Source organism: Dasypus novemcinctus, chromosome 6 (assembly GCF_030445035.2).
Source record: "Dasypus novemcinctus isolate mDasNov1 chromosome 6, mDasNov1.1.hap2, whole genome shotgun sequence".
In the NCBI taxonomy this organism is placed as follows: domain Eukaryota; kingdom Metazoa; phylum Chordata; class Mammalia; order Cingulata; family Dasypodidae; genus Dasypus; species Dasypus novemcinctus.
This window is the reverse complement of record NC_080678.1, coordinates 92648916-92721004: the sequence shown is the minus strand read 5'-3', so window position 1 is coordinate 92721004 and position 72089 is coordinate 92648916. Positions and strand designations below refer to the sequence as shown.

Sequence of the window (72089 nt, the reverse complement as noted above, 5' to 3'; positions counted from 1 at the left end):
CCCATGTGGTAGATGGACGCCCTATCCACTGGGCCAAGTCCACTTCCCCCAGTGTCTTCTTTACATTCTTTATCTATTTAGTCATATTTTCCTTCAACTCCTTGCATTGATTTAGGAGATATGTGTGGTTATCATTAATTAGTTGTCTTAAATCCTGTGTCACATCAGAATTTTTGTTTTTTCCCCCCTTTGGCCAGGTCATTGCTTTCTGTTTTTCAGTGTAGTTTGTAATTTTTTCCTGATGTCTAGGCATCTGAATATGTTGGTGAATTTACTATAATAGTCAGTTTCTCTCTCTTGCCTAGTGGTTGTGTTTCACAGCTCTTCTTTGATTTTTGGGTCAGCTTATTATAAATCATTAAAATTGTCCAGATTAAGTTAGCAAAATAGGACCTGGGACCCACAAATCAGATCCAATGTTTTGTGATGAGAGACTCCAAAAAGTGTTTTTTCTTCTTATAGTTTCCTGGCCTGCCCACAGATGGCACTCTTCAGAGACTCTTACCACAGAGGTGTCTCTTTTGACCTCTGCTTGCCTGTGATTCTTGTCTTGCCAGATCTTAGATTTTGAGCAGACTCTGCTAGCCAAACTAACTGAAGAGAAATCACTCCCACCCTCTGCTACATTCTCCCTTTTCCCAGGGAGAACAGTGTCCTTTTTCCTTTCAGTTGGCTTCATTGAACCACAGGTGTTACCCAGGTTGTTCTCCTTGAGGGTGAAGGATGGGTTCTAGTAAGTCATCATTTTTATTTTGGCCTCTTCATCTCTCTATCCCTTACCCTCCTGGATGATGTGCAGCACTCTCCTGGTCTGCAGATCCCCAAAGAAGCTTCCTTTGTCAGCTTTTCCCCTTCCTCCATTGTTTCAATATGAGACTTGAGCCCTGTCTACTTGCTTTGAGGCCATCTTCCCTGAAGTTCCTCCTTACATGATATTTTTCTAAAAAACATTTTATTTTGAAATAATTATGGATTCACAGGAAGTTGCAAAAATGCACAGGATGTCCTATGAACAATTCACTCAGCTTCTCCCAATTGTAACATCTTGCATAACAGCAATACAACAGCAAAGTCAGGAAAGTAATATTGATACAATCTATTGAGTTTATTCAGATTTCACCAGTTGTACAAGCACGTATTTTTGTAAGCGTGTGTTACATCTATGCAGTTTTATTACCTGCCATATTCAAGATTCAGAGCTGTTCCATTACCACATGGATCCTTCATATCACCCCTTTATAGTCACTCTCAGCCCTATTACCTGCCAATTCCTAATCTATGTCAACCTGTTCTCCATCTCTATATTTTTCTCATTTCAAGAATGCTATGTACATGGACCCACACAGTGTGTAACCATTCAAGATTGGCTTTTTCCACTCAGCATAACTCCCTTGGGATCCATCTGTTATATGTTGTGTCAATAGTTTGTTCTCTTTTATTGCTGAGTAATATTCCATGATATGGATGTGCCACAGTTTCTTTAACCATACACCTCTTGAAGGACTTCTGGGTTGCTTTTAGTTTTTGGCTGTTAAAAACAAAACTTCTATTAACATTCTTGGTCAGGCTTTTGGGTGAACATAAGATATAATTTCTGTGGGATAAATGCTGAAGTGTACCATTTCTGCACTGTAGAGTAAGTTTATGCTTAGTTTTATAAGAAACTAGGGCTTTGATTGGGCCACATCACATAGAAAACAACAAAGCAGAAGAGGCAACTGGAGTTTTTGAACCAGGAACCCAGGAAGTAAATACATAGAGAAGCAGATGCATGATGAAAAAGACCAGAATCCATTAGACATGGTAGATTATTTTCTGGAATAGCTACCATTTTACATTGCCACCGGCAATGTATTAGTGGTTTAGTTTCTCTGGATTCTCTTCAGCATTTGGGGTTGTCACTACTTTTTTTTCTATCTGGTTGTGTCATTATCTTTTTGGTGCCTTGCTTCACTGTGTGGGGGCCTGCACCTCACCACGAAGGTGTGGGAAGCCTTTTTTCCTTTTTTACCAGGAGGTCCTGGGGATCAAACCTGGGTACTCCATATGGTAAATGGGAGTTCAATTGCTTGAGCCACAGCTACTTCTCAACTATTTTTTGTTAGTTTTATGTTTGCTATTCTGATAGGTGTGTCTTGATATCCCATTGTGATTGTGATTTTTATTGTTATTTTCCTAGTGGCTAATGTTGCTCAGCATGTTTTCATGTGCTTATTTGCCATCTGTAATGGGTTTTCTTAAATGAAATGTCTGTTCATGACTTTTGTCCATTTTCTAATTACATTTTTTTTTTATAATTGGAATTTGAGAATTCTTCATGCAATGTACATATAAGACCAAATATTTTCTCTGGTCTGTAGCTGGTCTTTTCATCCTCTTAACAGGGTATTTTGCAGAGCAGGAAGTTGAAATTTTAAAGAAGTTCATTTTATCAATTCTTTTCCTTTTATTGATAATGCTTTTGGTATCAAGTCTCGGAACTCTTTGCCTCATCCTAGAGGTGCCATCTCCATGCAGTGGAATTACTGATAGGTACAGACAGAAAAACAACACAAGGAAAGCCTGATTCTCCTAGCCTAAAGAACAGAAGAAGGCTGGTATAGCAGAATAGAAAACCTTTTTGACAACAGCCACCCTACTCCAGTCAAATACCAATAGAAATCTCCCTCCTCCCTGATGAGTTTAATTGGCTGAATGGCCAACTTATTTCCTACCCCATCCCCTCAATCTGTAGGTGCCAACCTCAGTCCTCTGATTCATCTAGTTGTGACAGCAGGGCTGAACTAGGGGCTTATTTTCCATTCTTGCCTGGTGGAAGAAGGTAATGTTTCAACTCCCCTGGTGGAGGAGTGTCAGCAGGCCTAACTATGGACTTCCATCCTTGACTCAGGGAGAGAAGGCAGTGTTTCAGGTCTCCCACCAGGCTAGTATTAACTGCTGAGCCTGCACCCTCACTTACTGAGATGGTGCAAGGAGGACAATTATCACTCCACTTTCCCAAATCCCTTGGTGTCAGTACTGCAAATCTCCACCCTCACATGACATCACCATGGCAGAGCAAGGCACCATGAGGTAGGGGTAATTGGCATTTTGCTTTCCACCCATACTTGTCTCAGCTGGGCCCAGCAGTTATCCAAGTCTCCACTCCCCCACAGCATCAAAGAGATAGAACATCATTGTAGCAGATAGGCCTACTCATCCCCATGACCTCTGCCCTGCTCATGTCAGGGAGCCCAACAAGGAACTGAACATCCACCCACATTGTGCTACACCTAAACAGGGAACTCCCCACTAAAAAAAGAAAAGAGTATCCAATAGGAACCAGAATCTGATAAAATAATGTGCAAAGTGTCTAGGATATGAGCCAAAATCTCCAATAGCTCATTTCTCATTTCTTTGAATGAGAAAAGAAGTCAACAGATGCAAACACTGTGATCACTCAGATTTTGGAGTTATCTGAAAAAGGATTTAAAGCAGAAATCATAAAATTGTTTCAAAAAGCAATTAGGGGGAGGAGGGGCAAGATAGTGGCAGAGTAAGGAGCTCCATGAGTCATCTTGTCCTACAGGGCAGTTAGTAGTCACCCAGAGCTATCTAAAGCATCCATTTTGGGAGCCCAGAAGACAAGAAGGCATACTGCAACACTCTTGAAAGAATGGAAGGAAGAGACTGCTGATCTGCAAAGAAGATTCTTGAGTAGACCACTCCACACCATGGAGATTGGTGCCCATTCTCCACTGGTGGCACAAGCTACCTCGGGGGGTATTCCATGATTGGAGTAGGAATATCCATTTCCCAAAAATGGGGAGGAAAAGATGGTTAGGCACTAACTGCAATTAGTAAATTCAGCTGGCTAAATTATAATCCTAAGAACAGCTAAAGTTTGAACCTGTCCAAGTCAGAAAGAGGCCAGTAGTCACCATTTTAACTCCACCTCTGGCTCGAGGGAAAGCAGGACTGATTGAAAATCACAGTGATGGTAGAGCTGGCTTCTTTTCACCCAGATTGGATTGTAGCCCTAGCCCAGGCTCCAGCCTCACCTCTGACAGGGAGGAAGCTGGGGAGGATGTGCACAAGCCTTTCCAGGCAACTGCAGGTCTTTCAGCCAGCATAGACTAGATACTCAGACACCTGTAGTGGATCCTCACCCCCAACAGACAGGAAGGAGCTGTGTTTCCTCCACCTCTCTGGGCAACTTCAGGCACTTTCAGCCCACACAGACTGGTTTGTTGAGCACCTGGGGCTCCATCCCCACCCCTCCTCCCTGTAGGATAGGAAGGGGCTGGTGTTTCCTCAGCCTCTCCAGGCAACTGCAGTTGGGTGCCTATAGTTCCACCCACTCCCCCCTGTAGGCTAGGAGGGGAGCCATGTTTCTTCAGCCTCTCTGGGAACTGCAGGTGCTTTTGCCCAGCATGGACTGGTTTGTTGGGAGCCTGTGGTTCCATTTCTCACCCCTTAGAAGGCAGAAGGGACAGTATTCTCTCTGCCTATCAGGGCAACTGCAGGTACTTTTGGCCCACATGGAGTAGATTTTTGAGCACTCCAGAAGGTCCCTCCCCAATCATGGCAGAGGAGGAGGGGAGCTGGTGCTTCATCAGTCTACGGGGGCAACTGAGGTCAGTTTTGACATGTATGGCTTAGTTTGCTGTCCACACCTGCAGCTCCATTACTGCCCCAAGAAAGGGAGGAAGGAGGGTGAAGCTTCATCAATCTCCCTGGGCAACTACAGATAGTCTTGGTCTGGATGGCTTGGATTGATGCACATGGCTGTGACTCTATCCCTACCACTGGCAGGGCAGAAGAGTGGGAGAAGCTTCATTGGTTTCTAGAGCAATGTGGATAGCTTCAGCCTCAATGGCTTACAATACCAACTACATCCTTGGCTCCTACGATACAACCAGCAATGGACAAAGGGCAAGAATGCCCTAAACTGAAGAGAGAAACTGTGTCCATAGTAAATAAATCTTGTAAGCCAGATGCCAAGATACCAACAAAAATTACAATCCATACCAAGAAACAGGAAGACATGGCCCAGTCAAAGGAATAAGATAAGCTTCTGGATGACATAAAAAGTTGAGGGAGCTAATTATAGATGTTTAAACAAATCTCCTTAATAAGTTCAATGATGTAGCTAAAGACATTAAGAATATTAAGAATACACCGGGTAAGCACAAAGAAGAATTTGAAAGCATACATGAAAAAATAGCAGATCCAATGAGAATGAAAGCACAGTAAATGAAATAGAAAATACACTGGAGGTATATACACAGCAGATTTGAGGAGGCAGAAGAAGACATGGCATCCAAAAGCAAATATATAAAAGAACAGATAATGAAAAGAATGGAAACATTTGAACAGGTTCTCAGGGAACCAAATAACAGCAAGAGACAGGCAAACATGCATGTCATGGGTGTCTCAGAAGGAGAAGAGAAGGGAAAGGGGGCAGAGGGAACATTTGAAGAAATAATGGTAGAAAATTTCCCAACCCTATTGAAGGATGTAGATATCCATTTCCAAGAAGCACAATGTACTCCCATCTAAATAAATCTGAATAGAAACTCTCTAAATCACATATTAATCAGAATGTCAAATGCCAAAGACAAAGAGAGAATTCTGAGAGAAGTAATAGAAAAGTGATACATTACATACAAGGGATACCCAATAAGATTAAGTGCTGATTTCTCATTAGAAACCATTGAGCCATATGAATAAACCTAATAGACATATACAGAACATTGTACCTCAAATCAGCAGGATATACATTCATTTCAAGTGCTCATGGATCTTCCTCCAGGATAGACCATATGTTGGGTCACAAAGCAGATCCTAATAAATTCAACAAGATTGAAGTTATACAATACACTTTCACTGATCCTAACGGAATAAAGTTGGAAATCAACAACAGGTGAAAAAAATGAAAATTCACAAATATATGGAGATTAAACAACATACTCTTACATAATCAGTGGACCAAAGAAAAATTGCAAGAGAAATCAACAAATATCTTGAGACAAAAATGAGAAGAAATCTTATCAGAAGCTATGGGATGCAGTGAAGGGAGTGCTGAGAGGGAATTGCTTACAATGCTTGCATTAAAAAAAGAAGAAAGAGCTGAAATTGATGAACTAATTATACAGCTGGAGGAACTAGAAAAAGAATAGCAAACTATTCCCAAAGCAAGCAGAAGAAATGAAATAACAAAGGTCAGAGAGGAAATAAAGGAAATTGAGAACCAAAAAACCAAACCAAAACAAAAGAGAGAATTGACAAAATTAAAGTTTTTTTCTCTGAGAAGATTAACAAATTGACAAACCCTTAGCTAGAAAAAAAGAGAGAAAGGATGTAAATAAATAAAATAAAAAGTAAAAACAGGGATATCACTACCAACCCCACAGAAATAAGAGATCATAAGAGAATACTATCAACTGTATGCCAACAAGTTAGACAATGAGGAACATATGAACAACCTGTACTGACACTATTAGAAATAGAAGACCTCAACAAACCAATCACAAATAAAGAGATTGAAACAGTTATCAAACAACTCCCCCAAATAAAAAGCACTTGACCAGATAGCTTCACAGGTGAGTTCTATCAAGCATTCAAAGAAGATTTAATACCAATATTTCTCAGCCTCTTCCAAAAAACTGAACAAGAAGGAATGCTACCAAACTTATTCTATGAAGCAAATATCACCCTAATACCAAAGACAGATAAAGATATTATGAAAAAAGTATATTACAGACAAATTTCCTTAATGAATACAGGTGCAAAAGTTCTCAATAAAATACTCACTAATCAAATCCAAAAATACATTAAAAGAATTATTCATCACAATCAAGTGAGTTTTATACCACACATGCAAGTATGGCTCAACACAAGAAAATCAATCAGCATAATGTATCACATTAAGATCAAAGAAGGAAAATTACATGATCCTATCGACTGATGGAGAAAAGGCATTTGACAAAATACAGCATCCTTTCTTGATAAAAATATCACAAAAGATAGGAATTAAAGGAAATTTTCTCAACATGATAAAGGCCATATATGAAAAATCCACAGCTAACACTGTCCTCAATGGTGAAAAACTGAAAATTTTCCTGTTGAGATTGGGAACAAGATGAGGATGCCCATTGTCACTGAGTTGTTCAATATAGTGCTGGAAGTTCTAGCTAGAGCAATCAGGTAAGAAAAAGAAATAAAGTAATCTAAATCAGAAAGGAAGAAGTAGAACTTTATTAAAAGATGATATGATCCTATACCTAGAAAGTTCTGAAAAATCTACAACAAGAGGGGCAGGATGCAAGATTAATACAAAAAAATCAGTAGTGTTTCTATACTGCACAATCTAAGGAGGAAGTCAGGGAAAATTCCATTTACAATAGTGACTAAAATAATCAAATATTTAGGAATAAACTTAACCAAGGACATACAGCACTTGTATTCAGAAAACTACAATGCATTGCTAAAAGAAATTTTTTAAAGACCCAAATAAATAGAAAATCATTCCATGCTCATGGATTGGAAGACTAAATATCATTTATGGTGTCAATTCTACTCAAATTGATTTACAGATTCAATGCAGTCCCCCAATAAAAATTTGACCAGCATTTTAAAAATAAATAAAAAACACAATTATTAAATTTATTTGATAATTGTAAGGGGCCCTGAATAGCCAGAAACATCTTAAAAAGGAAGAACAATGTTGGAGGACTCTCCCAGTCTTTAAATCATATTACCTAGCTACAGTGGTAAAAACAGCATGGTACTGACATATAGTCACATAAACCAATGGAATTGAATTGATGGCTCAGAAAGACTCTCACAACTATAATCAAGTGATTTTGACTAGCCTGTCAAACCCACCCAGCTTGGACAGAACAGTTCCATTCAACAAATTGTGTTGGGAGAACTGGATATCCATAACCAAAACTGGATATCCACACCCTATACAAAAATTAATTCAAAATGGATCAAAGCTATAACCATAAATCTCCTAGAATACAATGTAGGGAAACATCTTCAAGACCTGGTTGTAGGTGTTGGATTCCTAAAATTCACATCAGAAACAGGAGCAATGAAAGAAAATGTGGATAACTTAAACACTTTTGTGATTCAAAGGACTTCATCAAGAAGGTGAAAATTCAGCCCACTCGATGGGAGAAAATAATTGGAAACCACATATCTGATAAGGGTTTGATTTCCAATCTATATAAACAACTCAACAGTAAAAAAGCAAGCAATCCAATTTAAAAATGGGCAAAAAACCTAAATAGAGTTTTCTCCAAAGAGGAAATACAAATGGCCAAAAAGTACACGAAAAAAATGGTCAATATCACTTTTAGGGAAATGGAAATCAAAACAGCAATGAGATATCATCTCACGCCACATAGAATTGCCAGTATTAGAAAAACAGACAACAATAAGTGCTAGAGAGGATGTGGAGAAGTTGGAACACTCCTTCATTATTGGTGGGAAGGTAAAATGGTGCAGCTTCTGTTGAAGACAGCTTGGCAGTTCCTCAGGAAGCTAAATGTAGAACTGCCACATGATCCAGGAATTCCTCTACTAGTAATATATCCAGAAGTACTGAAAACTGTTTTTGCACACTGATGATCACAGTGGTGATATTCACAATTGCCAAAAGATGTAAACAACTCAAGTGTCCATCAACCAATGAATGGATAAACAAAATCTGGTATATACATACAATGGAATACTATGCTGCTGTAAGAAGTGATGAAATTGGGACACATATGATAATATGGATGACCCTTGAAGACATTGTGCTGAGTGATATAAGCCAGACACAAAAAGACAAATATTTCATGGTCTCTCTAATATGAACTAAATACAAAGAATAAATGCATGGAGTTAAAATAGAAAACATAGGTTATTAGGAGATAGGAGGAGAGTTGAGAAGAGTTACTGATGCTTAATATATGTAGAAGTTTTAATTAAGTTGACTGTAAAGGTATGGAAATGGGTAGAGTTGATGGTAACACATTATAGAGAGGAGAACTAATGCAGCTGGTTTATAAATGGGATTGTGGCTGAAAAGGGTAATCTAAGGATGTAAATGTCAATTGAAAGAAAACTAGAGAATATAGGGATTGAATAACAAAGTGAACCCAAGGTGGATGAGAATTGTGTTTAATAATAAAAATGTAAGAATGTCCTTCTATGAACTAGAACAAATGTACTTCACTATTGGAAGATGGTAAGAATGTTTAAAAGCACAGGGAAAATACAATTAATGTAACCTATGGATTATCTTTAACAGCAATATTGTGATATTTGTACATCAATACCAAAGATGAATAATGCTAATAGTGGGGTATGGGAAAATATATTCAATATATGATATAGACCATAATTAGTGGCAATAGTCTGATGATATTATATCATAATATGTAACAAATATTCCACAACAATGTAGAGTGTTGGTGGAGGGGTGTTGTGTGGGAATTCCACACATATACATGATTGCTTTGTAAGTTCACAATTTCTCTAATAAAAATGTATTTTAAAAAATGATTGAAAAAATAGACAATCTCACCAAAGTCATAAAATATGTAAAATTTGAAATTATAAAATTATAAAACAAAATAAAATTATAAACTCACGAATGGGCTCAGTTCCAAAATAGAGATGGCAGAGGAAAGAATAAAAAAAAAAAATCAATGGAATTACCCCATCAGAACAACACAGAGAAAACAGAATGAAAAAAATGAACATAGGCACAGGAACATATGGGACAATACCAAAAAATCATGTATTTGTATCATCAGATTCCCAGAAGGAGAAGAGCAAGAGTGTGGGACTGAATATATATTCAAAGAAATAATGGCCTAAAATTCCCCAGATTTGGTGAAAGTCATAAACCTAAAGTTTCAGAAAGCTGAATAAAGCCCAAATTAGTTAAACTCAAAGATATTGATACCAAGACACATAAAAAAATCAAACTTTTGAAAACTAAAAACAAAGAAAATATGTTGAAAGGGGCTAAAGAGAAATGTTGTATTTCTTATAGGGAAACATCTATTCACATAACAGTGGAATCATCAGTGGAATAATATCTACAAACATAGAGTCCAAAAGGAAGTAGCACAATGTTTCCAGTGCTGAATGGAAAGAACTCTCAATCACAATTTCCTTTCTGGCAAAAATATCCTTCAAAATGTGGCAAAGTGGGACAAAAATGGCCTAAATAAACACTTTTATAAGAAATTCATGTCTAAGAGTTGACAGTAAAACAATGGGAAAGATATAGCATACAAATTTCAATTTTAGAAAGCAGAGATTTGTTAAGGTTTAAAATGTACAGGGTTCCTGTTTGCAATGATGGACATGTTTTTATCTTGGATAGTGGTGGTAGTGGGACAGCATTGTGAATGCAATTAACAGCACTCAAATATATATCTGAATATAATTAAAAGGGGAAATGTTAGATTGTATATATAATAACAGGATAAAAATATTTTTAAAAAATCCATAGAACTACGCTACACAAACTATGAACCCTAAGTTAAACCACAGGCTTTAATAGTACAATTATAAAAATGTGGTATCATCAATTGTAACAAATATTCCACACTAATGCAAGGTGTTGGTGGGGTGGAATGTGGGAATAATGTATTTTATGCATGATTGTCCTGTAAACCTACAACTTCTTCAATAAAGGAAAAAATTTTAAGCAGGCATGGTAATGTTAATATCATACGAAGTGACTTCTTAGCAAAGAAACTCACTTCAGACATAAGTTGAAAGTAAAATGATGGAGAAAGGTAAATTGTACAAACATTAATTAAAAACAAAATGGGGAGCAGATGTAGCTCAAGTGGATGAGCACTTGCTTCTTATGTACAAGGTCCTGGGTTTGATCACCAGTACCTCCTAAAAACAAACAAATGAAAAAAACCCAACTCTCCTTGGGGAGCAGATGTAGCTCAGTGGTGGAGTGCCTGCTTCCCATGTATGAGGTCCTGGGTTCAATCCCTAGTACCTCCTGGAAAAAAAGTACACATGGCAATATAAACATTTCATAAAATAGACTTTGAAGCATAGACAATACTATGGACAAAGAGGAATAGGAAATATTGGTAAAAAGGTCAGTTTATGAAGAAGACATAGTGACCCTAAATGTGTATGCACTAAAAAATACCTTCAAAATACCAGAAGGAAAATTTACAGATTTGAAAGGAATAATAGCTAAATCCACAATTTTAACTGGGAATTTTAACCCTCCTCTCTCAGCAACTGATAGAACTACTAGACTGAAAATGAGTAAAGATGTAGAAAAACTGGACAACACCATCAACTAACAAAATGTAATCAACATTTATAGAACACTACATCTAACAACAGCAGCATACACATTCTTTTCGAATGCCATGGAATATTCACCAAGATAGACCATACCCTGCATCATAAAACATACTCCAACAAATTAAAATAATTTAAAAACCACAAAGTACATGTCCTGACATAACAAAAGCAAACCAATAATATAAAGATAATAGGAAAAATTCCATGTGATTGGAAATTACACAACATGCAGCTATAAGCAGCCATGAGTCAAATAGGAAATATTATAGGAAAGAAAAAAATAGGACCAAATGAATGTAGAATGAAAATCCACCATATCAAAATTTGTGGGATGCAGCTAAAGCAGTTCTGAGAGGGAACTTTATAGCATTAAATGATTACATTAGAATATAGGAAAATTTTCAAATCTATAATCTATAACCTACATTAAGAAAAATTAGAAGCAGAAAAATGATCTCAAAGGAAGCAGAAGGAAGGATATAGTAAAGATAAGAACAAAAATCCTGAAAACCACAAACTACCAAAATGTCTAGATGAAATAGATGATCTAAATAGTCCTATATCCATTAAAAATTGAATTCATAAATAAACACCTTCCCCCCAAAAAATCTCCCACCCTATGCTGTTTTAATGTATAATTCTTTCAAATATTTCAAGAAAAATTAATGCTAATTTTATACAATATCTTCCAGAAAATAGAAGAGAGGAACTATTCATTTATGATGGTGGCATTTCCCTGATGCCACAATCAGACACAAGCAACACACACAAAAAAAGAAAACTACCAATTACTATCTCTCTTGTACTGACATACAAAAATCCTCAACATAATAATAGTAAAACATTGTTCTTTTTCTCTATTATACAATCCATTTTCAGTCTCAACTGAATCATTGGATCAGCATACAGTAATACTGTAATAGTTCTTATATTAATGGAAACAAACCTCTATTGAGTTCATATTTCCCTACTTCTTCTGCCCCATTCTTCTGTTTCCCCTTACAAGGAAACTTCTTGAAGGAGTTGCCTATATTTGCTGCTTCCTGCTTTTCTCTCCTTTACTCTTCTTCTCTTTTTTTACTACACTTTTTCTTTATGAGACTCTTCCCTTTACTCTTGCAACCATGTGAAATAAACTTTCATCCTTACTGTTTCAGTCTGCTAAGCTGCCAGAAATGGATTGGCTTGTACAATGGGCATTTATTATTTCACAAGTTTACAGTTTCAAGACTGAGAGAAATGCCCAAATCAAGGCACCAACAGGCAATGCTTTCTTCCTGAAGACCAGCTGGTGGTGATCCTAGACTCCTCTGCCACATGGCATGGCACACAGTGGTTTCTGCTGGTTTCTCCCTTCTCTTCCAGGTTTCATGGCCTTCAGTTTCTGACTTCCATGACTTATCTGTCAGTCTCTGTCACTTTCTCTCTCTCTCTCTCTCTCTCTCTCTCTCTCTCTCTCTCTCTCTCTCTCACACTTTCTCTCTCCATATTCATCCAGTTTATAAATCCAGTAAGAGAATTAAGATCTACCATGGCCACCCTAACTGAAGTGGCCTAACTGAAGTCTTAAACTGAAGTAATCTAATCAAAGTGCTCTACTTACAATAGGTTTACACCCAAAGGAATGGATTATCTTTAAGAATATGATTTTCTGGGAGCCATATAACTTCAATTATCACAATCCACACTCTGGACTCCAAAAAGATATGTTCTTTCCATAGGCAAAATATATTAATTCCATAAAAAATATCCCAAAAACCTTAAATCATTTCAGTAACAATATTAGGTACAAAGTTTCATCAAAATCAGTTACAGGTGTGGTATGTCCTGGGACAGAATTCCCCTCCGGCTATGGACCTGTGAAACTTAGAGAACAAATTATCTGCTTCCAATATACAATGGAGGACAGCCATAGGATAAATATTTCCCTTTCTATAGGGAGAAATTAGAAGGAAAACAGTGGTCACAGATCCCAAACAATTCTGAAACCCTGCATGGCTTAGATTTTAAGGTCTGAGAATCATCTATAGAATGATGCTTTGTCTTCTGGGTTTGATGGAGTGGCAGCCCCACCCTTTTCAAGGGCTTGTACAGTGGCCTTGCTCTCCCAAAACACTGGGCTGAGGTCTCCAACATCTCCAAGCATTGGGGGGACAGCTGTGTTCTTGGCTCCAACCTCAAGTATCTGGGTGTTGGCCTGCCTCTCAGAAATCCCCCAGACATCTGACAAACCTGGAATAGTAACAGTCTTGATGATCAGTGGGGTGGAAGCCCTGCTCTCTTCAAGCTCCAGGGCACACTCATCTTTTCCACATACGTGGGTGGGTCTGCTCTCTTGGCCTAATAATGTCTTTAGTCCAGATCTCAGCTTCCATGGTTCTGCCTTTGAGGTAATTTTTCCTTCAATATGAGCCTTTTCTGTCCCTTTTAATCCAGACTGACTGGTTCTGGTCATACAGATCTCACAAAAAAGTTGTTGGTGTCATGTGTAGCACACAGGGAATTCTGACTTGCACTGAAATAGCTGACTGGATCTATGTTGGCTTAAATCCTCACATGGGGTACTGTCCTGGGACACAGTTCTCTGGGGACTTGTTTTCCTGACCTCAGAATATTCCAAATCATCAGTTTCTGGTTTCTTTGTGCTGAAGAATTCTGTTCTCAGCCTATCCCTTTCCTCTTGCATTTTACTGTAGACTGCAAGGAGAAGCCAGGTCACACTTTTCATATTTATTTTGGAAATCTCTGCTAAATATCCAAGCTTGTCACTTTCAAATTCTGCCTGGTGTCAAAATCTGACACCAGGACTCAAATTTGCCAAATTCTCTGCCACTTAAAAACAAGGGTCACCTTTTTTCCAGTTTGCAATGATCCATTTATCATTTCTAAGTCCTCATCAGAAGTACCTTTGGCATCCATGTTTCTATGAACTCTCTCTTCAACACAATCTAGGCCTTCTCTATCAAGCATCTCATAATTCTTCCTGCCTCTGCTCATTAGCAGAGTTTTTTAAAAAACTTAAAAAAATATATTTTTGGTATTTTCAATACCAGCATCCCACTTTCCTGGTACCAAAATCTGTTTTAGTCTGCTTGGCTCCTGAAAGCAATATACCAGAAATGGGTTGGCTTTTACAATCAGCATGTATTAGTTTACAAGTTTACAATTTCGAGGCTGAGAGAAATGTCCAAATTAAGACATCATCAGGTGATACTTTCTTCCTGAAGTTCAGCTGCTGGTGATCCTGGATTCCTATGTCACATGGCAAGGCTTTTGGCTTCTGGCTTCTGTGGTTTCTCTATCAAGTTCTGTGGATTCCTCTCTCTCTATCTCTCCATATTCATCCAATTCATAAAGGAATACAGGAAGAGGATTAAGATCTACCCTGGGCCACACTGTAATTGAAGTAACCTAATCAAAAGGTCCTACTTAAAATAGGTTTAGGGAAATAGATGTGGCTCAAGTGATTGAGCTCCCATCACCACATGGGAGGTCCCTTGTTTGGTTCCCAGTGTGTACTTTAGAAGATAGTGAGCTGGTGAGATGGGCAGGCATGGCAAACTAATGCAACTAGATGATGCAACAAGAGATACAAGAAGAAAAACATAATGAGAGTCACAACAAAGCAGGGAATGGAGGTGGCTCAAATAATTAGGCACATTCTTCCCACATCAGAAGTCCTGGGTTTGGTTCCTGGTGTCTCCTAAAGAAACAAGGAAGACAGATGGACACAGCAAGTGCAAACCATGAGGGGGTGGGGAGAGATAAATAAAATAAATCTTAAAAAAAAAGAAATTCTTATATTAAAAAAAAAAAAAAGATTTCAGAAGTCTACCGGGGCAACTGCAGTCATCTTGGGCCCACTCTGCATGGATTGCTGCCCACACCTGCAGCTCCATCCCCACCCCAGGCAGGGGAGAAAGGGGTGTGAAGCTTCAATAGTCTCTCTGGGCAACTAGAGGCCTGCATGACTGGGATTATTTCACACAGCTGTGACTCTGTCCTACCCCTGGTAAAGGAGAAAGTTGGAAGAAGCTTCATTGGTCCTTGGCACAATGAGGCCAGCTTGAGCCTCCACAGCTTACAGCACCAACTAAGTGCTTGGCTCCTACTGCACAACCAGCAAGGGAGAAAGGGCAGGAAGCCCTAAAGAGAAAAACTGCACCCAGAATAAATACTCTAGTAAGCCAGATGCCAAGACACCAACCAAAAATTACAATCCACACCAAGAAACAAGAAGCTATGGCCCAGTTAAAGGAACAAGATAAGCCTCCAGATGACATAAAGGAATTGAGACAAGTAAGCATAGATGTTCAAAGAAATCTCCTTAATAAATTCAATGAGATCGCTAAAAGGATTAAGGATATTAAGAAGACACTGGATGAGAACAAAGAAGAATTTGAAAGTATACATAGTAAAATAGCAGATCTTATGGGAATGAAAGGTGCAATAAATGAAATAAAAAAACACTGGAGTCGTATAATAGCAAATTTGAGGAGGCAGAAGAAAGGATTGGTGAGTTTGAAGAAATGGCCTCTGAAAGTGAACATACAAAAAACAGATGAAGAATGGAAAATATTGAACAAGGTCTCAGGGAACTAAATGACAGTAAATGTGTGCAAACATATGTGTCATGGGTGTCCCAGAAGAAAAGAGAAAAGGGGCAGAAGGAATAATTGAAGAAATAATGCTGGAAAATTTTCTAACTCTATTGAAGGACATAGATATTCATGTCCAAGAAACACAACATACTCCCATCTGAAAAAATCTGAGTAGACCAACTCTGAGACACATACTCATCAGAATGTCAAAGGCCAAAGACAAAGAGAGAATTCTGAGAACAGCAAGAGAAAAGCTTTGCATAACATATAAGGGATACCCAATAAGATTAAGTGCTGATTTCTCACCAGAAACCACAGAGGCAAGAAGACGGGGTCTGATATATTTAAGATACTACAAGAGAAAAACATCAAGTCGAGAATCTTATATCCAGCAAGTCTGTCTTTCAAAAATGAGGGTGAGATTAGAATATTCACAGATAAACAAAAATTGAGAGAGTTTCTAAGCAAGAGACAGGATTTTCAGGAAATACTACAGGGTGTGCTAGAGCCTGAAAAGAAAAGACAGGAGAGAGAGGCCTGGAAGAGACTGTAGAAATGAAGATCATATCAATAAAAGTAACTAAAGTGTCAAAATAGTGATGAAAATAAAATATGACAGATAAAACTCATATAGTCAGGAATAAACTTAACCAACAATGTAAAGCACTTATATTCAGAAAATTGCAACTCAGTGTTAAAAGAAATAAAAAAAAGTCCTAAATAACTGGAAGAACATTCCATGCTCATAGATTGGAAGACTAAATATCATTAAAGTGTCAATTCTACTCAAATTGATATATAGAGTCAATGCAATCCTGATAAAAAGTCCACCAGCATTTAAAAAATGGAAAATATGATCATCAAATTTATTTGAAGGGTAAAGGGTCCTGAATAGCCAGTAACATCATAAAAGGAAAAGCAAACTCTCATCTCCAGACCTTAAATCATATTGCCTAGTTATAATGGTAAAACAGCATGGTACTGGCCTAAAGGCAGACACATAGAACATTGAAACCAAATTTATGGTTCAGAAACAGACCCTCACATGTATGGTCAAATGATTTTTGACCAGCTTGTCAAACCCACTCAACTTAGGCAGAACAATCCATTCAACAAATGGTGCTGAAAGAAGAAAAGAGAACCCCTATCTCACACCTTATCCAAAAATTAACTCAAAATGGATCAAAAACCTAAAAATAAAAGCAAGAACCATAAAACTTCTAGAAGGAGTTGTAGGAAAATATCTTCAAGACCTGATGGTAGGTGGTGAATTCTTAACAGAGATAAAAGGAGGACTGAGATGGACTACTGATGTTTATGTAGAAGTTTTAATTAGCTTTACTGTAAAATGTGGAAATGTATAGAGTGGATGGTAACACATAGTGAGTAAAAGCTAGTTTATAAATGGGGATATGACTGAAAATGGTAGTCTAGGTATGTAAATGCCAATTGACAGAATGCTAGGAAATAATCTAGGAACTGAACAGCACAGTAAACCAAGAGGTGGATGAGAACTGTGGTTGATGGTATAGATGCAAGAGGGTCCTTTGTGAGCTAGAGCAAATGTATATTACTACTGCAGGGTGTTGAGAATGTGGGGAAGCATGGGAAAAGTACAGCTGGAGTGACCTATGGACTGTGGTTAGCACTAATAATATAATATTCTTGCATCTATGTGAAAGATGTACTGTGTTAATAATGAGGCAGTATGGAAAATGTGAACCAAATGTACACTATGGACATGGTAACAATCAGATGATATTATCTTATCTGTAGCAAATGTTCCACCACAGTGTGATGTGTTGATGGAGGGGTGTTGTTTGGGAATTCTGCACATGTGCATGATTGTTTTGTAAGTTTACAACTTCTGTCATAAAAAATACATTTGAAAAATAGTAATAAGGTGGGTTGGAGGAAAAACACACCAAATGTAAGATAAGGACTATGATTAGTAGTAAGATTTTGACAATATTCTTTCATAATTTGTAACAAACATCTCATGACAATGCAAGGTTGGTGGAGGGTTGATGTATGGGATCCCTGTATGATGTTATGCATGTTTGCTTTGTAAGTTCACAACTTTTACTATACAATTAAATTTTATGTATGTTCATATAGAAATATAAAAATAATAGTAATAGGTTGTTTGGGGAAAATACTTTGGTTAGTAGTAATATTTTGACAATAACCTTTATTTTTTAAAAATATTTCTCTATTTTTAAAAAATGTTACATTAACAAAATATGAGGTCCCCGTATACTCCCTACCCCCCTCACCCCACTCCTCCCACATCAACAACCTCTTTCATCATCATGGGACATTCATTGCATTTGGTGAATACATTTTGGAGCACTGCTGCACCATATGGATAATGGTTTATATTGTTTACACTCTCCCACAGTCCAAGTGGGCCATGGCAGGACAAACAATTTACAGCATCTGTCCCTGCAGTACTACCCAGGACAACTCCAAGTCCTGAAAATGCCCCCACATCATCTCTCTTCTTCCCTCTCGCTACCCTCAGCAACTACCATGGCCACTTTCTCCACATCATGGCAATGCTCTTTAATTATTAGCTAAAAAGTTTTAACAACAATGCAAATTATTGGTGGTAGGGTGAGTTATGAGAGTCCTGTATGATGTTACATATGTTTGTTTTGTAAGTTCACAAGTATTATTATACACTTACAGTTTATGTATGTTTATGTAGAGTGATATACTCCAATAAATTAATTTTAAAAATATATTTTAAAAATGTAAAAAAAAATAGGTTTACACCCACAGGAATGGCTTAGCTTCAAGGACATGATTTTCTGGGGTCTGTATAGCTTCAAATCATCACTCATACCACTCCACTAAAATGGCTCTTATTATGGTGACCAGTGGCCTTCATGTTACTAAATCTTATGGCCCATTTTTATTTTATTTATTTATTTATTTATTTATTTATTTATTTTGAGGCAAAAAGCTTTATTGTTTACACTTGGTTCAGGGCTTGTTAGAGGGCTACAAGATGGCAGTTAGAAAGATGCCTCCTGGCTGGAGGGGTTCAGCCAGGAGCCTGGAGGCTGGGGGAATAGAGCCCTCCCCCATGGCCTCTGGGCTCCAGAGGCTCCTAGTTGTACTTGAGAGTGAGCCTTTCAAAGAGATCCTCGCCCAGCCCTGCCTGCAGGCCAGCAAGCCTGCGGAGGTTTGTCAGGTGGTTGCCCATCTTGTTGATCAGTTTCACCTCCTCATCTAGGAAATGGTTCTCCAGGAAGGCACAGAGAGGGGGGTCTGTGTTGGCAGATCCCAGGGCACGCAGATTCAAAAGGGCCTGGTTCAGGGACTTCTCTGGACAAGGCAGCTTCCAGGGCATCCAGGGTATTACCCCACTCATCTTTGAAGGTTTCTGCGCATCCTGGAAGAGGGCGCGGCCACCGAGCCGGTTTTGCATCTTCAAGAGATGCTGGTGCCCTTGTGCTTCTCCTTTGCCAACTCGCAGAAGAAGTGGTCCACGCCCTTCAGGGCCACATCGTCGTGGTTGAAATAGTAGCCCTAAGAGAGGTGGGTGTAGGAGGCCTGCAGCTGCAGGTTGACCAGGTGGTTTACAGAGGCCTCCACGTCAGCGGAATAATTCTGACGCATCTGGGAGATCACGGTTGGTGGAAGATGAGGAGCTAACCACAAAAAAGCAGTGTTAGTTGGTCCTGGCAGCAGGGGATGGGCCAGAAATTGGTCCCAGAGGTTGTAACTGGAGAAGCAGTTGCAAGGTGGTGGATGCCCAGAAGGTGTGGGGAAGAGTCCCCGGTCTGTTCTGTTCAAACACTGTTGATGCAAGAGACAGATACGCAGGACCGCCGGGCACACTGTTTATGGCCCATTTTTAGTTTTCCTCTTTCCTGATCTGTAAATAGCATGTGACAAGGGTGATCATTTCCTTCTTGAAACTTGGCTTTCATTCCATATTGTTCTCTTCTCATTTAAGTGCCTCAGCCTACTTGGGCACTTCTGCAGGTTCCTCCTCACATACCAGGTCTCTAAACATTGAGGGCTCAGTACTTAGATATCTTATTTTCTGTACCTACATTCACTTCCTTGGTGATGTCATCCAGTCTTATGGATTTTTATTTTTTTATTAAAAAAAATTTTTTTTTCCCTTTCCCGCCCCCCCCCTCAGTTTGTGGGAATCCGTGCCTCGTTTTGTTGCTTCATCTTGCTGCGTCAGCTCTCCGTGTGAGCGGTGCCATTCCTGAGCGGGCTGCACTTTTTTTGTGCTGGGTGGCTCTCCTTATGGGGTGTACTCCTTGCACGTGGGGCTCCCCTATGTGGGGGACACCCCTGCATGGTACGGCACTCCTTGTATGTATCAACACTGCTAATGGGCCAGCTCCATATGGGTCAGGAGGCCCTGGGTTTAAACCTTGGACCTCCCATGTGGTAGATGGATGATGCCCTATCTGTTGTACTAAATCCGCTTCCCAAGTCTCATGGATTTTAAATACTGTTATATTCTGACCACTCCCAAATGTATATTGATAATGCAGGCATCTCTGTTGATCTCCAGATTTGTGGTATTAACTGCCTACTTTACATCTCCACTTGGATATTGTTGACTGAGATATAACCAACTGAGCTGTAAGCAACAAAAACTTTTATTTGGGGTCTTAGAATTGCAATTTGGGGAGCACAGATTCAGACAGCAACCCAAACTGTGTCTCATCTTGGTGCTTCCAAGCAAGGAGTTTTAAAGAAGAAAGAGATTACTTAAGTTTTTTGTAAAGAATGAAGATTTGGTGTATGTTTGTGTTTTCCAAATGTCCTTCAAGTAAGCTTGATTTTGTAATTCTTTCATGTCATCCGGATGTCCCCAGAAACATTGTTATTTTTGGTTTTGCACACCTTGGCAGTTTGTGATATCTGGTTGAGTTGTGCATAAAAGTAACCTCCAGAATGTCCTCCTGGCTCCATTTTAAATCTCTCAGCCATAGTAACTACATTTTCTCTCCTTTAGGCATCCCAAAGAGAACATTTTCAAACTGAATTATTGGTCTGCCTACTCCCAAACTGTTTTCCTCTTAGTTTTTCCCATCTCAATTAGTGAAAATTTCATCTTTGCAGTTGTTCAGGAACTTTGGAGTATATCTTTGATTCCTCTCTTTTTCTCATACCCCACAGCTAATCAACACTCTACAGCTTCACACAGGGCATTAAGAATGAGCCTTTTGCTTCAGAGGTAATCACCGGACATTGTAAATCCTCACAGGGCCCACTTGATGGAATAGAGGAGAGTATGGGCCATGATGTGAACCAATGTATATGAGGTGCAGAGGTGCCCAAAGATGTACTTACCAAATCCAATGGATGTGTCATGATGATGGGAACGAGTGTTGTTGGGGGGGGGGGGGGGGAGAGGGGGGGTGGGGGGGTGGGGTTGAATGGGACCTCACATATATATTTTTAATGTAATATTATTACAAAGTCAATAAAAAATAAAAAAATTAAAAAAAAAAAGAAAAAAAAAGAATGAGCCTTTTAAAACTCATTCTTAAAACTGGTTAGGGCACAATGGCAGCAGAGTAGAGTGCTTCAAGAGTCAGCTTGTCTTACAGTGCAGCTAATAATCAACCAGAGCGATCTAAATTATCTGTTTGGGGGGCTCAGGAGACCAGAAAATCATCCTGCAACATCCTTTAAAGAATGGAAGGATAATGCCCATTTGCAGTAAAGAATTGAGAGTAGAGCACTCCACACAATGGAGGCTTGTACCCATCTCCCACTGGTGGTGCAAAATGCCTTGGGAGCTATTCTCTGGCTGGAGTGGGAAGCTCCATGTCCCAAAAATGGGGGAGCAAGAGATGGTTGGGCACTGACTTCAACCACTGATTAGTAAATTTGGCTGGGTAAAGTCCAATCCTAAGAACAGCTGAAGTTTGAATCTGTCTGAGTTGGAAAGAGAGCCTCCATTACAGATAAGATTGTTGTGTATACCTGTGGCTCCATCCCAACCACTGTCAGGGGAGGAGGGGGCTGGCACTTCTTCAGTCTATCTGGGCAACTGCAGTCAGTTCTGACCTGCATGGCTTTATTTACTGCTCACACCTCTGGCTCCATTCCTGCTCCAGGCAGAGTAGGAAGGGAAGTGGAACTTCATCAGTCTCTCCAGGCAACTACAGATGGTCTTGGCCTGCACAGCTTGGAATACTGCACACAGCTGTGGCTCTGTCCCTACCTCTGGCAGGAGAGAAAGGAGGGTGCAGCTTCATCAGTTCCTAGGGCAATGTGGGCAGCTTAAGTCTCCATGGCTTACAGTACCAATCGTATCCTTAGCTCCTACTTCACAACCAGCAAGGGAGAAATGGGAAGAAATGGGTGAAAAAGAACTGAAAACATTCATATTGGCTAAGAGTCATTATAAAGTTCCAAATTAAGTTGAACCAATTATTAAAGAGGGTCTGTAGCAGAAAGACAATCAAATAGAAAGCCCTAGACTAAAGAGAGAAGCTGAGCCCTGAATAAATACATCTAGTAAGCCAGATGCCAAGACACCAACAAAAAATTTACAATCCATACTAAGAAACAGGAAGATATGGCTGAAAGGAAAAACTAAGCCTCCAGATGACATAAGGGAGTTGAGACAACTAATCACAGATGTTTAAACAAATCACCTCAATGAATTCAATGAGATGACTAAAGAAGGTAAGGATATTAAGAAGACACTGGGTGATCACAAAGAATCTGAAAGCATACATAGAAAAATAGCAGACCTTATGGGAATGAAATGCACAATAAATGAAATTAAAAATACACAAGAGGAAATAAAATGGGTAAACTCACAGAGGTGAACTCTAGAGTTTAATAATAGGAAATAGAATGTGGGGTGAGAATGGGAGCTGATGCTTAATGTATATGGTTAATTGTAAAAGTGTGGAAATGATTACAGTTGAGAGTAACACATTATAATGAGTATAGTGAACACTGCTGATTTATAAATGTGATTGTGGCTGAAAGCAGTAGTATTTGGAAGTAAATGTCAATTGAAAGGAAGTGAGAGAATAATCTGGATATATAACAATGATATTGCTGGTGGGAGAAGATTGTGGTTAATAATATAAACATAAATATAAGAAAGCTCTTCTTTTTCAAAGTGCTAAGAGTATGGTGATATAAGGGAAAATTATAGGTAATGAATCTTATGGACAATAGTTAACAGTAATATTGTAATATCATGCAGCAATGGCAAGGAGATATTATTTCAATACTAAGGAGGAGGCATAATAGGGAAGGAGGAGGCATAATAGGGAGGCATAAAGGGGTATGGGATTTTTCCTTTTGGAGTAATGAAAATTGAGGTGATGACAGCACAACTCTGTGATGAAAATGAAAGCCACCAAATTTACACTTTGAAAGGACTGTGTAAAACATGGGACTGTATAACACAGGGAATCCAGTGGTGGATGGTGGACTGCTGTTAAAAGGACAGATATGAGAACATTTTCACATGAATGATATATTAGTTAACTAAAGGGCTGCCAATGCAAAGTACCAGAAAATGTGTTGGCTTTTATAAAGGGATGTACTTGGGGTAAAAGCTTACAGGTCCAAGGTTGTGAAAAGTCCAGCACAAGGTACCATAAGAAGTGCTTTCTCATCAAAGTCAGCGAATAATCTCTGCCTGGGCTGTCCTTCCCCCCTGGGCTTTCTCTCTGTGGCTCAGCTGTTCTGTGTTCATCCTGATTTCAACTGCAAGCTGGCATAAGGCTTTTCTCTTGGGGCTTCCTATATCAGTCTCGGCTAGTGTGCTTTCTTTCCAATTTAAGCTGTAGGGTATCAGGCAAATGGCTCATCTCTCCTCAGGGCCGTAGCTGTTTGAGCCTTCTCCTTTCTGTCACCTGGCAGGATCAAAAATGGCAGAGCTCTCTCTTCCTGTGTCTGCCTCAGTCTTTCTGTGTTTCCATTTATATCAGAACTAACAAGAGGGCAGAGACCCAACTTGAGTTATGCCTTACTGATATAGCCCATTCAAAAGCCTCAATTTGATCTTATCAAGTAAGCCAATCAAAGGATCCTGTAGCAGTTTGACATAGTTATGAATTCCAAAAAAAGATATTGGATTATGCTTGTAATCTGATCTGTACCTGGGTGTGATTGAATTATGATTAGGGTGTTGAGTCCCCATCCCTTGGTGGGTGGGGACTCACAGATAAAAGGCATGGCATGGGAAGCAGTTGTGGAAAAAAGAAAAAAAAAAAATAAAAAGCATGGCAGAGAACAGATTTGAGCGTTTCTGATGTTGGAGTTTTGATGTTGGAGTTTGATGCTGAAGACTTAAACTGGAGCCCTGGCAAGTATGCTCACAGAGGAAAGAGAAGCCAGCCCCAGGAAGAAAAGAACCTTGAACCCAGAGAAAAGCAAGCCCCAGGAACGTAGGAACCCTCTCAGACTTTGGCAGCCATCTTGCTCCAAATAGACTTTGGTGAGGGAAGTAACTTGTGCTTTATGGCCTGATAAGCTTCTACCCCAAATAAATACCCTTTATAAAAACCAACCAATTTCTAGTATTTTGCATCAGCATTCCTTTGGCTGACTAATACAGACCTTTAGCTGAATTTAATACAATCAAAGGGTAGCACACCCAGAGGAATAGATTGGTTTACAGACATAATTTTTCTCTTTTTGGAATTCATAAAATAATCTCAAACTGTCAAAAATGATAAAAATATATAATATTAACATAGGGTGTTAATAATTGGATGGGTTGGGGGAAAATACACAAAATGTAAGATATGCACTATAGTTAGTAATATACATATATTTATAACTAGCAAAGTCTTGAACTTACAAAACAATAATGCATGATGTGCAGAATACCCATACAACATCCCTCCACCAACACCTTACATTGTTCTGGAACATATCTTACAGATTATGAGAGAACATCATGACTATTACCACTAACTATGGCCTATAGCATATACTTGGTATATTTTTTCTATATTCCTCTATTATTAACATATGTCCTTTTTTGGCATTGATGCAAGAATATTACAACGTTGCGGTTAAATATCACCTATAAATTACATTAATTGTATTTTCCCATGCATCTCCATATTCTTACCACCTTGAAGGGATGGTAAACATTTGTTCTAGTCGATAGAAGAACATTCTTGTATTTTTACTATTAACCACAATCCTCATTCACCTCCAGGTATACTATTTTTTAGTCCCCAGCTTAGATTATTCTCTAGCTTTCTTTCAATTGACATTTACATCCCTAGACTACTCCTTTCAGCCACAATCCCATTTATAAACGAGCTGTGTTAGTTATATTAAGTATACTTTGTCACTACTTTATTCATTTACATATTTACAGTCAAGTCAGTTAAAAATTCTACATACATTAAGCATCAGTACTCTCTTCTCACCTGTTAACCTATCTCCTAGTAACCTATACTCTAGGTTTTAACTCTGTGTGCTTATTCTTCATATTTAGTCAAATTAGTGAGACCATACAATATTTGTCCTTTTGTGTCTAGCCTCTTTCAACTACTCCCAGTGCAGGTGGCTGTTTTACTTTTATTTAATGACAACTCTTGGCTATTATGAATAATGCTGCCATGAATACTCACGTGCACATTTTCGTGTGGATATATATTTTCATTTCTCTTGAATAGATACCTAGGAATGGATTGCTGGGTCATATGGTAACATTTAACATTTTGAGGAACCATCAGACTTTCCCAAAAGTGGTTGCATCATTTTAAGATCCCACCAACAATGAATGAGGGTTCCACTCTCCACATTCTCACAGCTTTTTATCTCATTCAAAATAAGAGCCAGTGTCCTTAGAGTGAACTACATGAACCAACATGATCTGGCCTTTTCCTATATCTTAGTGTTCTAACCACATTGGCCGTTTCTCTGTTCCTCAAATAAAACATGCACACTCTCTCCTGGAAGACTTTGCATTTTCTCTTTGGGCTGCCCGGAACAGACTTTCCACAAATACTTCCTTTAGAGCTCTGCTCATCTGCTCTCTTATCAAAGAGGCCTTCCTTTAGAGCTTAATATTAAAAGAAGGGCTGGACATCCTTTATTTTGTTCACTATTCCATCCTCAGCATCTGGAAGCAGTTAGTCTTGCTAAATTGGTGAATAACTGCCCCATCCCAATGAAGCTGGCTAGTAAGATAGGGAATCAGTAGATGGATCTGGAACCTGACAGAAAGTCCATGTGGACATCAGTAACCCCAAGATGGCGCTGGAAGACCCTCCCCAAGATTTTGCCACTCAGAAGACTTCTTCCGGAAGCCAGGGGAAGCCCAGGATATTCCCCAAGGACTATATCATTGGGCCCTCCTGCAAGACTGATAGGAGAAATAAGCTATCAAAATGGTAAACAGCTGGAACTCCTCCCCCGACACTAGCAAATTTGATTATCCCAGTTCAAAAGGCAGGCACAGGGCCTAAGGTTTCTCTCCTGCACTCTCAGAGCCTCTGGACCCAGACTGCAGCTGCATTCTCCCCTGCTTGGATCGTCACACAGGTAAAATCTGAGCATTTATAACCTATAATGGGAAATTATAGCCTATAAATCAGCACTCTTTATTACTTTTCAGCCCCTTCTTCTCCACCTGGGACCCCTGCTCTGTTATCTTCTCCCATTTCTCTTCCCTCCCTACCTGAATAAATTACTGGCCTAGCTCACACATGTGCTCTTGAAATTCATTTCTCCAGCGTAGTCAAAGAACCTAAATGAAATCTGGTAACACTGAGAGATTTTCTTTCAAGTAAAAGGCCCCAGTTGAACAAAATAAATAAATTTTCCTTCATAAATTTTCCAATTCCTAGAGTCTATAAGTAGAAATGGTTATATATTTTTTCTTAGGAAATAATATTTATTAAAACGGACTCAATCTTGTTTCATTTTCTATGCCAGAAAACGGCGAGGAAATTTCTACTGTTCTAGGTGCTGTACTCTTCTTTCTCTATGCTTTTTCTTTTAAAATAAAAAACAGGATTATTTGGTAACAAGCAACCAATAAAGCAAAACATTATCAGTTGCCCAAAGGAACCCAAAACGTCCCAAGGATCCTCATCAGTTTGTAGCAGCAGGGGTCAGCTTTCTCTGCATCTTAGAATCACGCGAGCTTTAAAAAATCTGCAAGCCGGAACCACAGCCAGAGCTCTTAATTCAGACTCTCTGAAGTGGAATCCGGGCGACGTCGCTCTCGTCACCCAGGTGACTCCCATTATGGCGCACGCCTGCTTCCCAGGACTACATTTCCCAGAAGCCCCGGCAGCCGCTTCCGCTTCCTGCCCCGCCCTCCTCCCTGTGCCGCGAGAGCTGCGCGGGCTCTGCCCCTCTATGTGCGGTGTGCGGTCGGTGTGACCCCGCCGCCCCGCCTCCGGGGCGCCACTTCTTTCTCCCGGGATCCGGCCGAGGAAGGAGCCGGGTTAGGAGACCACGGACAGGTGGGAATCGGTAGAGTCAGGATCGGGGCAGGTGGAGGCAGGTGAAGACAGCATGGGAGTGGGTGGGGGCAGAGGGCAGGTGAGCCAGGGTGGGGACCGGTGGGGTCAGGGCGGGGGCAGAGGGCAGGTGAGACAGGGTGGGGACCGCTTGGGCGCAGGTGGGGACAGGTGGGGACAGATGGGGGTAAGTGGACGCAGGGACTCGCAAGGACCCGTCCGTTTTGAGTGCCTGGAGCTAATGTCTGCCCCTGGCCTGTCACATCATAGAACGCTCAAGGGTTTGTGCTGAGACGCAGGGATTGAGTCACTGACAAGACTTTCCACCCTTGTAAGTAAAGGTGCTTGACTTCCCAGCCAGAGCTGGGCTTTGGGCAGCCGGCAAGTCCTGCAAAACCAGATTCCAGGCGGCCCGCCATTTCCTCGCAATCCTAACCACCTTCACCTGCCCATTGACCTTCGCAGGAAGGGGCAGGGGGTGGCCTGGTCTGTCTAGCTTGCCGTGAGCAAGTTCTACAAGAGTGGGAATGAGGAGCCTTCCTCATATTTCCTTTATTGTTTCCCAGGTTGGCGCTCGCAGGATTCTCTGCCCGGGGGATCTGTTTAGGAGCAGATGGCCCCGACACTACCAAGAACCCAGATCCAGGCAAGTTCGGGATTTCCTTTCATCTGAGAAATCGCCATGCGTTTCTGAGTTTTGGCTTTATGCTTCTTTCCCCAAGTTTCTCTGTCCTGTGTGCAGACCAAGGCAGGTGAGCCAAATCTGGATGGATCCCAACTCTTCAGGGAAGGGACCCCTCTTCCCTGTCATCCCTTCCTGTCCTTCTCCCCACCCATTATGTAGTCATTCACCAAATGGATCATTGCTCTCCATGTTTTCTAGAGTGCTAGCATCTGAAAAAAAACTTTGTACAAAAGGCATACTTTTTGCCTCAAGCTCCTTTCACAGAAGTTGAAAAACAGTGGCATGTAAAGTCAGTCACCAGCGAGTGGGACACATGACAGATGGTAGAAATCTCTTGAGCATCAGGGATCTGGACGCTTCTGGGTTGTGCGATGGTGGTCATTTGAGCTCTGCCTGAAGAATAAATGAACTTTGCATAATTGGAGAGGAGAGGGCATGGCTGCATGCACAAAGCTGACCAAGGCTGAACTATGAACAGTCTAGCTCAGAGAAAGTTGGAACCATTCAAGGTCTAGAATGCTGGGCCGGGGTTTGCCTTTGTCCTGGAGAAAGCTGGGATTGAAGGATTTTAAGGCATTGATGGGAAGTAATCCACATTTTGAAAGGAAGTAATACTTAATATTTGATTATTTTAGATATGGTTTATTTATTTTTTCATATACAAACAGTAACAAAGAAAACTTTAAAAAATTAAAACTCACCCACTTTCCTATCACTCTGATCAAGCACATTATTTTGTTTGAAATGTCTTTGCAGATGTATTTTTTTAGGCTTATTTTTTCCTTTTAATAGGTCACAGCCATAGTATCCAATTTGTACTAGAGTCTTGTTGCTAATTGTTACAGCTGCTTTTTATACTCTTTCCTCCAGTAGCCCTGGGACTTGAGCAAGTTCTCTCCACCCTCTGAGCTTTAGTATCTGTAGCCACAAAATAGCCGCAAGAATGCCTTATCCAGTTGGGAAAATTCAGAGAGATGCTGTGTGTCTTAGGGCTTAGCACTGTGCCTGCTACACATTCAGTTGCTAACACTCTAAAAGGCAATTCTGTTTTTAAAGATCCTATCCCAGAGTCAGACCAGGGTCAGCTTAAGGCCTAGCATGAAGCCAGCATCACTCTGCGTGCCCTTTCAGTGTCCCTTCATTTGTGGGTTGTACATATTTGCAGCATGTCCTTGGGTGCCAGATGGCAGTGACCCAAGCAATCCCCTCCCTCCTGGGGCCCACATTTGAGGAAGAGGATGCTGACAGTCCATAGCAACCCCTCCTGCCAGGCAGCGAGGAGTCCTGGGAAGAAAAATCAAGCTGGGTCATACACTGGAGAGGGGGAGGAGAAAAGAGAAGACCTTTCTGTGAGGTAACATTTAAGGAAAGGCCTGCTGGGCATGCTGGTGGAATTCCAGGGGGCCAGGTGACTGAGGCAGTTGCTGTCCCCCTCCCCACTCGACCCTGGGTTTTCCGGCTTCTAGATTTTTCGTTGTTCTTTCCTATGAGGCAAGTGGGCTCTCTGAGTCTGAAATCTGCTCCCCCTCCTTTGTTAGCTGTGTCCTCCTTCCCTCCCGTACTCCGTCTGAAATACCAGAAGGCCTTGTGTACTTGATCCTGAGTATCTTGCCTGCCTTCTCCAGTGAGCCCTTCCTGGCTCTCTGACCTCAGGTGTCAGCCGTTCTTGGATGAGCAGGATTGGGTTTGGTTTGCAGGGATTGCTGACTTTTGGGGATGTGGCTGTGGACTTTACACAGATTGAGTGGAGACACCTGGATGCAGCTCAGAGAGCCCTGTACAGGGATGTGATGCTGGAGAACTATGGGCACCTGGTATCCACAGGTAAGGCTCACTCTCCTTGTCTCCAAATTGGTCTGCTAGAAAGCAGTGTGCTTTCACCAGGTCTGTGATTGATTTGGGGTGTTTAAAATTCTTAAGTAAACATCTTTTGTTTCCAGCCTGAGCTTAGTGGCTGGAGTGTATGCTTCTTCCACCCCTCAGAAACCTCTGAGCCAGACAGCGTTTAAGATGGGTGGCTTTGGTGTGCAGGCTGCCCAGTTCTCTAAATTTTTCCTGCCAGGAGAAATTTCTTATTCTCTGGGAGGACCTGATTTTCTGACCAACCCTCTCCCCTACATTTTCTGTACTTGATTTGGATGTCCTTCATGCCACCCTCCTGGCCAAACTGAGCCCTCATGTTCCTTGCAGACAGTCCAATTAGACTGAGGTCTGGGGTGATTCCTGTGTCTCATTACCAGAGTCGTATTCCTTTTCCTTCTCTTTGAGCAGGGCTTCTCTCTTCCAAACCCAAACTAATCTCCCAGTTGGAGCAGGGGGCAGAGCCCTGGATGGAGGTGCAAGAAGTTCCGTCAGGTCCCTGTGCAGGTGAGTGAGGTGGGAGAACAGTGTGTGTGGGGGTGTGTGTGGGAGTCTGTTGGAAAGCTCGTTCGTGAGCCTCCGTGTTTGTGCACAGGGTTTGGGCACCTGAAGTTTCCTCTCTTCTTGGTGGCATCATGTCAGATGACTTGTGATATTTCTCCGCATTCTTTCTCCACTCCTGTGGAGAGCTGCCCCTCCTCCACGAGGGCCTGTGACTTCCTGCCCTGAAATCCTCCAGCTCTTTAGGTGTTTCTTTCCAATTCTGTTTTCAGGCACTTGCCAGCTCTCCTTTGCTTATTTCTTCCTCCTCTCCATTCTCAATTCCTTCCAAATTCCCGCACAGTTAGCTTCTTTTTTTTTTTTTTTTAGAATTATTTTATTTATTTAATTCCCCTCCCCTCCCCCGGTTGTCTGTTTTCTGTGTCTTTTTGCTGCGTCTTGTTTCTTTGTCCGCTTCTGTTGTCATCAGCGGCACAGGAAGTGTGGGCGGCGCCATTCCTCGGCAGGCTGCTCCTTCCTTCGCGCTGGGCGGCTCTCCTTATGGGTGCACTCCTTGCGCGTGGGGCTCCCCTACGCGGGGGACACCCCTGTGTGGCATGGCACTCCTTGCACGCATCAGCACTGCACATGGGCCAGCTCCACACGGGTCAAGGAGGCCCGGGGCTTGAACCGCGGACCTCCCATGTGGTGGACCTCCCATGTGGTAGACGGACGCCCTAACCACTGGGCCAAAGTCCGTTTCCCCACAGTTAGCTTCTTAAATGGCTAAATACCCCTTCCTAGTTTCTCTTTTTTTTTGGAGCTTTTCTGACACCTAACAAATGGATAAATCCACTTGCCTATTGCAGTTTTCAACTTAGCAGTTTTGCTTCTAGTATACTCGGTTTCTTTTTTTTTTTCTTTACTTGGCTTTAATTTTCAAAGAATTATAGCACTTAAATGAATGTGGGTTAGAGGGCTTTTCTGTAATTTCTCATTTTGAGGAGAGAACATAATCAAAGGTAGTAAGTGACTTGTTCGAGATCACTTCGTGATAGTAGAAGATTCCAAATATAAACGTGGTTTCCTAGCAGGTCAGTGCTATTTTTTGGCAAACAAACTGATAGGGAAGCATTTTCCTTCCCTTCTTCATGGGTCTTCATTTGTTTCTCTTCTTGCTCTCCTATGCTTTTGGCTCTCATTTCTCTCTGAGTAGACTTTGCATATGTTTCTGTGCATCACTGTTTACTTCTAAATCTTAAACACAGATGTTTCACCCAAAATCATTATCCTGCTGGTATCCCTTCTAAACCTTCTTAGACTTTGTCATTTTGCCTTAATCATCTTCAGGTGAACTTTTTAAACAGTTTTTCATGAAAATACCAGTGATAACATAAGAATCTTACCTAACAGGTTATTTTTTTGGAATGCTTTTCAGTAATTCCCTTTATTCTTATTATGTTTTAACTTTTTTTGCCCCTAAATTCTTGTGTAGGTGCTTTACAGTAACATTAGTAATTCAGTCTTCTTTATTCTTTGTTCCTTTCTGTTTTAAATTTGGGTTTGAAATAGGACATTTAAAATTTAGATATAGTCAAAAACTAGCAATGTCTCCTCCAGTACTCCTTTCTTCCATTTAGAGAACTAATAAATCTTTTCTACAAAGATTTTGCAACCATTCGAATTTATACTTTTTGTGTGTGCACATACTTCCCTTTGTTATGTTTTAGAAATGCATATGGTACAAAAGGCAGATGGTTCAAATGGTATGCAGTTTCCTTCACATACCTTTCCTAATCACCCAGTTTCCCTTCCCGGAGGCATCCTTATGTAAATTTCTTGTTTGGATACAGGGTATGCATGTGAGAATATACATTTATTGTTTTTGTTTTTTTTTTCAACTCATGGTAGCACAATATTCTCCATCTTGCTTTTTTCACTTATATCTTGGAAATTATTACATATAGCTATATAATTTAGAGGCACAAATTTTCTTTTTAATACCTGCATGGTGTCCCAATTTAATGTGATTTGTTACCACTCCCTTGTTAGTGAACATGTTATTACAATGTTGCAGTGATTATCTTTTTTTTCTTTATTAGAAAAGTTGTGGGTTTATAGAACAATCGTGCTTAAGATACAGGATTCCCATATACCCTATTTACACCTTGCATTGCTCTGGAACATTTATTACAATTGATGATAGCACATTTTTATAATTGTACTATTTTTTTTTTAAAGATTTATTTATTTCTCTCCCCTTTCCCCCACCCCACCCCACCCCACCGCACCCCACCCCACCCCAGTTGTCTGTTCTCTGTGTCCATTTGCTGAGGTTCTTTTTGTCCACTTCTGTTGTTGCCAGTGGCGTGGGAATCTGTCCTTTTTGTTGCGTTATCTTCTTGTGTCAGCTCTCCATGTGTGCGGCACCATTCTTGGGCAGGCTGCACTCTTCTTTTGTGCTGGACGGCTCTCCTTATGGAGTGCACTCCTTGTGCGTGGGGCTCCCCTATGTGGGAGACACCCCTGCGTGGCAGGGCACTCCTTGCGCGCATCAGCACTGTGGTTGGGCCAGCTCCACACGGGTCAAGGAGGCCCAGGGTTTGAACCGCGGACCTCCCTAACCACTGGGCCAAGTCTGCTTCCCTAATTGTACTATTATTTTCCATGGTTTAACTTAGAGTTCCCTGTTTGTGTAGTGTAGTTCCACAGATGAAAATAATTTTTTTTCTATTACTATGAATGCAATCTAACATTTCCCTTTTAATCACATTCAGATACATATTTCAGTGCTCTTAATTATGTTCACAATGTTGTGCTACCATCACCACCATCCACTAAGAAAACATTTCCATCATTCTGAAAAGAAACCTTGTACATTTTAAACCTTCCCATACCCTATCCCTACCCAGACATGTGATAACCTGAATTCTAGAAAAATGACTATAAGTTTGCTTATTCTAATTGTTTCAAATCAGTAAGATCATTCAATATTTGCCCTTTTGTGTCTGGCTTATTTCATTGCCACATGATGTCCTTTTTTTTCACTGAAAACTTTATTTCATCGAATATTTGTTTATGTAATCTTGCTGGGAAAAAATGAATTAAAAAATCCTTTTTTTACTGTGCAAAAAAGGGAAAAAATATCCAATTATTCAGTAGTTTTTATATGTACTTAGCATTAAAGTTGGATCCTTTGCTTACAGTCTGATATAATACTATTTATTTTTTAAAGATTTATTTTTATTTCTCTCCCCTTCCCCTCCCCCCCTGCCTCAGTTGTCTATTCTCTGTGTTCATTTGCTGTGTGTTCTTTTGTATTCTTATGTTGTTTTCAGCGGTACAGGAATCTGTGTCTCTTTTTGTTGCATCATCTTGCTACATCAACTCTCCGTGTGTGCGGTGCCATTCTTGGGCAGGCTGCACTTTCTTTCGTGCTAGGTGGCTCTCCTTATGGGGCGCACCCCTTGTACGTGGGGCTCCCCTACGCGGGGGACACCCCTGCGTGGCACGGCACTTCTTGCACACATCAGCACTGTGCATGGGCCAGCTCCACATGGGTCAGGGAGGCCCGGGGTGTGAACTGCAGACCTCCCATGTGGTAGACAGACGCCCTATCCATTGGGCCAAGTCCGCTTCCCTATAATACTATTTTATATAAAAAATTTGTTCAGTAACTAATAAGTAAATCCCCCCCGCCAGGGCATAGGCTTTCTTTATTTTTTTAACTTTATTTTGTACATTTAATAATTGAAAATATAAACAATTAAAAACCGAAAAGAGAACACAGTTGAATAAAAACATTTCTCAATTAAATGTACTAGATACATATAAAAGTTTTTGAATCATACAATATGTTACAAATGTACTTAGTTCGTAGTAACGCACTCATGCAGTATTTGTCCTTTTGTGTCTGTCTTCCTTCGCTCAGCATGTCCTCTGGGTTCATCCATGTTGTCATATGTTTTACGATTTCTTCTTATAGCTGTGTAATATTCCGTTGTATGAACAGACTACAATTTATCCATTCATCTGTTGATGGACACCTAGGTTGTTTTCAAATTTTGGCATTTGTGAATAATGTTGCTATGAACATCGGTGTGCAGATGTTTGTGTCATTGCCCTCAGTTTTTCTGGGTATATATCCAGTAGTGGTATTGCAGGGTCATGTGGCAAGTATATATTCAACTTCTTTAGGAACTGCCAAATAGTCCTCCACAGTGGCTGCACCATTCTGCATTCCCACTAACAGTGAATAAGTGATCCTATCTCTCCATATCCTCTCCAACACTTGTAGTTCTCTGTCTTTTTAATAGTGGCCATTCTCATAGATGTGAAATGATATCTCATTGTAGTTTTGGTTTGCATTACGCTAATCATTAATGATGTTGAGCATTTCTTCATGTGCTTTTTGCCATTTGTATTTCTTTGGACAAATGTCTGTTCAAGTCTTTTGCCCGTTTTTTAATTGGGTCATTTGTCTTTTTATTGTTGAGTTTTAACATCTCTTTATATATCATGGATATTAAACCCTTATTGGATATGGGATTTCCAAATATTTTCTCCCATTGAGTTGGCTAGCTTTTCACCCTTTTGACAAAAGTCTTTTGAGGTGCAAAAGTGTTCAGTTTTGAGAAGGTCCTATTTATTTTTTCTTTTGTTGCATGTGCTTTGAGTTTAAGGTCCAAGAAACCACCACCTATTACAGGGTCATGAAGATGTTTCCCAACATTTTCTTCTAGTAGTTTTATGGTCCTGGCTTTTATATTTAGATTTTTGATCCATTTTGAGTTGATTCTTATATAGGGAGTGGGATAGGGGTCCTCTTTCATTCTTTTGATTATAGTTAGCCAGTTGTTGCAGCACCATTTGTTGAAGAGACCCTTTTGTCCCTTTAATATTAACTTGGTAGGTTTGTCAAAAACCACTTGACTGTATAGGTTAGGGTTTATTTCTGGGTTCTCAGTTCTGTTTCACTGATGGGTGTGTCTGTGCCAGTATCATACTGTTTTGACCACTGTAGATTTGTAATATATTTCAGTGTCAGGCAGTGAAATTCCTCCTACGTTGTTCTCATTTTTTTAGAATGCTTTTGGCTAGCCAGGTGCACTTTCCCTTCCAAATGAATTTGGTAATTGCCTTTTCTAGTTCTCTAAAATAAGATGTTGGGATTTTGATTGGTATGGCATTGAATCTGTAAATCAGTTTTGGTAAGATTGATATCATCACGATATTTATTCCAATCCGTGAACATGGAATGTCTTTCCATTTGTTTAGGTCTTTTAAAATTTCTTTTAGCATTGATTTGTAGTTTTCTGCATATGGGTCCTGTGCTTCTTTGATTAAATTTTGTTGCTATTGAAAATGGAATTTTTCCCCTGATTTTCTCCTCAGATTGTTCAGTACTGGTATACAAAACATTCCTGATTTTTGTGTGTTATCTTATATCCTGCCACTTTGCTGAAGTCATTTATTAGCTCAAGTAGCTCTGTTGTGGATATTTTAGGATTTTCTAAGTACAAGATCATGTCATCCATAAACAGTAAGAGTTTTACTTCCTCTTTTCCTATTTGGATGCCTTAAAAATTTTTTTCTTGTCTAATTGCCCTAGCTACAACTTTTAGTACAATATTGAATAACAATGGTGATAGTGGGCATCCTTGGTTTGTTCCCAATCTTAGAAGGAGAGCTTTCAACCTTTCCCCATTGAGTATGATATTGGCTGTGGGTTTTTCATATATGCCTTTTATCAGATTGAGGAATTTTTCTACTATTCCTATCTTTTTGAAGTGTTTTTATCAAAAAACGTTGCTGGATTTTGTTGAATGCCTTTTCTGTGTCGATTGAGATAATCATGTGGTTTTTTCCCTTCAATTTCTTAATGGGGTATATTACGTTGATTGATTTTCTTATGTTGAACCAGGCTTGCATACCAGGAATAAATCCCACTTGGTTGTGATGTATAATTTTTGATATGCTCTTGGTTTCTATTTGGAAGTATTTTGTTGAGAATTTTTGCATCTATGTTCATTCGATTGGTCTGTAGTTTTCTTGTAGTATCTTTATCTGGCTTTGGTATTAGGGTGATGCTGGCTTCATAAAATGTGTTGGGTGATTTTTCCTCCTCCTCAATTTTTTTGGAAGAGTTTAAACAGAATTAGTGTTAATTCTTTCAAAATGTTTGGTTGAATTCACTGGTGAAACCATCTGGTCCTGGACTTTTCTGGGAGATTTCTTTTATTTTCTCAAGATTTATTTTATTTCTCTCCCTTCCTCCCCCATTGTCTGCTCTCTATGTCCATTCGCTGTGTGTTCTTCTGCATCTGCTTGCATTCTTGTCAGCGGCACCAGGAATCTGTCTCTTTTTGTTGCATCATCTTGCTGTGTTAGCTCTCCGTGTGTGCAGTGCCACTCCTGGGCAGGCTGCGCTTTTTTCAGTACTTGTGGGGCTCACTTCTTGTGTGTGGGGCTCCCCTACGTGGGAGCGCCCCTATGTGGCTTGGCACTCCTTGCGAGCATCAGCAGTGCGCGTGGACCACCTCACCACATTGGTCAGGAGGCCCTGGGTTTGAATCCTGGACCTCCCATGTGGTAGCTGATGCTCTATCAGTTGAGCCACGTCCTCTTCCCTAAGATTTCTGGTGACAGATTCAATCTCCTTAAATGTGATTGGTTTGTTAAGTTCTTGCATTTGTTGTAGCGTCAGTGTAGGTTGGTTGTGCATTTCTAGGAATCTGTCCATTTCATCTAGGTTGTCCAGTTTGTTGGCATACAGTTTCTCATAGTATTCTCTTATAATTCTTTTTATTTCTGTGAGGGCAGTTGTTACTTCCCCCTTTCATTTCTGATTGTATTTATTTGCATCTTCTCTCTCTTTTTCTTGGTTAGTCTAGCTAGGGGTTTGTAAATTTTACAGATCTTCTCAAAGAACCAGCTTTTTGTTTTGATTTTCTCTATTTTTTTTGTTCTCAATTTCATTTAATTCTTCTCTAATCTTTATTATTTCTTCCCTTCTGCTTCCTTTGGGATTGGTTTGCTGTTCTTTTTCTAGTTTCTCCACTTCAGTTAAATCTTGGAGTTTAGCTCTTTCTTTTAATATAGGCATTTAGAGCTATACATTTCCCCTCTGAAGACTGCCTTTGCCGTATCCCACAAGTTTTGGTAAGTTATGTTCTTGTTTTCATTTGTCTCAATATATTTACTGATTTCACTTGCAATTTCTTCTTTGACCCACAGATTATTTAGGAGTGTGTTGTTCAGCCTCCACACATTTGCGAATTTACTTTTTTCCTATCTAATTGGTTTCTAGTTTAATTCTATCATCTGAGAAGGTGCTTTGTATAATTTCAAGACTTTTTATATTTATTGAGAGCTGCTTTGTGCCCTAACATGTGGTCTCTCCTGGAGAGATATCCATGGGCACTTGTGAAGAATGTATAACCTGCTGAGTTTGGATGCAGTGTTCTGTATATGTCTCTTAGGTCTAACTCATTTATCATATTGTTCAAGCGCTCTGTTTCCTTGTTGATCTTCTGTCTTGTTCTATCTAATGATGTGAGTGGGGTGTTGAAGTCTCCAGCGATTATTGTAGAGATGTCTATTTCTCTCTTCAGTTTTCCCAGAGTTTGTCTTGTGTATTTTAGGGCATCCTTGTTAGGTGCATTGATATTTATGACATAGATATATCTTCCTGGTGGATTGTCCCTTATATTAATATATAATGGCCTTCTGTATCTCTCATAACTTTTTTGCATTTACAGCCTGTTTTGTCTGATATTAGTATAGCTACCCCTGCTCTTTTCTGATTACTGTTAGTGTGGAGTATCTTCTTCCAACCTTTCACTTTCAGCTGGGTTGTATCCCTGGGCCAGGTGGGACCACACAGTGGTTTGCCCTGGGAGCCAGCAAAGCACTGGAGAAATCCGAACTTCATGGTCTCCCTTTCTTCTAGCTGGGACTAATTGTTGAGGACACCCCAGGAAAGGGAGAGAGAGGGACACAACCTCAGGCAGACTCAGCTTTTGACTCAAAATTTGATCTGTTGGTCCCAAGAGCCCTTTGAGGCCAGGTGGGTTGTGCCATTGTTTACCTTGGGAGCTTCCATGAATTTCCTTCTCTATTAACCAGGACTGCTCCTTGTGGACTCAGGGGAGGGGGAATATTTCTGAACTGGGAAGAGGGAGGGGGCTGCCAGAGAAGGCTGAAGAACTGTCTCAGAGAAAGTTTGAATTACAGGGTCCTGACTTCCAGACAGGAAGCTTTGTCATGTTGATCTGGTGTGTGTTGCAATAAATACTCTGACCAAGCTTTGAACTGAGAGCTGCCAAAGAGCGACATTTGCTGGCCAACCAAGGAAGTGTCCTGAAGAAAATTATCTGCAAATAGGGAAAGTTTTACTAATTCCTTCCAGTTGGGATACCTTTCATTTATTTTTCTTCTCTAATTCCTCTGGCATTACTTCCAATACAGTGTTGAATAACAGTGGTGACAGTTGGCATCCTTGTCCTATTCCTGATCTTAGAAGGAAAACTTTCAGTCTTCCTAATTAAGCAGGATGTTAGCTGTGGGCTTTTCACGTATGCCCATTATCATGTTAAGGTTGTGTCTATTCCTAGTATTCTAAGTGGTTTTATCTAGAAGAAGTGCTGTTTTGTCACATGCCTTTTCTCCATCCATTAAGGTGGTCATATGTTTTTTCTCCCCTTCATTCTATTAATGCAGTATTAATGCGGTATATTATATTAATTTTCTTATCTTGAACCAACTTTGTATACCAGGGATAAATCATACTTGATCATGGTGTATAATTCTTCTAATAAGCTATTGGATTCAGTTTTGCTAGTATTTTCTTGAGGATTTTTGCATCTGTATTTATAGGAGATATTGGTCTGTAGTTTTCTTGTGGTTTCTTTATCTGGCTTTGGTATAAGGGTGATGTTGGCATCATAGAATGAGTTAGGGAGTGTTCCCCCCTTTTCAATTTTTTGTAAGAGTTTGAGCAGAATTGGGTTATGTTTTCTTTGAATGTTTGGTAGAATTTCCTTGTGGGGCCATCTGGTCCTGGGCTTTTCTTTGTTGGAAGGTTTTTAAAGACCTATTCAATCTCTTTACTGGTAATTGGTTTGTTAAGATCTTGTATTTCTTCTTGATTTGATGCAGGTAATTTGTATGTTTCTAGGAATTTTTCCATTTCATCTAGGTTTTCTAATTTAATGGTATACAGTTGTTCATAATATTCTCTTATAGGTCTTTTTCAGTGTGATTGTTAGTAATGCCCCCCTTTTATTTCTGATATTAGTTATTTGTGTCCTCCCATTTATTTCTTTGTCAGTCTAGCTAAAAGTCTGTCAATTTTATTGATCTTTTTGAAGAACCCACTTTTGGTTTTGTTTTAATCTCCATTTAAAAAAATGCATTTATCTTTGTTCTAATATTTGTTATTTCCTTCCTTCTGCTTGCTTTGGGCTTAGTTTGCTCTTTTTCTAATTGTATTTTTGAGGTTAGGTCTCTGTTGAAGTCTTTCTTCTTCTTTAATGTAAGCCTTTAAACCTATAAATTTCCCTCAGCACTGCTTTGCAGCATCCCATAAGTTTTGTTATATTGCACTTTCATTTTCATTCACCTCAGAAGCAAAATTTCCTAATTTTGCTTCAGATTTCTTTTTAACATATTGATTAAGAAGGTACTGTTTAATTTCCACATATTTGTGAATTTTCTCTTTCTCTCTGTTATTGATTTTTAGCTTCATTCCATTGTGGTTGGAAAATATAGCTCGAATTATTTCAGTATTTTTGAATTTGTTGAGGGTTCTATTATCAGTCAACATATAGTCTGTCTTGGAGAATGACCCATATGCACTTGAGAAGAATGTGTATTCTGTTTTTGATAGGTGTTCTATATATGCCTATTAGTTCTAGTTGGTTTAGTGTATCATTCTAATCATATACTTCTTTATTGATCTGAGCAGATGTTCTGTCCATTATTGAGCATGATGTGTTAAAGTCTCATACTATTAATGTAGAACTGTCAATTTCTCCCTTCAACTCTGTCATTATTTCATATATTTTGGGGCTCTGCTGTTAGGTGCATATATATTTATAATTGTTACGTCTTCCTGTTGAAGCGTCTTCTTTATCAATATGTAATGACTGTCTGTGACTCTCATAACTGTTTTTACTTAGTCTATTTTATCCAATAGTAGTGTAGCCACTTTTAGTTACTACTTGCATGGTGTATTTTTTTCCATCCATTCATCTACTTTTATCTTTGACTTTAAGGTGAGTCTCTTGCAGACAGCATATAGTTGTGTCACACTTTTTTATCCATTCTGCCAAACTCTTGTCTTTTGACTGGAGAGTTAAATCCATTTACATTTAAAGTTACTACTGATAATACAGGACTTTCTTCTGTCATTTTGCTATTTAGTCTTGTAAGTCTTACACCTTTTTTTGTCTCTCACTTCTGTTAAAGTATACTTTTTTATTAATGTGCTTTCTTTTGCTGTTCTATATTGAATGCCTTCTCATTTCTGTCTGGATATATTTTTTATTTGTTTTCCTTCTAATTACCATGGGTTAATATTTAACATTCTAAATATGTAGCAGTTATATTTGGTTTGATACCAACTTAACTTCAATAACATCAACATAGACTTTTCTTATACTCCTCATTCCCCCATCATTTTTTTTTGTACTTGTTACCACTTATATTTTTGTACATTGTATGTCAAAAAACCTAGATTTATCATTACTTTTTATGCATTTGTATTTTAGCACCTGTAGGAAGAAGTGGAGTTACATGCTGTAGCAGTTTGATATACTTATGAATTCCAAAAATAGATATAGGGTTATGTTTGTAAACTGGTCTGTACCTGGGCATGATTAAATTATGAATAGGGCTTTGATTGGGCCACATCAGTAGGGTGTTGAGTCCCCACCCCTTGGTGGGTGGGGAATCACAGATAAAAGACATGGCAAAGGACAGAGTTGAGGGTTTTTGATAATGTAGTTAGATGCTGAAATCTTAAGCTAGAGCCCCGGGAAGTAAGCACACAGAGGAAAGAGAAGCAAGAGGAACCCTGAGTCCAGAAAGAAGCAATCCCCAGGAAGAGAGGAACCCTGAGCCAAGAGAGAACCAAGACCTAGGAAGAAAGGAACCCAGGAAGCTTGAACCCTGGCAGATGTTGGCAGCCATCTTGCTCCAATACATGGAAATTGACTTTGGTGAGGGAGGGAACTTATGCTTTATGGCCTGATATCTGTAGGTTTCTACTCCAAATAAATACTCTTTATAAAAGCCAACAATCTTCTGGTATTTTGCATTAGCACCCCTTTGGCTAATACACATACCAAACAAGGCAGCACAATAATAGCTAGTATTTACACTTACCCAGATGTTTATGTTTACTGCAGATTTTTATTTCTTCATGCTTTTTTTGACCATTAACTAGTGTTCTTTCCTTCATTCTGAAGAACTCCCTTTTGCTTTGCTTGTAGGGCATGTTTAGTGGTGATGAACCCCCTCAACTTTTGTTTATCTGAGAGTGTCTTGATCTTTACCTCAGTTTTGAAAGAGAATCTCAGTGCCTCCAGAACAGGGTCAACTATAGTGGTGGTGACAGATATGCTTGCCTTTTTGTGGCTTTAATAGGTTGGTATCTAGGGTTCTCCCATTAAGCTGGGCTGTTGGGTCGAGGTCTGTATATGTTAGTTTCTAAGTCACATCTTTATTAATAAATTAAAAAATCAACCATGGATGTTGAGTTTTTCAATAAATAAAATTTAAACTGGGAATAAAATGAAATATGCACGTTACATATGAAGAAAGTTTTATACTGCTACAGGAAACAAAAGAATATATAGTGATGATTCTCTTTTCTCTTTTGTTCTGTTAATATGGTAAAGTTTGTTCTCACTTATCTTAATAGCTTTGCTTTCCTAGTCATGGTCATGGTTGGTGTATTAGTCAGCCAGAAGGGGTACCAGAAATCTGTTGGTTATTGTAAAGGGTGTATTTGGGGTCTAGGCTTACAGTCACAAGGCCCTAAAAAGTCCAACTCAGGGTACCATAAGAGGTACTTCCTCATCCATAGTCTGCTGCCACATGTTGAAGCAAGATGGTGGGCGATGTCGGTGAGGGTTCAGCCTTCCTCTTCCTCTAAAGGCTCTGTGGGTCCAGCTTCTTCTGATCTCAGCTGTAGGCTGATATAGGGCTTGTCTTTTCCCGGGGCTGCAGAACCCTCTGTGTATCTTCTTTGTGCATCTGTTTCTGTGTGAGAGTCTTATCAGCCCACCAAGTGGGGTGGGTACTCAGTCCTGCATGCCCCAATGACTTGGTCAAATCAAAGCCCTGATCTTGATCTAACTAAGTAAACGTAAAGCCTTTGAATTTATATCAGTCAAACGTAAAGCCTTTGAATTTATATCAGTTAAAGGAGATCATCCCAGGAGGAACACATATTATGTTTACAAACATAATATTTTTTTGGAATTCATAATTAATTTCAAACTGCCACTGTGGAATTTTCTTTTAATGTGCCAGTGGGTGATTCTATTTGTTCACTTTATATTTAAAATTTTGCACTGTTATTCATAAGAAATTTGTTTACATTTTTATTTTTCACCTACATATTCTCATTGGATTTTGATTTCAATTGTTTTAATGCTTTTTTTGGACCCTTCCTCTTTTCATCCTCTGGAATAGTATAATTCTCTTGAGAGTTAACTCTTCTTTAAAGGTTTAGGTAATTTGTTTTATTTTTACTTATTTAATGTGGCAGGGGAAAAGAAAAATAAATGGGGGCCGTTTTTGACAGCATTCTCTCTAATAACTTGTCCAAGTAGATTGTCTCTCTTTGTGGAACAGTTTTGGTAATAGTTTCCTAAAACAATCTAGCATAGATATGTATTTTCAAAATTTATATGTGTAATATTAAACAAAGTAGACTTTTATGATTTTTTAAATAATATCCTTTGCACTGTTGGTTATTTCCCCCGATTTCTTTATTTGCCTTTTTTCTTTCCATTTTTTCCTTTATTTTATTTTTATTTATTCTTTAAACAAGTTAATTTTATTGATACATATTAATAAAGTATATATTTTTTAAGGAATAGCTTTTGGGTTTGGGTGTGTTTATTAATGTTACTGTTTTCTGTGTTTTCAATCTTTAATTTCTACCTTTATTAACTTTTCCTTTTTCTTTCCTTAGGTTTATTTTTTGTCTTGCCCTTCCATTTGTTTACTTATTTCATTGATTTTATTTCTTTCTTGCTTATGGAATATAAAAATGAAAACCATAAACTTTTGATTGAGCAGTGTTTTAGCTGTTTCCAGTAGATTCTGACATGAAGTGCTTTCATTATCATTTTTTTTTTAAAGATTTATTTATTTCTCCCACACACTGTTGTTGTCTGCTTTCTCTGTCCATTCGTTCTGCATTCTTCTGTCTGCTTGTGTTCTCTTTAGGCGGCACTGGGACCTGATCCTGGGGCCTTCCAGAGTGGGAGAGAGGTCTTCAATTTCTTGCACCATCTCACCTCCCTGGTCTGCTGCGTCTCTTATTGTCTCTCCTCTATGTCTTTTTTTTTTCTTTTTTAAAAGATTTACTTATTTATTTCTCTCCCCTTCCCCCCCACCCCCCTGCCCTGGTTGTCTCTTCTCTGTGTCTATTTGCTGTGTCTTCTTCTTTGCTTCTGTTGTTGTCAGCAGCACGGGAATCTGTGTTTCTTTTTGTTGTGTCATCTTGTTGTGTCAGCTCTCCGTGTGGGCGGCGCCATTCTTGGGCGGGCTGCACTTTCTTTCGCACTGGGCGGCTTTCCTTAGGGGTCTCACTCCTAGCATGTGGGGCTCCCCTACGTCGGGGACACCCCTGCGTGGCAGGGCACTCTTTGTGCGCATCAGCACTGTGCATGGGCCAGCTCCACACGGGTCAAGGAGGCCCTGGGCTTGAACCACGGACCTCCCATGTGGTAGACGGACACCCTAACCACTGGGCCAAGTCCACTTCCCTCCTCTGTGTCTTTTTGTTGCATCACCTTGCTGTGCCAGCACTCCTGTGTGGGCCAGCATTACTGCGTGGGCCAGCTCTCCACGTGGGCCAGCTTACCTTTACCAGGAGGCACATCTGCTTCAGAAATTGATATATATGTATGGCCAAAATTAATATTTTTAAAGGGAATACCATTGTAACCAATGTTCAAGTCAAGAAAGAGAACCATGGCAATACCCCAGTAAATCACATCTTATCCCTTCCATTCCCAGCATTCCAGCATAATCATTGTTTTGATTTCCAACATTGTGGCTTATTTTTGCCTGTTTAGTAACTTCATATGAATGGAATCATATAGTTTTTATTTTGTGGTTTTTTTTTTGGTCTGGCTTCTTACATATTATGTTTTGGGAGATTCATTCATTTTCATTTTCTTTGTTGTGGGTCAGTAGTTCCTACGCTCTAGTATACTACAGAATGCATATTAAAATACAGATTGCTGGGCCTTACCCCCAGAGTTTTATATTCATTATGTTTGGGATGTGACCTGAGAATTTTAACAGGTCCCCAAGTGATGCTTAAACTTCTGCTGCTGGTCTTGAGACCATACTTTGGAAACCACTGCTATTAGAATAGTTCATTGTATTATAATACCACAGTTTATCTCTTCTGCCATTAATGGATAAAATGGGATGTTTCCAGCTTTTGGCTATTACAAATGCTGCTAGGAACATTCTTATACATATCTCTTAGTTCATATGTGGATATATTTCTGTTGGGCATACCTAGGAGAGGAATTTCTTTCTTAGGGTATGCATATGTTCAATTTTAGTACAAACTCCTAAAGTTTTATGCAAATGTATACTTATACCATCAGTGTGAGAGTACCCATTATTCTGTATCCTTGCCAATGCTTTAAGTCAGTTTTTTGTAGTTAGTTATTCTGATAGGTGTGTAGTGTAGCTCGTTAATATCCATATTCTTGATAACTAATGAAGTTGACATTTTGAAATATTTATTGGCCATTGTAACATGTTTTAAGAAATACATATTCAAAGAGTTCTTTGTTGACTACATATGTTGTATCATGACCCCTCTCTGTGGTTTGCATTTTCACTCTTAATGGTCTTTTGATGAGTAGTTCTTAATTTTAATGAACTCTAATCAGTCTTTTCCTTTCTTAACAATGCTTTTTGTCCTATTTAATCTTTCCTTTCTCGAAGTCCATGAATATATTCTCCTGTGTTAACTTCTAGAAACTTTTTCATTTTTCTTTTACATTTAGATTCATCATTTTCTTAGAATTGGTTAGTGTGCATGGGATGAGCAAGGTTCATGTTTATCTCACCCAGTTGTCCAACACAAAAATCTTTTCCTTAATGTTCTGCAAGACCACCTCTATCATAGAACAGGGTCCATATTTGTGCTTTGCTCTTCATGACTAATTTGCTTCTACCTACCTTTACAATTGGTATCTTGAAATTTTTTTCTACTTTAATTATTACATAATAATTATATAACCCATCAAAGGCCCTTTGAAGGATTTGAGGTGTTTATTGACAGACTTTGCCTCCAATTTGCATTTCCTTAAAAAATGTCTTAGCTCTAGTATCTGTCTAGTATCTGATTTATGGAATTTCCATCCAGTTAATAAATATAAATATATAAACATATACATTTATATATAAAAATGCTTTTAAAAAGAAAAATTTAGTAAAAGGATTGGCCAGTGATTGTTAATTTTATCAGTAGTTTGTCTCTATTAGTTTTCCAGACTCTCCTTTTCAAAATCATTTGGATTAATTTTTCTCAGATCTGGTATCTGTAATCACAGGGTCCAATTTTTGATTGGCATATTCGTTTCTTAGAAGTGTTTAAAAGCTCAGATTAGGTTACAGTAAAATTTGTTGACCTGCGAACTGTCTTGGTTCCTTACTTTTTCTCTTTTCTTCTCTGATCCATTAAATGTTGTTTCACAATTAAATTCTCACAAAGAAATATTCTTAAGTTCTTAGGGACAGGATGATGTTCTCAAATATACCACCCTACAGAAATCTGCTCTAGTAATCATGGTTTGCTTTGTGATACTTGGGCTTTCTCCCCAAATTTGTGTTTATCCTCTGATCTTTCTTCACATTCCTATCTTTACTGTTCTTATTTTTTGTTTTTTACCTGTTTTCTATGCTACTTTCCTAACTTGCCAACATTTTAAGATGTTCCTTGAATTCCTTAAATATCATGTTTATAACTTCCTTCCATTTCTTTAGAATTCTACTTACTACTTCTATCTTTAGTTTTGCTGTCATTTCTTAGCAAGAATCACAATGTAAGATACCTTAATTCTACATTACCCTTAGTTATATAGAATAAAACATTTTCCTTATTCTTGAGCAACTCTCATTTTTACTAATTCAACATAGAGAAGATGAATTTGTAAAAAATTTTTTTCAGTTCAAGAGAACTGGTTTGAAACAACGATGTCATCCCTAAAGCACAATACTTCTGGAAGATCTCTTCTGGAAGAACAATCAAAAAGTGTCATGACAGAAAGAGATATGGACAGGGAAGGAAGAAACTCCACAGATAAACACTATAAATGTGAGGAATGTGGGAAAGTCTTCAAATATAATTCATCCTTTATTAACCACCAGAGAAATCATACTGGTGAGAAACCCCATAAATGTAAAGAATGTGGGATAGCCTTTATGAGCAGTTCATCCCTTTTAAATCATCAAAAAATTCATATAGGCAAGCAATTTTATAGATGTATTGAATGTGGAAAATTCCTCAAGAAGCACTCAACATTCATTAATCATCAGAGAATTCATTCTAGAGAGAAACCCCATAAATGCAATGATTGTGGAAAAACTTTCAGAAAGAACTCAATCCTTTTAAGTCATCAGAGAATTCATACTGGTCAGAAACCTTACAAATGTAATGACTGTGGGAAAGCCTTTGCTCAGAATGTATCCCTAACTCGTCATGAGAGAATACATAGTGGAGAGAAGCCCTTTAAATGTACTGAATGTGGGAAAGCTTTCAGGGATAACTCAACTGTGTTGGAACATCAGAAAATCCATACTGGAGAGAAACCATATCGTTGCAATGAATGTGGAAAAGCCTTTAGGAAGAGCTCAACGGTTATTTGCCATCAAAGAGTTCATACAGGAGAGAAACCCTATCACTGTAGTAAATGTGGAAAATCTTTTAGGTATAGCTCATCCTTTGCTGGGCATCAGAAAACTCACAGTGAAAGTAGACCCTATCAATGTAATGACTGTGGGAAAGCCTTTACGACAAGCTCAACCCTTGTTGGACATCAGAGAATTCATACTGGAGAAAAACCCTATCCTTGTAAGAAATGTGGGAAAGCCTTCAGGCATAGCTCAGGCCTTGTTGGACATCAGAGAATCCATACTGGAGAAAAACCTTATGAATGTAATGAATGTGGGAAGGCTTTTTCCCAATGTTCAGCCTTTAAACAGCATAAGAAAATTCATAACAAAAACTCATCAAATGTAGTTGTGGTAAGTCATTCAAAAGTAGTTTATTCCTTCTGATTATCAAAGAACAGACATTAAAAAAAGACTCATTTAGCAGAAGTATTCTGTATACCTCTTTCTTAGAGCTTCTCACTTGTGAGGGTGGTCAATGTATTAGCAATACATGGGAAGAACCTAAATATCAATATGGAAATAGTTACTATGTAGCAATTGGAAAGAATGAGGTAGAATTCCATATAGGATCATAGAACGATCCCCATGATACCTTAAGTTAAAGAAGCAAGTTGCAGAAAATCTTCTATATTATGGTCTCCTTTATTTATATATTTTTATATGATGCTTTTAAAAGAAAAAAAATGTATGCACGTCTATATTTATGTTATGCATCTAAAAAGATCTGGAAAAATAAAGGCCAAACTTTACTATTTTATCTTTGATGTGGATGTAGTACCAGATTGATGAAGGGAATTTTGGCATTGGCTGTTTTCTTTGTGGTTTTAATTAAAGTATGCATTTATCTTCTATAATTTAATATAGTCATCTTCATAAATTAGAAAATTCAGGAGCCATTTAAAAAAAACCACTAAGTAACTAAAAGCTTTGTATGACCAGAGGCATCACACTGTTCACACATACATAGAAGGTCAAATTTGGAGAAAATATGACCACTATCATATATAACAAACAATAGTTTGTCTAAAGAGTGCTTACAAATGCATAAGAAAAATATTAAAATAGTGGAGAAATAGGAAATAGTCTGGAATGTGAATGTACAGTAATCAGGAAAAGAAATAGTGGTCAAACATAACAAGTGATAGCCAGCTTTAGTGGAATATGAATTGGCGTATTTGACAAAAGTTAATAAGATTGAAAATATTTGATGTTTTTGATGGTGCAAAGACAACAGATATGTTCATATTTGTGAAGGAATTTCGAATTAACAGTGTTTTGTGGTGATAAGCATAATTTGACAATACATCTCAATTCTTAGAAAAGCTTATACCCTTTGACCTAACACTTCTTAAAATCTGTAATAAAGGGCAAGGATGGATTTTACAGCATTGTAATAATGAAAAGTTAGTCGCCATAATGTCCATTCCTAGGACAATGGCAAAATTCTGTGCATTCTTTGGACTACATGTAGTCATTTAACAATTACGTGCAGCTAATCAATTGACATTTAATAAGTTAAACTTGTATGAACTGAAAAAGATGGCTAAGGATTAAAGTGGAAAAGAAAGTGCCAAGTCATAGAATAGTATAGTACTCCATTTTATATAGTTTATGCATTGCTCGAGTCTTTTACAATGACAGTGTATCACTGGTGTTATTTAAAACAGAGGACACCAAAGCAAAATTGTAGAAGGAAGTTATAAAATGGAAAAGAAAAGAACTAAGCATTCAACTAAAGAAACTAGGAAAGGAGCAGAATTAATTGCAAGAAACATAGTTGAACACATCTATATTGTTTTTAATGAAAACTAATTGAAGGGTTTGGACAACAGTTTGGGTAACACGAATGAATCAAAATCTAAAAATATATTCCTGTGAGCTAGAAATGCCTTTTGAAGTATCAAGAAATGATTACAGACATAGTATAGTTTATAGTAATAAAAATCTGGAAAGAAGGTGGGAAAAAAGTTAAATCATAGAACTTTCATAGGCCAGTATACCAGGATGCATAATAAACCACCCCAAATTTAGTTATTTTGTTATGCTCAAAGGCTTTATGGGTCAAGAATTCAGAAAAAGATTAGAGGGAACAGCTTTTAAATGCTGCTAGGTACCAGCTGGGAAAACTTGAGGTTGGAAGTGACTTCACGGTTGGACAGTGGGATCATCTGAAGCTGCACTGTCTTATAAGGTAGCCACTAGTGGATAGTCAGAGATGTGCTATAAGTGTAAAATACACATTGGAGTTGAAGGTTTGTAGGAAAATCTTTAAAATATCTCAATTTTAAAACATTGGTTCCATGTTGGAGTATTTTGGAAATATTGGGTTAAACTAAGGATGTTATTACAATTAAAATGTTTAATGTGGCTATTAGAAAATTTAAAGTTATACATGTGGCCATATTTGTGTTCCATTACTATTGGAAAATACTGATCTTATGACTTTCTCACAAGTGTGGTGGTTGATGCTGTTAGCTGGGAACTCAGGAATGTTGACTGGATTATGTACACATGGCCTTTCCTTGTAGTTGCACTTCCTCACAGCATGGTGCTTGGGTTCCAAGAGTGAGATCCCAAGAGAACCAAACAGAATCAGTGTCCCTGTTATGATCTGCCTCAGAAATAACAGCATCACTTCCTTCATAGTCAAGCCTACTCAAAGTCAAAAGAAGGAAACAGACTATGCTTCTTCATGGGAGGAGTATCAGTCATTGAAGAAGAACATATTGAATGGGAGATAACCATTGAAATAGGCTACAACCAATAAAAAGGATGGAGTAGATATGTTACAGTGAATGGGCAAAGTAGGTCACAGAATAGTATCTAAAAAGGTATATGGTAGCAATTAGAGTGCAAGATGTAGCTCATCTCTTTCTGTGTTTTGTAAGACCAATGGCAACTTATGTAATCCAACAAAGCATCTACCATATGCAGATGAAGTTATTAGCATGGTTTAAAGTATTTAGTTCAGTGTCAAATGCAGATGCTGGTGTCATGTTGATGATCTCCCATTTCTGGTTTATTTTAAAATACATTATATATAAATTGTGTATGTTTAAGGGGATATTTGGGCCAGGGCTAAAATTAAATAGTCTTTTTTTAAGGTAGTAAGAAAAAGCCTCATGTCTCCCAGAGATAGATATTGGTTAGAAGGGGGTTTTAAATGATCTCTCTTGATTTGTGATTCAAGATAACATTTAGTCATAGTCAGATATTGCTTACAGTATTATTACTATTACTTACAGTCCTCTGCTGGTGAGGTTTCTAACAATTGATTAAAGGACTCAACACCAACATCATGTACACAGACGCAGGAGGACCCAATGGTTTTATCCAGTCAAGCTCCATGAATATAGGCTGGGTACTGGCTTGTCTCCTTGAGGTGACCTACTGTAACATGAAAAATACAACACCTCAAAACGGTAATAACTATTGATAAAAGTTTATAAGAAGAAGCTTGGGAGTTTTTTTTTTAACATAGCTTGTGTGTTAATTTGGGTTTTTGATAATCGTATTTGCTTTTTTTTTTTTTAAAGAAAAAACTAAAGTACTTTTACCGATTAATTTTTGTTACCAACCCTTTCATTTTATGTTGGTGTAGAGAACAAGGTGGAACGTGGGAGGAAAATGCAAGATGGCTGTAAATAAGTACTGATAGTAATGTGTTTTAAAATAAAATATGAAAAGTTTTCCATTCTAAAAAAGTATGACATTTATCCACAGTGAGACACACAAGAAAATAAAAGAAAATTGAACAAATAGCCCTCATTAGTATGGAAGCAAAATCCTCAACAAAATATAAGCAAATCAAATTCTGCTATAGAAGGGTGTGGATCACTCACTACCAAGGCTGGGGTGCTCATCCTTGGTCCTCTAAAGAAGGAAAGCATGGAGGCATCAACAGCTCAGCAAGCCCTTTGCAGACCAGTCTTAACTAATGCAAGGGCTTCTGGTGTTTACATTCTCTAGGAGCCAAAAGAGAATAAGCTCTTGACTTAATAAAATCATTCCAAGAACAAGGTGGTAGAGTGAAATGCTCCAGGATTCTGCACACAACCCCACCATCTCTGGAAAATAGTTAAAATGTTACAGTAATGGCATGCACTAAGTCAAAAAGCAACATAAAAATGATAGGAAAACCTTGTGGCATCCTTGCTGAACTCCTTGTCTCTCATCCTGCTCACTGTGGAGCCAGCCTGGATTCCTAATGTGAGACCATGGAAAGAGCAGAATAACTTTCGTATACATCCTATGGTTCATATATGTCTGTGCATTCTGTCATGGGGGATCCTGAAGAACTGAACCAGGACACTCAACACAGACTTGATATTCCAGAGTTTGCCATGTGCCTAGAGGCAGCTCACAGAGCTCTCTGACATAACACTGTAGGAGGACACCCAAATCACAGATGCCTGGGCCAAAGGAATGTCACCTGTGGGACATTCAGTGAAGCACCTGGATGGTGAAGAAACACTTTCCTAGGGATGTGAGACAGTCCATGCAAATAGAGGAATTCTTAGGCCATGTGTGCAAAATGCATAATGCATGTCCAAAAATCCCCAAAAAACCAAAAAAAATAGGACCCTATGCTTTTACCTTGTAATGTTTGCTAAACTCATTATTAGGACAGGTAAACTGAAGGAGAGCACTCAGGCCAGTCTGCAAGGCTCTTTTAAAATTTGTTTTTCCTTTTTGTTGTTGATAGCTCCTGGCATTCAAATAAGGAAATCTCTGTCATGATATACTAGTTGGATACAAACTTAAAGAACAGATGCCTCAGAATTCAAGTTCCAAGAATAACATTAAAACTTCAGTATGTCCAGGATTCTACAAAAGATTACAAAACATACAAAGAAATGGGAAGCAATGGCCCTGGCAAAGAAGATTAAACTATTAGAAACCATCAAAGAGAGGACCAAATCTGGGATATACCAAAGACTTTTAAAAAATGGTTCTAAATATGCTCAAAGAGCTAAAGGAAAACATGGACAAAAAGCTGAAGGACATCAGGAAAATGACAGTTGAACATAGTATCAATAAAGAGATACAAATCTTGAAAAGGAACCAAGCAGAGCTCAAGACCATAACAAATTCCCTGGAGAGGGGTATTTTATTTTATTAGGCTACTCCAAGCAATATCATAAGCAGAGGACAGAGGAATATAGGAACATATTTTGTGTATGCTATTGAAGGTAAAGTTGGCATCAAAGAAATTGAGATTGCTAAAGGTTTAGTATGTAAAATTTAAGCCCCATTGAAAATATTCACCAGAAGACTTGAGAAAGTATTCTAAGGGGCTCACTACAAAAGATCAACTAACTGAAAAATAGGTAGTTATGGAAAAATTGAGGGACATAAAAGATATGACTAAATGACCAAAGAGTAAAATGGCAGAAATCCTGCATTATCAGTGTTTATGTATGTTAATGGGTAAACTTCCTAGTCAAAAGGCAGAGATTGGCAGAATGGATTAGTAACATGAACTTTCTGCTGTTCACAAGAAATTTTAAATTCAAAACTACAGGGGAGTTGAAAATAAAAGGATTGAAAAATAGTCCATGCAAATTGTACTCAAAAGAGAATGAGGGTGATATTAAGCAAAATGGACTTTAGGTCAGAATGCTTGTAAAGGATAAAGAAGGATGCTATATACTCATTAAAAGGCCAGTTTATCAAGATAGAAACATGCATCCAAAATATATGTGCCAAATATAGATTTGAGAGGAGAAATAGTCGGTTCTACATTAATTGTAGGAGACTTCAATACATCATATCCATAATGGACAGAACATCTAAAGATCAATAAGGAAGTAGAGGACTTGAATGATAATAGAAACCAACCAGACCTAGTAGCTACCTAAAGAGCACTTCCAACTACAGCAGAGTATACATTCTTAAGGGCATGCAGATCATCCTTTAGGATCACAAGTAGGTCTCAAAATTTTTTAAAAAAATTATGCAAAGTAACTTTTCCAACCCAGTGGAGTGAAACTAGAAATCAATGACAGAGGGAGAACTAGAAAATTCGCAGACGTGGAAATTAACACGCTTTTAAGTAAGCAGTTGGTCAAAGGAGAAATCACAAAGGGAAATATCTCTAGAAGAGTGAAAATGAGAACAGAACACACCAAAAATTATGGGGTGCAGCAAAGGCAGTGCTGAGAGGGAAATTATCTAAATGCTTACATTAAAAAAAGAAGAAACTATATGCACAACTGGAAGAGCTAGAAAAAGAAGAGCAAGCCAAAACCAAAGTGAGTAGAAGGAAGTCATAATGATTAGAGTGGAGATACATGAAATACAGAATAGAAATCAATAGTTAGAATTAACAAAACTAAGTTTTTTAAAAAGATAAGTAAAAAAATGTATAGCTAGACTGGCAAAAAAAAGACCCCCCCCCCCCCCACAAAAACCCAAAAGAACAGGTGTAATCCATGGCCAAGGAGGAGGGTGTTATTCCAAGAATTTGTTTCAATATTCAGAAATCAAGTAATCTACCATTAACAGGCTAAAGAAAAATTGCATGATTTTATTAATTGATGTAGCAAAGGCATTTGACCAAAGAAAACATTAATTTTGGTAAAAGTTATCAACACACAGAAATAGAAGGGAATGTACTCAACCTGATGAAGGACAACCACTAAAAATCTACATCTGGCATCTTAATAGTGAATGTTTTCCCTCTAAGACTGGAAAAAGGCAAGCATGTCTGCTCTCACCATTTTTTTTTTATGTTATTGGAAATCCTGGTCAGTGCAGTAAGGCAAGAGAGGAAATAAGCATGTAGATTGGATAGGAAGAAATAAAACTGACCTTACTTGTAGATGACCACACTGAATATGTAGAAAATCTCAATGTATCTACCAAAACTAACCACAAAATAAAAAACCCTAGGACTAGCATGTTTAGCAAGTTCACAGGATACAAATTCAGTACATAAAAGTTATATCTCCATACCCTACCAATGTATAATTGAAAACAAAATCATAAGGATAAAAAATAAATTCTTAGATGTAAATCTAGTAATGCACATACAGGATCTGCATGCTGAGAACTACTAAATGTTGGTGAAAAATATCAAAGAAGACCTAAGTAGATGGAGAGGCATACCATGTTCATGGATAGGAAGACTCAACAGTGAAAATGTCAATTTTCCAAAAGTTGACTTACAGATTTAACAAACTATCAAAATCGCAGCAAGATTGTTTTGTAGATGTAGATGAGCTGACTCTAAAATTTATATGAAAAAGGCTTTAGGACAGCTAAAACTTCTCAAAAATAAGAAACTGGGAGTACTAACATTACATAATTAATATTGCAAAGGTACAGCAATTATAACAGGTATTCGTGAATGCATAGAAACATGGATCAGTGGAACAATCTAGAAATAGATCCATGCAGATATGGCCAATTGATTATTTTTAGAGGTGCAAATGCAATTCAATAAAGAAAACAGCCTTTTCAACAAATGTTACTGGAACAATTGGGAATTCATAATAAAAAAGAATTATTTGACTTAAACTTCACTCTGCATAAATTAACTCAAAAAATGATCATAGATCTGAATGTAAGGCAGATGTACTATACAAGTTTTAAAAGAAAAACTTTAAAAACGAAATCTTTGTGACTTGGGGTTAGAAAAATGTTCTTAGATATGACGCAAAAGGCACAATTCATCCATGAAAAAAATTGGTAATTTGGACTTCACCCAAATAAAGAACTTTGGCTCTGTAAAAGCCATTGTTCTTGCACCCAAACGAAGAATCACAGTTTCTCACAACAGCAGTTTAAACAGTGGTGTGAACAAGTGAATCTCATCTCTGGGGGACTGTGTTGTGCCCCCTCAGAGTTAATGTGAGGTCTTCCTCCCTGGAGATGCTAAACAGGTGTGTGGGGGTTGCTGATCTCATGGACCTGGCATCTGCCTTATTACCCTTCTCCCTAGATTGTGTCCTGGGTGCCCTGTGCCCTCGCCATCCTGATCATGAAGGTGAACAGGCCAGCAAGTGCTACTGTCCATCCAAGCAGTTCCACAGTTTCAAGATCAAGTTTGTGCTGCCCCACCACATCCTGTGGTGCTAGTTCAAACCATGCTTCACCACCCAGAGGCTCAACACTTTTTAAGCCTAGCTCCCCTCCCCTGGGACCAGCCCCACTAAGCCCATGCAACACCCTAAAAAAAGCCATTAAGAGAATGAACAGAAATGCTTCAGCATGGGAAAATATCACATATCTAAGGGCTTATATCCAGAATATGCAAAGAAATTTAAAACTCAAAAGAAGCCAGTTAAAAAATTGGCAAGATGAGAAGGCACTTCACCAAAGAGAATATGAGGGTGACTAATAAGCACATGAAAACAACATTATTACCCATTAGAAGGCAAATTAAACCTACAACATGCCACTACACACCTATTACTAGAATGGCTAAAATTAAAAATATAATACCCGGCGCTGGTAAATATGTTGAACCACCGGAATTCTACATTGTGGGAATACAAGATATTGAGCCACCCTGGAAATGGTTTGGCAGTTTCTGATAAACATACACTTAACCATATGACACAGCATTCCCAATACTGGGTATCTTTTTTTTTTTTCAAAGAAACTTAGATTACATGTTATACAAAAAATATAGGGGATTCCCATATGCCTCTTTCCCTGGCCTCCCCACATTTTCTGACATCAGCAACATCCTTCATTAGTGTGGTACATTTGTCACGATTGACGAACACATCTTGGGGTATTGCAACTAAGCAATGATTATAGTTTATGTTGTAGATTACATTCCCACAGATTCTTGCAACTTATTAACATTATACAATGGCCTGAATCTGTCAATGAAATGTCATTCAGGATAATTCACAAGTCCCAAAAATGCCCCTGAATTACACCTATTTTTCCTTCTTCCTCCCCTTAGAACCTCTAGTGGCCACTGCCTCCATATCCATGATGAAAGTCTTTGCATTGCTAGGATCACAACAAGTCTATAGTAGAACAACTGTAAGTCCACTCTAGTCCATTGTCCATTCCCAAATCCTGAGGATTCTGTGATGGTGATGCCTACTCCACCTCTCATTGGGAGGGGTCTAAGGTCCCATGGAGCAGATAGATGGGACTTTCTTGCAATTGCAGACTTTGTTCCTTGAGGTGGTCATTGTCAATTATCTTGTTAGTTGGTCTGGGTGAGTCCAATGAACTGGAGGGTAGGTGTTGCAGCTCCGTTGAGGCTCAGGGCCCAGTTGGCACATGGACAGTCCAAAGATTCAATTCTCTTGGACATATATCTCCAAACTCCAGCACCAACTATAGGTTCAAATAGAGTGGCAGCAGAGCCATGTTTAGGGAAAATACAACTGAGTCTGTTACACTGGGAACCATAAATTCCAAAGTAGGGTCCATTGGCAGAGTGCCAAGCTCCTGAGCTGTCTGCCCTGTCTATAGTATCTGGATGTCTCCAGAGCCCTCAGGAGCCCCACTATTTGAGGTAATACATACTTTGGCAGTCCATGGGGGTTCCTGCTGAGATGTGCAGAAGCATAACTTCTGAAATGACCTTCTGACTCATTTTTAAGTCTCTTAGCCATATAAACTAATTTTTACCCTTTCTCTTTTGGTCAAGGCCTTTTTCCACTTGCACTGCTAGTTGATGCTTGGTAATCCCTCAGTGCCAGGGAGGATCACCCCTGGGAGTCATGTCTCACTGGGGGTAAGATAATGCATTTCTACACTAAGTTTTGGTTTAGAGGCCACATCTGGGCAACAAGGAGGCCCTCTGGAGGTAATGCTTAGGCACCCTGTAATGCTATGCTTAGTTTCAATTTCAGAAGTAAAGGTTCATAAGTATAGTCATCACAAGGGCTGTTCAATGGGCCATCGTCTTTCACCAGTCTCTTCCCCTGTACTTGGGATTCTTGCTGTCCCATTAGAGAATGCGGCAGAGCTCCCAGTCCTGGGTATCAAGGGCATTCACACACAAAAAAACCATACAATAATGGTAGCTTTATTTATAATAGTAAAAAGCTAAACAACCCAAATATCCTTCACAGATGAGTTGATAAACTATGGTATATCTATACAATGTAATACAATAAAAAGGAATGAACCATTGACACATGCAGCGATTTGGATAAATCTCAAGGACGTGCTGAATGAAAGAAGCCACTTCAAAATATAGATTTATATTTATATAATGTCATTTATATGACATTCTCAAAAAGACAAACTATAGGTATGAAGAAAATATCCAGGGATTATTGCTGGGGTTGGGGGCAGGTGGTGCAAGGGGATTTCTTTAGGGTGAAGGAAATACTCTGTAACCTGATTGTTGTGGTTACATTAATCTTTACATTTGTTAAAGCTCATACTACTGTGCACTAAAAAATCAATTTTACTGTATGATATTTTAAGAAATAATTTTATAAAGAAGATTGGTGTTTGAAACTATAGGACTTGATGTGATCACAAAGAAAATGAACAATGACAAAAATGACCACACATTCTCCCTGTGCCCATATATGTATTTTTTCCTTTACCGTGTGACTTTACCAGTCGTCCTATCAAGAGATGGGAGGATATTTCTCTACATCCTTGAATCTTGGTTGGCTTTGTGTCTTTCTTTGACGAATATGGTGCAATGAAAATGATGCATGGCTTTTGAACCCAGGCCACAACATGCCTTGCAACTACCATTTTCTTGCTCTCTTGAGACCTGAGACACGAAGTTTGGGCTAGTCTGCTGGATAATGTGCACCAGTGGAAGATGGGTGCAGCCACTGATACACATGAATAAGACATCTTAGATCAGTTGAGCAGCCAGATAAGACCAAAGGCATGAGTGACCCAAGGTGAGATCAGCCTCAATTGCTGGCCCACACAATTATGAGCAAGGAAAAGATTGGTTATTTTAAGCAGCCAAGGTATGGGGTAGTTTATCACAGCAATTGATAAGCAGGTAAATGGAATAAGAACTGCATTCTCATCCCTTTGCTCATATTTTTTCAGTGAGGGAGTGGGATAAAAGGCTCACAGAAGATATTTGAGCAAAGATCTGAAGAGGTGAGGGAGTAAGCCACTGGGCTATCTGGAGGGAAAATGATCCCCCCTCCCACCCCAGTTGTCTGTTCTCTGTGTCTATTTGCTGCATGTTCTTTGTCCGCTTCTGTTGTTGTCAGCAGCATGGGAATCTGTGTTTCTTTTTGTTGCATCGTCTTGTGTCAACTCTCCATGTGGGTGGCACCATTCTTGGGCAGTCTGCACTTTCTTTCACGCTGAGCGGCTCTCCTTACAGGGCGCACTTCTTGCACTTGGGACTCCCCTACATGGGGACACCCCAACCTGGCACAGCACTCCTTGTGCGCATCAGCACTGCACATGGGCCAGCTCCACAAGGGTCAAGGGGGCCTGGGGCTTGAACTGCGGACCTTCCATGTGGTAGATGGATGCTCTAACCACTGGGCCAAGTCCGCTTCCCTTGACAGTTTTGATGCAGTTGTGGAGGTAAAGTCTTAAAGTGAGACCAAGGGGGTGGGGGAATAGATATGTCCTTTGAAGAGTTTAGTTATGGGATGGGGAGTACATGAAGAAAGATGAGGTTATAGCTGGAGGGCCTATGGGGCAAGAAAGTGATTTTTTTAAGATGGCAGAATTTCTACCGTATTTGTATGCTATTGGAAATGATTCAGTAAAGAGGAAAAATGTGATCATACTAAAAATAGAGCAATCGAGATTATTTGGAGAGCAGAAAGAAAATGAAAAGGAAAAATCCCCAGAGAACTATTGTACAACATGCATGCACACCAACATAACATGAATTCAGAGTACCAGAAGGAGAGGATAGAGAGGAAGAAGCAGGAAAAATATTTTAAGACATAATGACTGCAAACTTCCAAAGTATGATGAAAAACAGTAAACAAAAAAGTTCAATGAACTCTAATTAGAATAAACACAGAGTCCCACAAGTAGAAATACAATAACTGTTGAAAATAAAAGACAAAAATCTTGAAAGTGGCAAGAGAATAACTGTGATAGGATTAATAGTGGAATTCTCATTAAGAATAATGAAGGCCAGAAGATGATGGGATGACATTTAAAGCATTGAAAAAAAAATCTTATATTTAACAAAACTATACTCCAAAAATTAAAATGTAATAATGACATTCCCAGAAAAAGACTAGGAGAATTTGTTGCTATCAGACTTGCTATACAAGAAATACTAAAGGAAGTTCTTCAGGCTGAAAGAAATTGACACCAGATAGCTTGAATCCATACAGAACAATAAAGAGCACCAGCTAAGGTGATGGTTTTCATATTTGCAAAAGACTGTATAATTGTATTTTTCTTTTCTATAAATTTATTTAAGAAACAATTGCATAAAATACTAATTATAAAATTGCACCAGTGAGCTTCTGATATATAAAGATATAATGTATTATGGCAATGATAATACAAAGGAGGGATGAGGGATTGAAGCTATAGCACAGCAAGACAATAACACCTGATGGTAACTCAAATCCATAGGAAGAAAGGAATAGTATGGGAAATGGTACAGATGTAGGTTATTATAAAAGATTCTTTAATACAGTTTTCTTCATTCTTTCTTGGCTTCTTTAAAAAACAGGATTATATAAAGTAATAAATATAACAGTATTGTTTGGACTGTAATATAAAGAGGTATAACGATACCACAAAAAAGGAGTGAGTGAGCTATATTGGAGGAAAGTTTCTGTATTTAACTTGAATTGGGTTAGTATTGTGAAGTAAATTATATTGTATGATTTCTAAAAGGTGCATATTGTAAGCTGTAGAGCAACTGCTAATAAAACTACTGAAAAGATACAGTTAAAAATTAATGCAGGAATTTAAATGGTGAGTTGGAAAATAATAAAAGAAGGTGGTAAATAGGAACAGGAACAAAAAGGACATAGAAAATAAATAGCAACATTACAGATGTAAATCCAACCATATCCATATAACATTAAATAAGAATGGATTAAACACTGCAATCAAAATGCAGAAATGGCTAAACTAGATTAAAGAAAAACCAAGATATAACCATATGTTGTTTACAACAAACATGATTTAGAATAAAAACACAAATAAGTTGAAAAGGATGAAAAAAGATATATCTTGCAAAAATAACCATGAGAGCTGGAGTGGCTTTCCTAATATTAGACAAAATAGGTGTTAGGCCAAAAATAATCCCAGAAAGGAAGAGGGACAATTTATAACAAGAAAAGGGTCAATTTAGGAAAATGTAACAATTATAAACACATAGGCACCTAAAATAGAGATCTAATATACAAGAAGCAAAAAGGGACAGAGTTAAAGGAAGAAATAGGCCATCCAACAATTCCACAATAATAAATTGAAAACTTCAATACCCTTTTCTCAATAGTGGATAGAACAACTAGATAGAAAGTTGGTAAGGCTATAGGAGACCTGAAGAACACTATCAAGTGAAAAAGACCTTGTTGACATTTATAGAACACTACACCACCACAGTAGAATATACATTCTTTGCAATTGCATATGGGACTTGAGGAGTACCATTTGCTAGACCATAAAATAAGTCTCAATAAATTTAAAAGGTTTGAAATCACACAAAATATGCTCTCTCATCACAATGGAATTACATTGGAAATCAACAGAAAAAAATGTGGGAAATCCATTATTATATGTGGATTTTAAACACACCTTGTAAAATAGCTCATGGGTCAAAGAAAAAGGGAAATTAGAAAATATTTTGAGCTGAATGAACACAAGCACAGTTTACAAAAATTTGTGGGATGCAACTAAAGTACTGATTAGAGGGAAATTAATAGCTGTAAAACTCATTAGAAAAGAACAGCCACAAATCAATAACTTAAGCTTCCACCTTAATAAACAAGAAAAAGAAGGGAAAGTAAACCTAAAATAAGCATGAAAAGAATATAATAAAGATTTGAGCAGAAATCAATGCAAAACAATAGAAAAGTATAAACCAGAAGTTTTCTTTGAAAACATCAATAAAATTATTAAATTTTTAGATTCTTCAAGAAAAACTATAGAAGATGCAGGAATAGACAAGAGGACATCAATACCCACCTGATAGAAATTAAAAACAGCAACACACACACATAAGGAAATACTAGAACAACTATATGCCAACAGATTAGACAATTTAACTAAAGTGGACAAGTTCACAGACATAAATTGCAAAAACTGACTCAAGAAGAAATGGAAACTTTGAATAGATCTATTAAAAGGAAAGAGAATGACTTAGTAGTTACTAACAATATTCCCAAAAAAACCCACAGAAATTTATTCTTTCAGAGTTCTGAGGACTAGAATTCTGAAATTTAGTGTTGATGGGAACATGGGCTCTCTATATCCTGTAGGGGAGGATCCTTCCTTGCATCTTCTAGCTTCTAGTATTTGTTGGCAATCCTTGGCACTGCTTTACTTGTAGATGCATTGCTCCAATCTCTGCCTTCATCTTCATGTGGCCTTCGCCCCTGTGTGTCTCCATGTCTGTCTCTTCTCTTTATAAGGTCACCAGTCATATTGCAGTAGGGCCCACCTTAATTCAGTATTAACTCATCTTAATTTGATTTCATCTGCAAAGACCCTATTTCCAAATTAGATCTCATTCACAGGTACTGGGGGTTAGGACTTAAAACATATCTCTGTGGAGGATGCTGTTCAACCATCACAATACCAAAGGGAAGCAGATGTGGCTCAATCAATTGGGCTCCCATCTACTATATGGGAGGCCCTGGGTTTGCTCCCAGGGCCTCTTTGTGAAGGTAAGCTAGCCTGTGCCTGACAGCCTGTGCCTGTGGAGAGCTTGTGCAGCAAGATGATGCAACAAAGGGAGACAAGCAGACACAGAAGAACATGCAGTGAATGGACACACAGAGCAGACTGCAAGCAAGGGGGGGGGGCAGATAAATAAATCTTAAAAAAAAACCAACCAATAACAAAATTAATTTTATTTCTATATACCAGTAGTGGAAATTTTTAAAACTTCATCTGAAATAGATTAAAAAACAATAAATTGGGATAAATTTTAAAAATAATTACAAGAGGTGTACACTGAAAACTAAAAAACATTACAGAACTCAATGAAAAAAGATCTAAATAAATGAAGAGCCACTTCATGTTCATGGACTTTAAACTCAATATTTAAAGATTGCAATATTCCCCACATTAATCTGTAGATTCAACACAATTACTATCCCATTCCCAGCAGGCTTTTGTTTTCTTATTATATGGAAAGGTAACCAACCCAGAATAACCTAAATAATCTTGAAAAAGAGCTACCTTGGAGGATTTATGCTTCCCAATTACAAAGCTTACTACAAAGGTGCATAATTAAGACAATGTGGTACTGGCATAAGGGTGGACATATAGATCAATCAAATGAAATTTCAGAAATAAACCTATACATTTTTGATCAATGGATTTTTGAGCAGTGTGCCAAAGCAGTTCAATAGAGAAAGGACAGGCTTCAGCAAATGGTTGCTGGGACAATTGGATACCCACTTACTAAAAAGATGAGTTTAGGCAAGTGGCTGTGGCTCAATCAGTTGGACTTCTGTCTACCATATGGGAGGCCCTTGGTTCACCTCCTGGGACCTCCTTGGGAAGGCAGGCTTGCCTGCATGCTTCAGGGCACCACCCGGCCCACAAGTGCTGCCGAGTGCTGCCTGGCCCACAAGAACTGTAGGGCACCGCCTAGCCCGCAAGTGCCATGGAGTGCTGACTCAGCAAGGTGATGCAATAACAACAACAACAGCAAAAAGGGAGAAAAGCAAAAACACAGAAGAGTGTGCAGCAAATAGACACAGAGCAGACAGCAAGCAAGCCGCAAGGGGGAGGGGAAATAAAAAAATACAGACAGAAGAACGCATAGCGAATGGACACAGCAGACAAAATGCAAAAAAAAAAAAAAAAGCCACGAGAGTGGGGGATAAAAAAAAGCTATTAAGAAAAAAAAAGATGAGTTTGGAAACTTCGTGATATATGTAAAAATTAAGTCAAGATGGATGTAGCAGTTTGATATTATTGATGAATTTCAAAAAAATATTGGATTACATTTATAAACTGATCTCTGGACATATTAGATTATATTGGATTTATAGGTTTACTTAAAATTAAGGAATTATGTAAACCTGTTGTGCCAGTAGGGCATTGAGTCCCCACACTTTGGTGGGTGGGGGCTCACAATTAAAGGGCATGGCAAAGAACAGAGTTGAGGGCTTTTAATGTTGGAGTTTTGATGTTGGAGTTTGATGCTGAAGCTGGAGCACCAGGGAGAGAGCTGTTCACCTGATAGTCTATAGCTGACCTTGTGGATGAAACAGAGGAGCTGAGCCCAGAGAATCCCAGAAACCCAGGAAGCCTGAACCCTTACAGACATTGGCAGCCATCTTGCTCCAACACGTGAAAATAGACTTTGGTGAGGAAAGTAACTTAAGCTTGATGGTCTGGCATCTGTAGGCTCCTACCCCAAATAAATACCCTTTATACAAACCAACCAATTTCTGATATTTTGCATCAGCACCCCTTTAGCTGACTAATACAATGGATCATAGGCCTAAATGTAACAGCTAAAACCAAACAGGCATATCTCATTTTATTGTGCTTTGCTTTATTGCACTTCACAGATGCTGCATTCTTTTTTTTTTTTTTAAACAAATTGAAGGTTTGTGGCAAACCTGTGTTGAACAAGTCTGTTGGTGTCATTTTTCCAATAATTCACTTTGTGTCTGTGCCACATTTTAATTAAGGTATGTACATTATTTTTTAGACAATGTTATTGTACACTGAGGAGATTATAGTATAGTGTAAACATAACTTTTATATGCACTGGGAAACTTAAAAATTCATGTGATTCACCTTTTTGTGATTTTCACTTTATTGCAGTGGTTTGGAACTGAATTCACAATATCTCCAAGGTATGCCACCAAATATGTTGACTTAGGCAAACATTTCTTAGCTATGACACCAAAAGAAGAAGTAAGAAAAAGTTGATAAATTGGAACTTATTCAAATTAAAAGTGTCAACATTTCAAAACACACCATTTATAAATTGAAAAGACAAGCCACAAATGGAGGGAATATATTTGAAATCCACATACTAATGTGGGATTGTATCCAGATATATAAAGAACTCTTAACAACTCAATAATAAGAAAACAATTAATTAAAATGGTGAAGATATTTGAATGATCAAGTAAGTGAAAAGACAAACCACAGAAAATATATATGTGGTAAGGGACTTGTATCATGAATATGTAAAGACCTCTTACAATTGAATAATAAAAAGACAAGGGAAAAAGGGAGAGTTGGGAGGAGGATTGTGGGAAGATTGCGGTGGAGTAGGGAGTTCTAGAATTCAATCCTTCCACCAAACAACTATTAAATAGGCAGGGATTGTCTGAAACAGCTATTCTGAAACTCCAGAAGCCAGAATAACTCTGTACAACATTGATGGAATAATGGGAGGAAGAGGCTGATAAATTATGGTAAACAACAGTAAATTGATCTGTGCATTAGTTACTGGCTCCCATCCCCCACTTGTGGCAGCCCACCATGGAGTCCAGCCCCTGAATAACTTGCCAGTTACAGAAAGGGACATAAAAATCTTCCACAAGAACTTGGGTGGGCATGGCCAATCACTGACCATGGCTTTGATTAGTGAATTCAGATCACTGGGGGGGGGGGGGGGGAAGGAAGGCGGGGCAGCTCTGAAAGCAGCCATTTTTTTCAAACCTTCCCCAGACAAGGGTGGTAGCAGCCATTGTTTCAACCCACCCTGAAGGGGGGAAGCACCCTTGGAGCCTTAAGAATGCTGCATTTACTCAAGGATGCAGAAAACAGTTGAAGGGCTGCATTTGCTGGCCATGGCAGGAAAGCTCAGTTTTCAGGAACCATCAGAGAAGCTCTTGGCATCCTTCATGGTCCCCTCCTCAGGTCATGTATGAGCTAGTCTGCACTCCTTTGTGGGTTCCTGTCCCTGTTTTGGCTGGGGAAGACTGAGTTGGGAAAAGACCTCTCTAGTATGTTCCTCTTTATAGAATTTCCCCTCTAGGTAAAAGAAGCATGGGACAATGAAAGGGGTGTAACACCTGGGAGATGGAAGGTATGTCTGCAGAAAACAGAGGGGACATCCAAACTCCTATAACAGAATTCCAAAACAACTAACAAACAAAAGACCAGGACAAGACTTTAGAGATCCGGAAAGGAAAACACTACACACTACATCTGCCTTGGGCAGACCTTTCTGATAGGAAGGCTGAAGCTCAATAATCTTTCTTATCAGTAGCTGTTTGCTAAATCAAGAAAAGACATCTTGGGGTAAATCCCAGAGTTAACATGTTAAAATATTGAAAGGTACAGTGCAACAGAAAACTACAAGACAAAGACTTGATGGCCCATCCAGAGGAAGAGGAAAAAAAATTCAGAAAACATGAATGAAGGCCAGAATGTGAACTTACTGAACAACCTTTTAAAAAATGATTTTGAAAATGCTCAGGGAGATGAGGGAAAATACAGAACTAAAAAATATCAGAAAAAATGAATAAGCAGTCTAAGAATCTTAGTAAAGATAGAAACAATTTAAAAGGGAACCAAACAGAACTACTGGAGTTGGAGACCACAATAGCTGAGATGAAAATTTCTAGAAGAGTTTCTAGGGTAGGGAAACGGACTTTGGCCCAGTGGTTAGGGCGTCCGTCTACCATATGGGAGGTCCGCGGTTCAAACCCCGGGCCTCCTTGACCCATGTGGAGCTGGCCATGCGCAGCGCTGATGCGTGCAAGGAGTGCCGTGCCACGCAGGGGTGTCCCCCGCGTGGGGAAGCCCCACGCGCAAGGAGTGCACCCGTGAGGAAAGCCGCCCAGCGTGAAAAGAAAGTGCAGCCTGCCCAGGAATGGCGCCGCCCACACTTCCCGTGCCGCTGACGACAACAGAAGCGGACAAAGAAACAAGATGCAGCAAATAGACACCAAGAACAGACAACCAGGGGAGGGGGGGGGAATTAAATAAATAAATAAATCTTTAAAAAAAAAAAGAGTTTCTAGGGTAAATTGGAGCTGGCAGAAAAAAGAATCAGTGAACTTGATGACAAGATGCTTAAAATTAGGCTGAGTAGCAGAAAGAAAAAAGAACTATTAAAAGTAAAAATAGTCTTAGACACCTCTGTGACACTATCAAGTGCACCAATATGTGTCCCAGAAGGAGAAAAAAGGGACAAAAGAAATATTCAAAGAAAAAATGACAGAGAACTCCCCAAACTTAGCAAGAGACATGAACATGCACATCCAAGAAGCTCAGAGAATAAGAGAGAGGATAAACATGAAGGAGAACACATCCTGTTCTATACTGATCACACTATCAAATGCAAAAAACAAAGAGTTCTGAAAGCTGCAGGAGAAAAGCAAATTGTTATGTACAAGGGGGTCCCAATTAAATTAAAAGCTGATTTCTCATCAGAAACCATGGAGGCAAGAGGCAGTGTGTTGAAATACTTAAAGTGCTGAAGGAAAACAACTGTCAAGCAAGAATTTATTTCAAAACTTAGGGAAAGATTAAGACATTCCAAGATTAACAAAAGGACACTAGACTGGTTCAAAGTGGCATAAAGCAATAAAGCCCTGTGGTAAAGGTAACGATTTGGGTAAGCATAAATGCTAATATTATTGTATTGTTTGGTACATAACTTCCTACAGGTACTAAATACAAATGCATAAAGTGTAATGATAAATCTATGGTTTTGGACATACAATGTATAAAGAAAGATGTAAGTGGCAACAAATATAAAAAATGGTGGGGTGGCAGAGGTGTATTGGAAAAGTATATGTGTATGCTATTGAAGTTAATTTGGTATCAAATCAGATATGATTGTTATATATTTAGGATGTTAAATTTGTTTTTGAGATACTAGGGGTTGGGATTTGAACCCAGGACCTTATAGGTAGGAAGCTGGCACTCAACCACTGGGCCACATCAGCTTCCCTGAGTTGGTTTTTTCATTTTGTTTTTGTTTTTTTTCAGGAGGCACTGGGAATCAAACCTAGGATTTCCCGTTTGTGTGGCAGGTACTCAATGGGTTGAGTCACATCTGCTCTCCAGGTGTTAAATTTTAAGTTCATGGTAACCACATGGAAAATTGATGAAAAATATATCCAGGTGGAAATGAGAAGTTACTCAATATGGTATACCAAGAAAGTCATATAAATATAAAAGTAGGTATTAATGGAAGTGAGGGACAAAAAAGGTATAGGGTTTACCAAGAGTAAATAGAAAAATTCAGAAGAAAGTCCTGTATTATCAATAGTGATTCTAAATGTAAATGGATTAAGCTCTCCAATCAAAAGGGGGAGATTGGCAGAATGGTTAAAAAAGCATTGATCCAATTATATACTGTCTATAAGAGACCCAGCATAAATTCAAAGGTACAAGTAGATTGAATGTGAAAGGATGGAAAAAATATACCATGCAAATAAGTAACCAAAAGAGAGCTGGAGTAGCTATTACTATTATCAGATAAAATAGACTTTAATTCAAAAGCTGTTATGAGGGACAGGCAGTTATTCTATTATATACTGATAAATTGGGCAATTCAATGAGAATATGTAATAGTTATAAATATATTTGCACCTAACAGTAGAGCCCTAAAATACAAGAAGGAAATCCTGACAAATTTGAAGGGAGAATTTGGTGTTCTATATAAATAGGAGGAAACTTTAAATCACTACTCTCAATAATGGAATGAACATCTAGGCATTAGATCAATAAGGAAGTACAAGGCTTGAATGATACTCCAAGCCAACTAGACCTAACAGACATATATAGAACACTGTACCAAATAAAATGAGAATACACATTCTTCTTGAGTGCACATTGATCATTATCCAGGGTAGATCATATGTTGGGTCATGAAAGAACCCTCAATGAGTTTTAAAATATTGAAATAAAAGGTATATTCTCTGACCATAATGGAATGAAGCTAGAAATCAATAACAGAAAAATGAAAAACTCACAAACGTGAAAAATTAAAAACTCTTAAACAACCAATGTGGTATAGAGGAAATCAGAACTGAAATTAAGAAATATCTTGAGATGAATGAAAATATCTTATGGAGGCAGTAAAGGCTGTGCTGATTGGGAAATTTTATACCTCTCAATGCTTACATTTATTTAAAAGAATAAATATCTCTTAATCAGAGACCTAACCTCACAAGTGGAGAATCTAGGGGGATAAAAGCAAACTAAACTGGGAAGTGGACTTGGCCCAATGGATAGGATATCTGCCTATCCCATGGAGGTCCACAGTTCAAACCCCGGGCCTCCTTGACCCTTGTGGAGCTGGCCCATGTGCCGTGCTGATGTGTGCAAGGAGTGCCGTGCCATGCAGGGGTGTCCCTTGATTAGGGGAGCCCCACATACAAGGAGTGTGCCCTGTAAGGAGAGCCACCCAGTGTGAAAGTGCAGGTTGCCCAAGAATGGCACCACACACACAGAGAGCTGACATAGCAAGATGATGCAACAAAAAGAAACACAGATTCCTGGTGCTGCTGATAAGGAAAGAAGTGGTCACAGAAGAACACACAGTGAATGGACACAGCAGAAAATTTGTGGGGGTGGGGTGGGGTAAGCCTGTGCAAGAATGGCTACCAACCCTGCTGAAATATAAAGGAATATAAGAAGATACTATGAAAGACTGTACACCAATAAATTGTATAACCTGGATGAAATAGACAAAGTCTTAGAAACATGCAAACTACCTACACTGACTCAAGAAGAAATAGATCTTACCAAACCTATTATTAGTGAGGAGATTGAATCAGTGTTCAAAAACCTCCCAAAAAAGAAAACTCCATGACCAGATAGCCTCATAAGGAAATACTACCCAACATTCCAAGAAAATTTATCTCCAATCTGCTCAAACATTTCAAAAAACTTTAACAGAATGAAGAGAAGAAACCTCACATGACCATCTCACTGGATGGAGAAAAGGCATTTGAGAAAATGCAGCATTTTAATAAAAACACTTATATCACTAGGAATAGAAGGAAACTTCCCCAAGATTATAATGGGCATATGTGAAAAGTCCACACCTAGTATCCTACTTAATGGCAAAAGACTGAAAGTTTTTTCTCTAAGCTCAGGAACAAGACATGGATGCCCACTGTCACCACTGCTATTTGATACTATACTGTAAGTTCTATGCAGAGCATTTAGGCAAGAAAAATAAATGAAAGTATCCAAATTGGAAAGAAAGAAGTAAAACTTTCAGTATTTGCAGATGATATGATCCTTGTGGCAGTTTGAGCTTATTATGAATTCCAAAAAAAGAGATTATGTTTGTAAACTGTTCTGTTCCTCTGGGTATGATACCCTTTGATTGTATTAGATTCAGCTGAGATGCCTTTGATTAAATTATGTTAAGATTAGGGCTTTGATTTGACCACATCATTAGGGCATGCAGGGTTAAATCCCCGCCCCTTGGTGGGCTATATAAATGGACAATCAAGAACACAGAAGAAGCAAATATTCAGAAAAGATACACATAGGGAGAGAGACAGCTCCATAGACATAGTAGAGGCCCTGGAAAGAGCAATGAGCCATTCACTTGATACTTTACAGCTGAGTTTGTGAAGAGACCAGAGCAGCTGAGCCTGGAAAGAAATGCACCCCAGAAACAGATGAACCTTATGCCAACCTACAGCTAGGATCGGAAGGAGCTGGACACAGAGATTTAAGAGGAAAGGGGAAGGTTGCACCCTCACAGACATTGCTCACCATCTTGCTTCAACACATGACAACAAAGTTTGGTAAGGAAGTGAAGCAGTTTTATATGGTTATGAATTACAAAAATAGGTATTGGATTATGTTTGTAACCTGGTCTGTACCTGGGCATGATTACGTTATGAATTGGGCTTTGTTTGGGCCATGTCAGTTGGGCCCTTGGTGGGTGGGGACTCACAGATAAAGGACATAACAAAGGGCAAAGTTGAGGGCTTTTTGATGCTGCAAGATTTTCATGGAGTTTTGATTTGGAGCCCTGGGAAGGAAGCCCTGGGAAGAGAGGATCTGAGCCAGGAGAAGAACCCAGAGGAGTAGCGATGGCTCCTTAGACACTGCAGGAACCCCAGGGAGAGACAGAGCCATTTGCCTGATAGTCTACAGCTGACCCTGTAGAGAGAGGCAAAGCCTATATAGCCTCAGGATACAGCTGACCTTGTGGAGAAAACTGAGGACCTAAACCCAGAGAGAAGCAAGACCTGGGAAGAGAGGAACCCAGGAAGCCTGAGCCCTTGTAGACATTGCCAGCCATCTTGCTCCAAAATGTGAAAATAGACTTTGGTGAGGGAAATAAACTATGCTTTATGGTCTGGTATCTGTAAGCTCCTACCCCAAATAAATACCCTTTATAAAAGCCAGCAGATTTCTGGTATTTTGCATCAGTACCCCTTTGGCTAATACAATCCTATATACTGAAAATCCTGAAAAATCCACAAAAAGGCTCCTAGATCTAATAATTGAATTCAGCAAAGTGGCAGGGTATAAGTTAAACACCTCAAAATCAGTAGTGCTTTTATACACAAAGAAAAACCAGAAGAAGAAATTGAGAAAAAAATTTTATTCACAATAGCAACTAAAAGAATCAAATATCTAGAAATATAACCAATGCTATAAAGACTTGTACACAGAAAACTCCAAAATTTTGCTAAAAGAAATCAAAGAAGACTTAAATAAATAGGACAATCCATGTTCATGGATTGGAAGACTAAATATTGTAAACATGTCAATCTTACCTAAAGCAATTTATAAAGTGAAGGCAATCCCAATCAAAATTTCAGCAACCTCTTTGCAGAAATGAAAAGGCTAATAATCAAATTTACATGGAAAGGCATGGGACCCTCAATAGCTAAATTCATCTTGAAAAAAAAAGAATGATATTGGAGAACTCACAATTCCCCAATCTTAAAACTTATTACAAAGCCACAGCATGGTACTGGCACAAAGACAGACAGACCAATGGAATTGAATTGAGAGTTCAGACATCAATCCTCACATTTATGGCCAACTGATTTTTTTTAAAATTGATTTTGTAAAAATATTACATTAAAAAAATATGAGGTCCCATTCAACCCCACCACCCCCACTGCACCCCTCCCCCCCCAGCAACACTCACTCCCATCATCATGACACATCCATTGCATTTGGTAAGTACATCTCTGGGTATCTCTGCCCCTCATGGTCATTGTCAACATCATGGCCTACACTCTCCCCCATTCCATCCAGTGAGCCCTGGAAGGATTTACAGTGTCCGGTGATTGCCCCTGAAGCACCATCCAGGGCAACTCCAAGTCCCAAAGGCGCCTCCACATCTCATCTCTTCCTGCCATTCCCCATACCCATCAGCCACCATGTCCACTTTTCCCACTCCAATGCCACCTTTTCTCTGTGGTCCTTGGATTGCTTGTGTCCATTGCACCTCTATGTCAAGAGGAGGCTCAGATTCCA

General features: G+C 38.7%; 1 protein-coding gene and 2 pseudogenes across 1 annotated transcript; 2 read left to right on the top strand and 1 right to left on the bottom strand.

Annotated features, from left to right (window-relative positions):
• Window positions 1-19047: 19047 nt before the first annotated feature.
• Window positions 19048-20900, bottom strand: LOC139439084 (ferritin light chain pseudogene; annotated as a pseudogene).
• Window positions 20901-27228: 6328 nt separating this feature from the next.
• ZNF485 (zinc finger protein 485) lies at window positions 27229-51274 on the top strand. Its single transcript, XM_058299199.2, has 5 exons — window positions 27229-27385; window positions 27949-28028; window positions 29765-29891; window positions 30339-30434; window positions 46846-51274. Exons 2-5 carry the CDS (start codon window positions 27996-27998, stop codon window positions 47952-47954), a joined length of 1365 nt encoding a protein of 454 aa, XP_058155182.1. The 5' UTR covers window positions 27229-27385; window positions 27949-27995; the 3' UTR covers window positions 47955-51274.
• A 4041-nt stretch (window positions 51275-55315) lies between these two features.
• LOC111762664 (small nucleolar RNA SNORA68) lies at window positions 55316-55440 on the top strand (annotated as a pseudogene).
• Window positions 55441-72089: the final 16649 nt, after the last annotated feature.

Bases quoted from the DNA above. Each gene is read 5' to 3' on its own strand.
- ZNF485 (XM_058299199.2), top strand. From the start codon at position 27,996: ATGGCCCCGACACTACCAAGAACCCAGATCCAG. The intron at 28,029-29,764 runs GCAAGTTCGGGA...TTTGGTTTGCAG, and splicing joins TACCAAGAACCCAGATCCAG to GGATTGCTGACTTTTGGGGA. The intron at 29,892-30,338 runs GTAAGGCTCACT...CTCTTTGAGCAG, and splicing joins TGGGCACCTGGTATCCACAG to GGCTTCTCTCTTCCAAACCC.